At 34.9% G+C, this 62,293-nt stretch overlaps 7 protein-coding genes across 11 annotated transcripts; 3 read left to right on the forward strand and 4 right to left on the reverse strand.

The window, feature by feature from the left end:
* Positions 1-11,471: 11,471 nt before the first annotated feature.
* DELTA-OAT (ornithine-delta-aminotransferase) lies at positions 11,472-17,344 on the forward strand. The gene is made up of 10 exons (XM_078322273.1): positions 11,472-11,735; positions 11,832-11,940; positions 12,496-12,726; positions 13,279-13,438; positions 13,875-13,930; positions 14,267-14,419; positions 14,973-15,070; positions 15,398-15,478; positions 16,412-16,645; positions 16,998-17,344. The coding sequence occupies exons 1-10, from the start codon at positions 11,605-11,607 to the stop codon at positions 17,134-17,136; spliced, it is 1,392 nt and encodes a 463-aa protein (XP_078178399.1). The 5' UTR covers positions 11,472-11,604; the 3' UTR covers positions 17,137-17,344.
* A 1,766-nt stretch (positions 17,345-19,110) lies between these two features.
* Positions 19,111-21,670, forward strand: LOC144572627 (Ribosomal protein L14p/L23e family protein). The gene is made up of 5 exons (XM_078322274.1): positions 19,111-19,285; positions 19,623-19,702; positions 19,949-20,014; positions 20,311-20,414; positions 21,100-21,670. The coding sequence occupies exons 3-5, from the start codon at positions 19,981-19,983 to the stop codon at positions 21,472-21,474; spliced, it is 513 nt and encodes a 170-aa protein (XP_078178400.1). The 5' UTR covers positions 19,111-19,285; positions 19,623-19,702; positions 19,949-19,980; the 3' UTR covers positions 21,475-21,670.
* A 5,610-nt stretch (positions 21,671-27,280) lies between these two features.
* Positions 27,281-35,606, forward strand: LOC144572628 (Di-glucose binding protein with Kinesin motor domain-containing protein). Of its 2 annotated transcripts, XM_078322275.1 has the most exons (17): positions 27,281-27,455; positions 27,535-27,606; positions 27,778-27,858; positions 27,932-28,305; positions 28,692-28,898; positions 29,272-29,467; positions 29,964-30,040; positions 30,122-30,224; positions 30,729-30,836; positions 31,306-31,482; positions 31,685-31,976; positions 32,348-32,506; positions 33,154-33,369; positions 33,807-33,844; positions 33,943-34,106; positions 34,381-34,506; positions 34,724-35,606. In XM_078322275.1, the coding sequence occupies exons 1-17, from the start codon at positions 27,440-27,442 to the stop codon at positions 35,486-35,488; spliced, it is 3,171 nt and encodes a 1,056-aa protein (XP_078178401.1). In that variant the 5' UTR covers positions 27,281-27,439; the 3' UTR covers positions 35,489-35,606. The 2 variants fall into 2 exon arrangements, with proteins under 2 accessions (XP_078178401.1, XP_078178402.1); XM_078322276.1 differs by lacking the exon at positions 27,778-27,858 and having other exon boundaries at positions 27,319-27,455.
* A 732-nt stretch (positions 35,607-36,338) lies between these two features.
* On the reverse strand, positions 36,339-38,732 carry LOC144572506 (uncharacterized). 3 transcript variants are annotated; one of them, XR_013517745.1, is made up of 5 exons: positions 38,338-38,723; positions 37,657-37,953; positions 36,814-37,093; positions 36,527-36,621; positions 36,339-36,495 (listed from the first exon to the last, which is right to left on the reverse strand). XR_013517745.1 is itself a non-coding variant. In XM_078322102.1 (4 exons), coding segments are annotated over exons 1-4 (918 nt in total). In that variant the 5' UTR covers positions 38,677-38,732; the 3' UTR covers positions 36,339-36,619. The 3 variants fall into 3 exon arrangements, 1 of the variants encoding a protein (XP_078178228.1); XR_013517744.1 differs by having other exon boundaries at positions 36,339-36,486; positions 36,518-36,621; XM_078322102.1 differs by having other exon boundaries at positions 36,339-36,621; positions 38,338-38,732.
* Positions 38,733-40,870: 2,138 nt separating this feature from the next.
* Positions 40,871-43,793, reverse strand: TT12 (MATE efflux family protein). 2 transcript variants are annotated; one of them, XM_078322040.1, is made up of 8 exons: positions 43,468-43,793; positions 42,622-43,166; positions 42,375-42,461; positions 42,219-42,275; positions 41,875-42,113; positions 41,677-41,795; positions 41,276-41,362; positions 40,871-41,168 (listed from the first exon to the last, which is right to left on the reverse strand). In XM_078322040.1, the coding sequence occupies exons 1-8, from the start codon at positions 43,759-43,761 to the stop codon at positions 41,094-41,096; spliced, it is 1,503 nt and encodes a 500-aa protein (XP_078178166.1). In that variant the 5' UTR covers positions 43,762-43,793; the 3' UTR covers positions 40,871-41,093. The 2 variants fall into 2 exon arrangements, with proteins under 2 accessions (XP_078178166.1, XP_078178167.1); XM_078322041.1 differs by lacking the exon at positions 41,276-41,362.
* A 769-nt stretch (positions 43,794-44,562) lies between these two features.
* LOC144572648 (Tetratricopeptide repeat (TPR)-like superfamily protein) lies at positions 44,563-47,107 on the reverse strand. The gene has a single exon (XM_078322300.1). It carries the CDS (start codon positions 47,080-47,082, stop codon positions 44,671-44,673), a length of 2,412 nt encoding a protein of 803 aa, XP_078178426.1. The 5' UTR covers positions 47,083-47,107; the 3' UTR covers positions 44,563-44,670.
* A 2,656-nt stretch (positions 47,108-49,763) lies between these two features.
* LOC144572230 (uncharacterized) lies at positions 49,764-50,600 on the reverse strand. The gene has a single exon (XM_078321696.1). The coding sequence runs from the start codon at positions 50,598-50,600 to the stop codon at positions 49,764-49,766; it is 837 nt and encodes a 278-aa protein (XP_078177822.1).
* Positions 50,601-62,293: the final 11,693 nt, after the last annotated feature.

Here is a 62,293-nt window from a genome sequence, read left to right on the forward strand (position 1 = left end):
TATATATATATAGTCTGGCTAATTTGCTACCGGAAGCACTTTGACCGATGTGCTTACGGGGTCATATTTTAGTATTTGATGTTCAAACAACAAATCCAAACCGTTAGATGTTCAATCTATATTAAAATATGCTTGGAGGCCAAATTATACATTTTTTGGAATTTTTTTACTATTTATTATGCTGGTTTGAAAACCACTGTTTTCAATGCTTCAGAAATTTAATAAAAACATCAGTTTTCAAACCAGCTTAATAAATAGTAAAAAAAAAATCCAAAAAATATAAAATTTGGTCTCCAGGCAAATTTTAATGTAGATTGAACATCTAATGGTTTGGATTTGTTGTTTGAACATCAAATACGCTAATATGACCCCGTAAGCACCTCTCTGAAATGCTGCCGGCAGCAAATTAGACAATCCCTATATATATATATATAATATATAAGTTGGTTGATATACTAACATTGACATAGAGGAGTTCGTTATACCGAATGAGTTTTTGCGATTTCGAAGTTCAAAAAACTGATTCAAAATATTCAACGTGTTCTCCATATTAAAGTATACTTAGGCTGTGCTCCAGAAGCCTGTCGCACAGAGGAAGGGGACGGGAGAGGAAAGAAGGGGAACGCGCTCGTGTTACTCCGTCTACACCCCAAATCGGGGGGTACGAATTTCGCAGCTTTGTACACTTGATTTCCCCCTGCCACAGTGCCGTCTCCCCTCCTCTCCTCTCCTCTCCTCTCCTCTCCTCTCGGATCTCCTCGTTTCTGGAGCGAGTAAACGAGGCGGGCAGCAGCGGTCTGAGCGCGTCTCCCCTCCCTTCCCTTTAATGAGCGTTACCCTCCGCGTTCTGGAGCACAGCCTTAGAGACCAAATTTTACATTTTGGGAAACTTTTTTATTTTTTTGGATTTTTTAAAATTATTGTTTTAAAAAAAAATTAAGAGTAAGGCTTGGGTGCTATGGATAGCATAAGATCATTCGTGTTACGGCCTCAAATATCTATCATATAAATTTCAAACTTCGATCTAAATAGCCCAGTAAATTGGTTATATAATAAACTTGTAGAATATCAATTTTTATTATTTTTTATAATTTATGAAAAATGGCAAAAATAACTTTAAAATAAAAGAAAATTGTCAATATTTTTTACCATTTTTTTCATCTCTCGTAAATCATAAAAAATAGTAAAAAATTTCTAAAAATAGTAAAAAATTAGTATTCTACAAGTTCATTATATAACTAATTTACTGAGCTACTTAAATTGAAGTTTGAAATTTATACGATAGGTATTTGAAGCCGTAGCACGGATGGCCTTGTGTTATCCATAGCACCCAAGCATTACTCTTTTTTTAATTATATATTTACCGTATTAAAACAATAAAATGTATTTTTAATTTGCAAGCGTAATAATACAAAACTGAAAATGTATGTTTACTTTATTTTTTAAATCCATATATATTAGCGACCGATTTTTTTATTTATATCCAAAAATTAAATCAAATTACAAAAAATAACCGAAGTATCGTTGAATTTCGATTTCTACCCAATCCGGTTATCCAATAACCGGATTTGGGATAAATGTCCGGTTATCCAACAACCGAACTCAAGAAATATAACCGGTTATTGGATAACCGGAAAGTTATGTTTTTTTTTTTTTTTTTTTTTTTGAAAACCAGAAATTTCGAATTTTTTTTATTTTTTATATTAAAATATTAGAAATGTTGATTATATTTCTTTAAAAATAGATGAAATACAATATAATTTGATTTATTAGAAAGACTGCAACAAATAACCCGGATTAATATTTTTCAGGCCGGATTTTTCGCGGCTGTAAGAAAAATTAATATATTTCTTTATGTGCTATTGGAAAAAAATAAAAATGCTTAGATTCTGAGTTATTGATTCCGGTTCAAAAGTCACTTCTAGGTAATCTAGAAAATATTGTGATCCATCTAATAAATTTAATTAATAAAAAGTTGTTTCTATTTTGATAATTCTTTTTGAAAAACAATTATTAAATAAATTAAAGTTTTTATTTTTTTCAAAAATAGAAACAACTTTTTATTAATTAAATTTACTAGATGGATCACAATATTTTCTAGATTACCTAGAAGTGACTTTTGAACCGGAATCAATAACTCAGAATCTAAGCATTTTTATTTTTTTCCAATAGCACATAAAGAAATATATTAATTTTTCTTACAGCCGCGAAAAATCCGGCCTGAAAAATATTAATCCGGGTTATTTGTTGCAGTCTTTCTAATAAATCAAATTATATTGTATTTCATCTATTTTTAAAGAAATATAATCAACATTTCTAATATTTTAATATAAAAAATAAAAAAAATTCGAAATTTCTGGTTTTCAAAAAAAAAAAAATTACTTTCCGGTTAGTTATTAACCGGGTTTTCTTTAAAAAAAAAAAAAAAAAAAAAAAAAAAAAACTTTCCGGTTATCCAATAACCGGTTATATTTCTTGAGTTCGGTTGTTGGATAACCGGACATTTATCCCAAATCCGGTTATTGGATAACCGGATTGGGTAGAAATCGAAATTCAACGATACTTCGGTTAGTTTTTGTAATTTGATTTAATTTTTGGATATAAATAAAAAAATCGGTATTAGCGAACACAGCACATGCTAATAAAAGAAATTTTATTTTTTAAATCTCTTCTATTAAGTTTACATTATTCTATCCCAAAGGCAAAAATAAAAGAAATTTAAATTACGCTTTTCGTTTCAATTTGTCGCGTGGAGACTGGAGACCATTCCCTTTTTATTTCATTCAGAAAATGGAGATTCTCCTCTCCAATCGAGTCTTAAAAAGAGATGTCCCTCCGCAACTTCGCATGTCCAGTGATTACAGAGAGACTCTCAATTAAATAAATGTTGTTTCAATTTTTTTTCAAAAAGAAGGGAAAGGAATTAAGTAAAGAGCTTTCATTTTTTGGGTTTGTTTCGAATCTCCTGGCAATTTTAATTCCTCCATATTTCGGAACAAAAATATTATTTCTCAATACATAGTAAATTGAATTTTCTATTAAAACATCAAACAGACAACTTTAAACACAGTCAGGTATAAAAAGTATAAACACACAAATTTAAGTATCACATATTGAAAGTGTAAATATCAAATAGTAAAATATAAACACCATACTATTACAAGTTTAAAAATTCAGTAATATATGCATAAACATCTAGTCAGTAATATAGTAGATTGTAAATAATTGAAATTATTTATAATTTCAAAGTGTCATATTAATTCCTTATCAATAAATCTATATTGATAATTATTTATGTTCGATCAAAAGAAAACAAGAAAATTTAAACTGTATTATCCGTTTGCTCAAGAAAGGGAGATGAATCCACTCTCTGGATCTGCTTGGTAATATTTTATTATTTCTTATATCAATTTTCAAGGTAGGTCCTTGTTTTTTTTATGTGAAGACAAGCTCAGCTTTATCATTTGTTGCGTCTGCGGCGCTCTCTCTGTAAACTAAATTCGAAAAAGACGAACTCTTTTGCAATTGCAAATGAGAGAGAAGATGTGAAAAGGTCAGGTTCTTCTATGGAATTTCCAAAACCATCGTTACTTGTAGCGAGTCATAATGTAACGGGTTTGTGTTTTGTAGACATCTAAACAAAATACATGTGAATTGAATAATAATGGAATATGCTAGCAAAATAATAAAATATGTCAAAATTTTGTGTATGTCATATTTAATACGATTGGTACGTGATATAATTTATTTGTCATCTCAATGGTACAAAAATTTGATATTTATATAAGACACTGACATTCAAAGAGTAATGAAATGAAAGGAATTTATATTTGAAAATATAGATTTGGAGGTAGCCTAATAGTTTATAATCAAAGGAATAATTTTGTAATTGTACGTGAATTACGTTGTAATTTTTACGTAGTGAAAAGATAATCAATTATAGTCAAAGAAGAATAACTAGTATATTTATTATAGCTAAATTAAAATTGCATCATGGCGCTTCATTGTGAAATAAGATCATTTAGTGCAGCAATAGTAATGTGATGTTATTAGATACATATGTGGGATATTAAAAATCTACTTTAGTTGCCTATGAGGCAACATCAGGCATCAAAGTTAATTATGCAAAAATCTCCATGTACTCCATCAATATCCCCGATATTTCTAGATATACTACATATTTCAGATATAACCCTGCCTCATTCCCTATGTAATATTTAGGTCTCTCATTACATACACATCTGTTGACTGACCAAGATTGGTCTTTTCTTATTAATAAAATAAAAAAGAAACTACAAAATTGAAAGGGATAGTCTACTGTTGATAGAAAGGCGATTAACCTTACTAAATTCAGTCTTATCATTTGCTCCCCTTTATTTTTTGTCCATATATAAGATTTCAGATACTATCATTCAAAAAATTGATCGAATCCATCGTAGATTTTTATGGCAAGATAATAATAATGGAAAAATGAAATACTCCTTGATAAATTGGCAAAGAGCTTGCTTTGCCAAAGAGTTTGGTGAGTTAGGGATTTTAGATTTAAAACAAATGAACATAGCTTTACTTATGAAGTGGTGGTGGAAATTCAAAGATCCTCTCTACAGTAGTTCTTGGAAATATATGATTATCCACAAATACAATACTCCTTTGACACATAAATATGAATTTTGGGCTAATATACTAAAATTACAATCTCTAGGCCAAATAAGTGTGTCATATGAACCTGGAATTACCACACAAGTACTGTTCTGGTCTGATATTTGGTATAAAAACAGTCCTCTGTCTTCCAGGTTTTCTTTTATTTTTAACATCTGCACTAATCCTAATATTCCCTTGCAAACAATCATTAATTCTCAAGGAGGAGCATTACAATTTTGTAGATCTTTGGATGAGGTTCAATATACATAATTGTTAGAAATTCTTAGTCAATTATCTTATACTCATTTGCAGGACAGCCTAAGCTAGAGATGGGAAGCCAGTGACAATTTTTCAGTCAAATCTTTATATAAACTACTTAATTTTAGAGGAATTACTCCCAAAAATGCAATGTTATGGTGGAAGATCCCTATACCTCTTAAGATTATGATTTTCATGTGGCTCACACACAAAAATAGAATATTGACCACTGACAATTTAACCAAAAAGGGATGGAAGGAAAATGATATCTGTCAATTTTGCAACCAGCCTGAATCGGTCAACCATCTTTTTGTGACCTGTCATTTCACCAAACAGATTTGGTTCTATCTAGGGTCCTGTCAAGACATCAGTATTGGGTGGTCTAAATTTGCGGACATCATTAAATTTGCTAACAAATTGCCCAAAAATCATAGAGTAGCTTTCCTATTAGTTTGTAGTGTGATATGTTGGACACTTTGGAAGTATAGAAATGACCTATGTTTTGCACAAGGTAAAGAAAAAATAGTTAGACAAATTATCCTACTAATCATTTCTCTTGTTCATTATTGGTCAGGAAAAATGAAGAAGTCAGTCTCTGAATCAACTGGCATCCAGAAGAGGAGGTTGATGCTCCAGCCGAAGAGGAAGAAATAAGGCTGCCAATAGTCCCTTATGAAGTCTAAAGCAAGAAGCTGGTTCTAGGCGCTTCAGCCGAATTTTGTGTTTGCTTGTGATTACCTTAGCCCCATTGTGAAGTTTAGATATACACTTGTTTTGCTTAGAGTTATGCTGTTTTGGTTGTGTCGTTTGAACTCTGTTATGATTTTGTTTGTTTTGTATGCATCTCTAGGGGGGGGGGGGGTAGCAGTTTGTCTGCTGCTATTTTTGGGTTCGAGTAGCTGCTTCATGCAAGCTCTCGTGTTTACAGGGCTGTTTTTTATTACGGTGCAGTAGCTGAGTTACCAGGGTGTAAGTTAACGTTTTTTTTCTTCAATGAAGATGGGCCTAGACCTTTTTAATCAAAAAAAAAAAAACTACTTTAGCAAGTAACAAATTGTGATTACAATTTTTATTGGTTGATTCAAATAGTTAGGTAATGTTATACCTTATATTGGGAATCTTTTGAATCGAAACGGTTGTTTTTTAAGTTTGTTGAATCTACATGTCTACCAACTCGAAACGCATCTCTTAGATCACCGTCTGAAGATAGACTATCATTTGTTGAGTCTGTCCCTCTATTCCACAATCTAGATGTCAAACACTTTGAGATTCTCAATATGAAAACTTAATTTTCCACAGTGGAAAAATTAAGATTTACTAGCAAAAAATACAATATTAAAATTCTAACAAACATGAATATCTCCAATGACATAAAATATGAAATTCTACATTTTTTAGGATTTCAAAGATTTAATTTATAGGTAAAACAGATATACTAACAGCTGTACATGAAGCAATTAGGACTTAAAACCATAATCCTACCTAGATTTGATCAGATTTTCGAGTTGTATCAATCCATAATGTATATAGAAGATTAAAATTCACTCCGTTACTCGAAATGCTATTTACATATATATTTTAATTTAATAATATAACATTCGAAATCTCTTTTGCATGTAAGTATTATTATTTATTAAAATAAAATCGAGAATAATAAAATATGAGTTCTCTCAATCATTGTTCTTAATTCAATTAATTCAGATCCTATTAATTTTTGCAGAGACGAGCTTCTCTATTTTTTATGACCAACACGTTAAATCATTGTAAAAAGAGATGAAATTTTTACATATTATTAACCAAACATTTATTATTTAAGAATCTAATGAAATTTTTTCCTATATACCCCTTATTCAACACCTAAAATTTTGTTGATGTAGCACTGGTGAGAGGTTAATTAGGTAAATGCTCTTTATGAAGTATAGATTTAATTTCTAAAATTTTATTCTACTATATGCAAGGACCATTAATAATGTGTTAATTTCAAAACAAAATGTCTAAGATTTCTCCTTTAGAATCACCTGTTACAGTTATTATTTATTAATATAAGATTAATAATTTTGTCGATCGAGTGATTTAATTATTTGGATACATCAGCATAAATATTTCTGATTAAAGAGCTAATTTTCTCTATATCCTTGAAAACTTCTTCAATTTTCTGTTTACTCTCGTACTTTTAGTTATATCTAACATATAATCCTCAACTCTAAATTTGTTTTTTCTATTTACCCTTTGAGTTAATAACTCACAATTAAATATTTTTCTAATATACTTTTTCCTATCATACCTTTGTTATTTTTCTGTGATTTAAATATTGCACGAGGTAGAGGTGCATGGATTCAGCGAAGACGAAAAGAGAAAAATAGAGATACCATAGGAGAGATCAAGGAGTGGAGGCACATCAAAATCACGATGAGAATAGTAAGGGCGGTTGGTAGCTTCTACAAACATTGTCAAATAAATAAATAAAAATAAGGGGTAGAGGCACTGAGAGGAAAAATAAAACTATAATAGATTTTTTATACGATGTATTGTAAGAGTATGAGGGATGAAATCACCTCTGAACACTATTATAAAATACACTAAAATTTGCTCAAATATACTAATTATACTAAATTAGACTTAATTATGCTACATAATCTGAATTTAGCTAATTACTCTAAATTATATTAAATTAAATAATTTTTTACCCTGACTAAATGTTTGTTTTTGATAAACAAAATAAAAAAATTGCTTGAGAACGCGAGCAATTAAATGGGAACTTTAATGGCGCATATGGCATGATATTGCAGTCCCATAATTTGTACTGGGTAACTTGGGTTATATACTTCTCTTAGAGTAGATTCTTATGATCTATACAGAAGAGCGCACAATGTGCTCTAATCACAATCTTAATTTTTTAATTGATAACAACAGTTTTGAACCTTGCATATACTCGGCTAATAGAGTTTCAAATATTTTTTATATTTCTTTAGTGAATCAATCAGTCAAAATCGGCAAGTTGGTAAACGATAGAGCATAACCTTTTAATAGCCGCATTGAAGATGGTAATCTATGTTTTGATACATCTATTATTATTTTGTTAATGTTCAAAAATGTTTAATTATATGTTTTGATTTACTCAAATATCTTGTTAAATTAATATATGTACTTTTATTGTTGGAAATATCCATAAAATTTCAGAAAAATCAGTCATACTTATCTTTCAATAAAATAGTTTTAGGTATTTAAAATTCATACCTCTTGAATAATATATATAAGTATAGAAATAGATGCACAAAAAATGTGTTTGATCACAAAATTATACCTTCTTATCATTTAACAAGCATGACATTGAACTTTTTATGAATAAATAAACTGCTACACGTATGCACTTATAAGAGGATTTACTGCGCAACATTTATTACACAATATATTTTGTTGTTGTGTTTACAGTTTACCCGTTATGCATTTCTAAGTCAATTCTTTCTCATCATGTCTCTTATGTACGAACTTTCGGCCGATTTTTTTATTTATATCCAAAAAATAAATTGAATTTAAAAAATTAACCGAACCGGTCATCAAATTTGAAATCTACCCAAACCGGTTAACCGTTAACCGGACCAAATTTTCGGTTAACGGTTAACCGGACCCTTTGAAATAGTCCGGTTAACCGTTAACCGGAAATTTGGTTTGGGTCCGGTTAGTGGTTAACCGGATTCGTTGGTTCGCTTAACCGTTAACCGAACCCGATTTTTTTTTTTTTTTTACTTTTTTTTTTAAAACAGAAAATTTTAAATTTTTATTTTTCTATTGAAAATATACATGAAAATTCGTATTTAGATTTATCAAATTTACACCAAAAAAATTTGTAAATCAAATATGAAATTTAAAATTATAGAAAAATACACATACACATACACATATACATATACATATACATATACATATACATATACATATTATATATGAAATTTAAAATAATATGTATATGTATATGTATATGTATATGTATATGCATATGTATATGTATATGCATATGCATATGCATATGTATATGTATATGTATATGTATATGTATATGTATATGTATATGTATATGTATATGTATATGTCTATGTATATGTATATGTATATGTATATGTGTGTGTGTATGCGTATTTTTCTATAATTTTAAATTTCATATTTGATTTATAAATTTTTTTGGTGTAAATTTGATAAATCTAAATATGAATTTTCATGTATATTTTCAATAGAAAAATAAAAAAATTTAAAATTTTCTGTTTTAAAAAAAAAGTAAAAAACAAAAAAAAATTGGTAACCGTATATTATTTATGTATATGTATATGTATATGTATATGTGTATGTGTATGTGTATTTTTCTATAATTTTAAATTTCATATTTGATTTACAAAATTTTTTGGTGTAAATTTGATAAATCTAAATACGAATTTTCATGTATATTTTCAATAGAAAAATAAAAAAATTTAAAATTTTCTGTTTTAAAAAAAAGTAAAAAAAAAAAAAAAATCGGGTTCGGTTAACGGTTAAGCGAACCAACAAATCCGGTTAACCACTAACTGGACCCAAACCAAATTTCCGGTTAACGGTTAACCGGTTTGGGTAGATTTCAAATTTCACAGCCGGTTCGGTTATTTTTTTAAATTTAATTTATTTTTTGGATATAAATAAAAAAATCGGAACTTTCGGTCTAAAAGCTGGAAAAAAAATGAACCGTATGATTTTAATCGTTCGCAAATCTGAACACGATCTTATGGATTTGAGAATAAAAGACTGGCCCGCCCTGAATTTCAACCGGGAATGGAAGGGTGCAGATTCTAATCGAACGGTTTGGATCTAAACTCAAAATGCATCTCTTAGATCACCGTCTGAAGATAGACTATCGTTTGTTGAGTATGTCCCTCTATTTCACAATCTAGATGTCAAACACTTTGAGATTCTCAATATGCGGACGTAATTCTCCATAGTGGAAAAATTAAAATTTACTATGCAAAAAATACAATATTAAAATTCTAACAAACATGAATATCTCCAATGACATAAAATATGAAATTCTACATCTTTTTAGGATTTTAAAGGTCTAATTTATAAGTAAAACATATATACTAACAAAAAACTGTACATGAAGCAGTTGGGACTTAGAACCATAATCCTATCTAGATTTGATCAGATTTTTGAGTTGTATCAATCCATAATCTATATAGAAGATTAAAATTCACTCCGTTACTTGAAATGCTATTTACATATATATATTATAATTTAATAATATAATAACATTTGAAATCTCTTTTGCATGTAAGTATTATTATTTATTAAAATAAGATCGAGAATAATAAAATATGAGTCCTCTCAATCATTGTTCTTAATTCAATTAATTCAGATCCTATAAATTTTTGTAGAGATAAACTTCTCTATTTTTTATGACCAACACGTTAAATCATTGCGAAAAAATATTAAGTTCTTACACATTATTGATCAAACATTTATTATTTAAGAATCGAATGAAAAGTTATCCTATATACACGTTATTTAACACCTAAAAATTTGTTGATGTAGCACTGATGAGAGGTTAGTGCTAAATGCTCTTTATGAAGTATAGATTTAATTTGTAAAATTTTATTCTACTATATATGCGAGGACCATTAATAATGTGTTAATTTCAAAAAAAATGTCTGAGATTTCTTCTTTTAGAATCACACTTGTTACAGTTCTTTTATTAATATAAAATTGATAATTTTGTCGATCTAGATCATCAAGTGATTTAATTATTCGGACACTTCAGCACAAATATTTTGATTGTGAATCAATTAAGTATTATCACAGAAATATAATATTTTCAACATAGTCAAAATTAATTCAAAACCTAAAATATAAAAAGTTCGCTTTTGATATTCGTATCAGATTAAAACGGAGATCTCAGATTTTATGGACAGGTATTGCACTGGATCTATATGATTTACTGATGTGAAACATAGTAACAATACACACGATAAATTGTGAATAATTCGTGCTTTATTTTTTTATTTTTTTATTTTTTTTATATGTTCAAATCAAATTTCGTATAAAATGCAAAAAGAGTACAATATGTGTTATTCGAGAATAAAACGCGAGTCACGAATTATTCACGAGAAAAATGCGAAAAAAAAATTAATTTTTTTTTTTGAGTTCTTTTTGTGTTATATTTGTTTCTTTGTACCAAATTATTTCCGAATTATATCAGAATTATATCCGAATAATAATTTTAAACTCCATCGAGTCACGAACTATTCGTTTGTTACTATTATGTGAGGAGGCCCTCATGGATGGACTCCGAATCCTCTACTTCCTTGGGTGCAGAAATTTCCTGCTCCCTCAATCACTGCGTGTGGAGCCGGTCACTGTTAATTTTTGAACCGGGGGCGCACGTCGAATCCACACGCAGTGATTCTGAGAATAGGAAATTCCATGATTCGGTTCCTCGTGGATGTTATATTTTTTGTGGCATTCGTTGCACGTTTCATTACAGAATAGAAGTGCACAGAATTGGTACTGGGAAACTGAAATAAAATATAATAAAAGAGGCGCCTAGGAAGGGGCGCACCGAATTTCCATTTCCACTCACCACTTTCTCTCTCTACTCTCCAGCCTTCATTATACATCCTTTCTCTCTGTTAATTTTTTTTGTTTCTAAATTTTCTCTTTCAATTTTTGGGAAGAGAGAGGAGAAACATGGCAGCTTTGGCAAGGAGAGTTGTGAAGAAACTTGCGTACACGCGGACCATGTGTGCCCTAGCTGACAGATCGTCGGCCTTGTCTTCTGAGGAGCTCATGCGCCTGGAGCATGAACACAGCGCTCACAAGTATAGGATTGCTTTTTTTTTTTTTTCTGTATTTTTGTTGTCGGAGGCATTGTAGCTTTTTAGTGTAATTAATTTGGATAATGCGCAATTATGCAGTTATCATCCAATTCCCATGGTATTTTCTCTAGCAAAGGGATCTTGCGTGTGGGACCCGGAAGGGAACAAGTACATCGATTTTTTATCTGCTTACTCTGCAGTTAATCAGGTTTTTATAAGTTATAACCTTTGAATTTTTTTTTATTTTGGGAAGTGATTTTGGTCTTTTAATCAGGTATTAATCCTCAAATTGTAATATCAACTTTTAAACAAACTTGCATCAATAAGTGTCAATCAAACATGTGTATCAACCTTATATTAACAAGTGCCAACCTAATTTGTGTCAAGTATGGTATGTTGATCTCGGGGAAATTTAGGCTACAAAGCCTTTGGAGAATTTGGACAGATGGCATTCTGTGATAGGCAAGTGAATCCAAGGTTAAGAGGTTTTTTGAACCAAATTTTTTTTGTTTATATTATAGTTAGGTCCTTAAATCCAGTGTCCAACTTAATTATCATTTTTTCCCAATTCTAGAAATCAAAACATCTGTTCATCTATTATACCAGTTAATTTCTTCATTCCTTGAATCATTTAAATTAAAATGGATTTCTAGCTATATCAGCTTTATTTACACAAAATATTGAAGAAGATACTCGAGTTCCATGTACAAAATTCTCTTTAGGTAATTTAATAATACAATGAAATTTGTTTATTTTTTTCCAGGGACATTGCCATCCAAAAGTGATGAAGGCCTTGGTTGAGCAAGCAGAGAGGCTGACTCTTAGTTCTAGAGCTTTTTTTAACGACAAGTTTCCGGTCTTTGCTGCGCAGTTGACGAGTATGTTTGGGTACGATATGGCGCTGCCAATGAATACTGGAGCTGAAGGTGTGGAGACAGCTATCAAATTGGCAAGAAAATGGGGATATGAAAAGAAAAAGATACCAAAGAATGAGGTGAGGTGCCAAAACTGTTGATAGTTTTTACTTTTCTTTTATTACTGTGAAGGTTGTCTCAGATTTTGGTATCGTTTTGTGTGTGTATGTAGCAGTATGCTACTGGTAAGGATTCTATGTGCCAACTGGTATGGCGTAGCACTATTTTGCCTATGAAATTAGCCACATTATTTGTCCATTTGTGGAATTTTGCTTTCCTCTTTGTTTGGTTTGTGTTTAAGTGCGCACTTTATGCCAAATCGAGCCTCAAAAGGTTTTGAATTGTGACTGAGGATAAATTGATGAATAGTTTGCATGTTGTGGGGTTATTGGTCCAAAGAGAGTAGACTAAAATTGAGGCTTACTTGAGTTGCACTTGCCAGTAGGTTAGTTGCGGGGCAAATTGAGGTCTATACATGAAGACTTTACAACACGTGGTAGTCAAATTTCAGTGAAAAATCAAATTTGAAATTTTTTGTGTGTAGTGTCAAGACTGTTTAAGAACATATACTTGGTGTACATGGACCTCATACAACTGTACTACTATTAGTTAAAAGTAATATGCTGTTTCAGGCTTTGATGGTGTCGTGTTGTGGTTGTTTCCATGGCCGCACACTTGGCGTGATTTCTATGAGTTGTGACAATGAGGCTACTCGTGGGTTCGGCCCCTTTGTCCCCGGGCACCTCAAAGTTGACTTTGGAGATATTACAGCTCTCGAGAAAATCTTTGAAGGTCAAGTTTTGTTCCCATTTTTAAATATTGGCTTAAGCTGTTGGGCCTGATTGAAGCAATGAATCAATCATTTGCTTATTGCTTTGCTACAGACACTGGCTTAACAACTTTTTTTTTACTTAAAAGTTACGTGAACTGCAGTGGTGAACTGTCTCAGATTTTTGGTAAGATTAAGTTAAATGATTACTTACTGCGGTAAGAAGTTTTGATTAACACATTGGGCTTACATGGGGGATGAATTGGATCAGGTTAAGTTCTGATCATCTGCACGAGGGTACATGACTACCAGTTTGTCAATTAAGATATTTGAATCTGCAATTATTGAGCGAGTAAATTGTGCCATGATTAATCAGCAATATATATTTTATTCTGGTTTTGTTCTTGTCAGATTTTGAAGGAATTATAACACTATTTTTTTTTTTTTTGCAACCTTCAGAGCATGGAGATAGGATATGTGGGTTTTTGTTTGAACCAATTCAAGGAGAAGCAGGGGTACATATCTTAAGATATAGTTTATTTCTTGATTAACATTAGACTTTGATTTTGATACTCCAGTGCTTGTGTGATATTTGTGTATAAAACCATATCAACCAGAAATATATCATAGAGAGTTGTCGTTACCTGTAAATTTTGAGCTTTTATTTGTTTACTATTTTGGCTATGTTTTGGTGTTTATTTGGTTTAATATTATATTTTAGACAACAAATTGTAACATCGTTCCCAGTCCTACTGACTGACTGTCCTTTTCAAGCAACACTTTGTTATATGTGTATAATTGTGTAATGGCAACTGTAATAATCTTTTTTAAATTACCTTGAACTTGCACAGGTAATAATTCCACCTGACGGTTATTTGAAAGCCGTGAGATCTCTGTGCACCAAACACAACATACTAATGATTGCAGATGAAATCCAGACTGGCATAGCGCGTACTGGACAAATGTTAGCTTGTCAGTGGGAAAATATACGTCCTGATGTAGTGGTGAGTTTACTGAGTCCATGTCCTCTTAGGTAACACAGAATATTTCTGTTTAGATCCGGACCCGTTCAATCAATATCCGGGTCAATCCAGCCTGATATGGAATGCACGGTTTCCTTTAATATTTGTGCGGGTTCTGATCGGACAGTTCAGATCTAAACAGAAATATTCTGTTACCTTAGGTGTTATGAATTCGAGTTTACCTGCCTTTTTTTTTCTTCTTAGCATTAGTGATACGGTAGCAGATCAGGCATTTTGCCAGTCAACTGAATATTGCTTCCACTTTTTTCTGAAAATTGCTTCCACTTTTTTCTGAAAATTGCTTCTTTTTTTTAGATGTACTCTTTTACTGTCTTTTTTTTTTTTATTAATTGGATTGGAGGAAAATGGAAGTGAATAGAAGCCTGACTTTATTTTGAGGCTGGTTTGTAAAAGCAGTTAATTGTTAAATTTTTTCTGTTAAATTATAAATATTACTAATTGGTTGACTCGAAAATACTTATTTAAGGTTGTAAATTTTGTCCATAATATTTTCTACTATTTCCATATCAAACAGATATTGGGAAAAGCTTTAGGTGCTGGAGTACTACCAGTTAGTGCAGTACTATCTGACAAGGACATAATGCTGTGTTTCAGGCCCGGAGAACATGGAAGGTCAGCACATCTATTCATTTAGATATAATTGCTGATAATTTAATGTGTCAGCCTGTAAAATCTTATCATGTGATGTATTGAATAAAACTGTACATGACCCTGCACTGCATATGGAATTGACCTGTTTTCCTAAGAAACACAATAATATACAACATAAGCTCTCTTCTGTATTACTTGAAGAGACCAAGATTCCTCATTTTTCTAATTGCTTGGGCTACATAATGAAGAAAAAAGTTTGGCGGGCTTATTGTTATTTGTATTTATACATGACACATTGATGTTTCATGGCCAGAAGCATTTATTTATTATTTTATTTAATATACTCAGTACATTTGGAGGGAATCCTTTGGCAAGTGCAGTAGCGATTGCAGCATTGGACGTAGTCAAAGAGGAAAGACTAACTGAGAGGTACATTGCTTCTGTTAAGAAATGTGCTTAAAGATTCCTATTTTATCAATATTTTAAATAAGGAAAAGGTACCTGAATTACTGAAGAACAAAACGAAGGTTTGTCCCATTGTCTTGAGTTAATTGCACAGAGGGTTCGTATAGTGTCATTCTTTACCCCTTGTGGTTTTTGAAGTTCTATAAGTATAAATTTGGTAATTAAAGTTTCCATTTGTTATTCCAAATTGGTCCTACCTTTCACATCAAATAAAAAGAATAATTTATTCACCCTTCTGGTGTCCTTTCATCAATGCAAATAATGTTGATATAGTTGCACTGTCAATACAGATGACATTGATGCTAATATTATTGTCCTCGATATCACGTATTGATTTAAAAAACTAGCATTGACATGAGTATCATCATAAGTAAATTAAATATTACATTCAATCTTACCACGGACATCATCATGATATGGATGCTAACATGGATTTTAGTCTAATATATTGACCCAGTGGTAGTGGCAAGATCAATTTGTGCAAAACAGAAACTTTTTAAGGACCAAAATGGGAGAGGGTGCTATATTGTAGTGAGGATAATTACGAGAAATAACAAATATCCTTGGGAAGAAAATTAAGCTATCATTTACCGGATCCATTGTCTCAATTATAATTGGAAGATACTAATACAATTTCTAAAGACTACTTTATAATCTCCATCGGGGCAGATAGTTTGTGCATTAATTACACATGAGATTCTATTTCCAGTTGACTAATTACCTGGGTGCCCTTTTGCAACTTATATTTTGTATTTCCTTTTCTTTCCTTTCTTGCCTCTAATTTTTTAGTTTTCATATAGCCCAAGACTCTGAATTTATATGATTGTAACCCAAATAGCAAAAGTTTTCTAAAGAAATAAAAAGCTAGTTCATCTCTCACTTTTTCTTTCTTCTTAGGGCGGCCAATTTGGGGCAGGAATTGAGGAACCAGCTAGTGAAAGTGCAAAACAAATTTCCTGATATAATAAGAGACGTGCGTGGTAGAGGGTTATTAAATGCTGTTGAATTAAATGCAGAGGCTCTTGCACCGGTCTCGGCTTATGATATCTGTATTAAGTTAAAGGAAAGAGGAATACTAGCTAAGCCAACTCATGACACTATAATTCGACTGGCCCCTCCTTTGACAATCAGGTACGAAACTTTGGTATGTAGATTTATTGGATACTAACCAAAGAATTGGAATTGTGATCCTAAAGGACCTCACATTATTATGAGGAAATATGTATTATTCCCCTCGGCATCTATAAATGTAACACATATCCCTTGATGAATGAAGGGGTCATAATTTTAAGTTTGAGGGGCATTATTGATATATTTATGTACATTGTGTTTTTATGCATGATACTGTGTTTATGCAGAGTTCTGTAGACTGAATCAGTGCTCATTATCTGTTCAAATTGAAATTATGCAATATTGCTAAAAATAAAATTAAAGAAAGTGCTTTTATTGTTTACTGGTTAAAAGGCTCTGTTTCCTTGGGCAGTATTGAGGAGCTTACTGAAGCATCAAAGGCACTCAATGATGCATTGGAATTCGATTTGCCCAAATTAAAAAAGCAAACCAGCAAAGCTGAGGCACCAAAGGAGAAAGAATCGTGTGACAAATGTGGCAGATATGTGTAGGCCTAAAACTAGCAAGTGTAACTCGTGCCTTAGGATCGCAGTGACCTGTGTATGGGGATATTAGATGGATATTAGAAGAAACAATAAGTTTTAGAGTAGAATAATTGTAGGAAGCAAATAAATTTGTTATTGTTAGTTCAAATAAAAGTTGCTTGGGTTGCAGAAACCCAAAGGCTAGTGTACTTACTCCAGGTGAGGTCTTTGTTTGTATTGCAAAGAGATGATGAAACTCGAATAGTCTGTTGATGGGTCGAAGGAATTCATTTCACTCATTTAAGATAAGACATTCACAGAAAATCCAGTAATCGTTACATGGTGGGCAAGCAAAAAAGCAATCTGGATCGAGGTCTTCATTGTTTAGTTATCTTTTAAATTTTCTGTTAAATTCTGTATGCACTGGGTTCATAATATTAATTACAAATCTGTTAAATATAATTGTGTGTGTATGTGTCAGGACTCATTACTAATTCTAAGCTTCCGTGCCTCCTATCTTGCAGTAAACCATGTTGCTTCTTGATATTCTGTTAATTTCAATCTACTTGTAACATGCTACACGAATGGCTGCATAGTGAACACAGGATATCTAGCACACATTTTCGTTGGACCATATTATTTATTTATATGGTAGTCAAATGGCAGTAGAAATAATAAGAGTTGATGTTCCAAAAAGCAGGATGTCAGTATCAAAATGTGATTGTATTAAAGAACATTATCTTCTATTTCTAGAGATGCATAAAAATTTCGTAGTTTGTGATTCGATTTGAGATTGATTCGAAAAAAATTCATAATTAATTGGATTTCAAATTAGTTTGTTTTGAAACAAATTAAATCAGTTCGGTTCGAATCTTATTCAAACTCAAACTCAAACTGAATATAGTTCGTTTGAAATTGGTTCGTGAACTATTTAGATTCAAATCTCAAATAATGCAACTAATGGCTTCAACCATCAATCTTTAATAATGTAGAAATCAAACTTATATAAGAGCTCAAAATTGTTAATATAATGGTAACTTATAATAGGAAAATATTTCAGCAGCGTAACAAATTAACAATGGAAATAAGTTTCATTTGACTAGGTCCATGCCGTGATTTTAATCAATCTAGTAGTGTAAAGGGTAAAGGAATTTTGGGCTGGCTCATAATTCATCAGTGTGAATTCGTGAAAGGTAAAAGGAAACCGTGTGAATTTTGTTCAGCGTAAAGAAAACTAATGCATAAACTACCGATGGCTGCTAAAAAAAATCCATAGTTTGTGATTCGGTTGACTTTAATTCGATTAGGAAAAAAATCGCAATTAATTCGTTCGATTGAAGTTCGCTCTGAAACAAATCAAACAAGTTCGATTCGAATCAGTTTCAAACTCAAACTCAAACTGAGATAAGTTTGATTTGATTCGATTAGTTTGCAGCCCTATCTATATCTGCCCTGTTTTATATATAACAACGACTCCGTTTGATTCAGATTCATTTTCTCCGACTCTTCTATTAGGTCCCCTCATAGCCATCCAAAAAACCAAAAAAAAAAGTGTAAAAAAAAAGCTAAAAAGATTCGGAAGAAACTAAATTAAAAAAAAAAAAGGTACACAGTGAGATACCTTTGAGATGCCATATTTTGATAATTGCAATATCAAACCATATTTTGATCATATAACAACGTTTGAGCACTTAAACTTTTTTTTATCATATAAGTTAAATGCGATAAATATAATAAAAGTGATACGAAACACATAATTACAACATGACTAATGTACTGTGATTATTTATTTCAATTTAATCACTACACAGAGAATTGAACTTTGATCAGACACATAACAACGGAAGTGACGACATGCACGTATTTTCCTGGCTGCTATTTCGCTCTCCTGAATCCTGAGCATCGAGATCGAGTCGAGTTGGAGACTTTTGCTCCAAATGTTAACGTTCGGATGAATCTAGGCCGTTCGTTCCCTAGTCTCGAGTTAAAGTAAAACCCTACCTCGAGTTCCCTCGCCTCCGGACTCATCTCCGTCTCACTCTCGTCGCCGATCCGCCTATACACTTCTCCACCTTGCTTCCAAATTGTAAAAACCTAGATCCGATCTGTGCCGTCCCCGAACCTCACGCTTCTCTCCGTGTCTCGGTGAACTCTCGCTCTCCTTCAAGGCTTCAAGGCAACTTCTCTCCTCTTCCTCTTTCTCTTGCTAGTACATACTATACTAATCCTCTCCTCAACAGCACATACTGCCTCTGTGCCTCCTCTCTGTGTGTGATACCAGGCTAGTTCACTATAATGTCCAACTATAGGGTCTAAGTTTGATAACTTTATCTAGCTTTTGCTTTCTACAATGAAATTAACTGATTCCAAGTTTGATTACTTTACCAATTGCACATCAAGAGTCATAGTTAAATATGACATAGTTGAAATTGGATATAGATTAAATTGTTTTACCTGAGTGTTGCATTTCACTCATTTCTTAAATCTGATATTTTGGTTTATTTCTTTTGCAGATGAGTTCTAAAGCTTAGTATGATCTTCCTTAGCAATTGACATTGAGAACAACATTCCTGTTTGGTTGAACTACAGCAAGGTACTGCTTAATCAATTTGATCTTCTCATTTATTCATTTAATTGAGATTTGTGGCTAAATGTTGTTATTTGTTCAGATTGATTTATCTTAATCTTCTCATTTAATTAACTGCATTTTCTTATTTCATAAATCTGACATCGATGCTTTCGGTTTTTCTTTACTGAATGTGGTTTGTATAAACTTGGTTTCTATGAAATTTAAAGCAACCAAGTCCGATTGCTTAGCAATCTGCTTTTCTTTTGGCAGGATATCAAGGTTTTATCTAGTATCTACTTAAAATGGCTGCACGTCTTTTTTCAAAATCGTCTTCAGGTAAATTATGCTACTTGACAGCACTCTTTTCTCTTTACCCTTTTTTCTCATTTATGTTGTAGTGAACAGTTTACTGCTGCAGTCTGTGCGAACTATCCAAATTGTGCAATTTTGAGGTCCAAGCAAACTTAAATTTTGCAGTTTTGCCTAGATTTTATACTCGGTTGTCCATTTTTTTTCACAATTATAGTTAATTTTTCATATTATTAGTCCGAACTACGATCATTTTGCCCTCAAAACTCGTAAATAAGCGCCATGGACAGCACTAACATTTTACTGTGTTTTATTATGTACAGTGGGTCATACCTTGCTTGGAGCAGTTGGTACCAGTCTGGTTGGAGTCGGTTCAGCTGCCCGTGGGGCAACGACTAAGGTCAACTACAGTGATATCTTTTTTCAGGTATTCTTTGCTTTTATCTTTGCAAAATCTTTTTGCAATGAAGTTTATCTATTCCTGTATTATTCCAGAACTATTTTCTTTTGGATATGCTAGTTTTGCCTTGTTGTGGCACCTGAACTATTTTCCTTTGGTGAAAATTGTTGGAAATTAACATATCAAACTGATATTTTGACCTTCATGTTTTCAATCTCTTGATCATGTACAAAACTAACTCAAAAATATATATTTTTGGGACACATGGCTATGAAGCAGATTAAGAATTGTTAGAAAAAGTCTTTAGGAGCTGATTTGATGATTTTTGATATTAAGCTCGTACAAATATTGTAATATCGCCCCTCTGTGGTTTTTGAATATTTTTTTTTACTATATCATTCTGATTGTAATTGAGGATTCTACTTTTTTTTTCATGTGCAAAATATTCACTTTGCAAACTTGCCCCTCAGTTGCTTAAATCTCCCAGATCCTATTTTATCTTTGATCTCTTTACGACGCAGTTTACCTGCACATTTACACTGATATGACGATTAGTACAATTTTACATCTTTACTTTCTTTGTTGTGTACGACTTTTTTTTTTTTACTTCTCTACTCCCTTATCACTTTTTTGCAATTCCTCGTTTCATCGGTACTTAAAAAGTATTCTCAACTAGAAGTGATACTAACAGTACCTTCTCTTTCTGTAACAGCAACAAAGAACCTTTATCCAGATGAGAACAAACCTCAAAGTAGTAGATAATTCGGGAGCAAAGCGCGTGATGTGCATCCAAGCATTGAAGAGCAAGAAAGGCGCAAAGCTGGGTGACATCATCATTGGGTCTGTCAAGGAGGCACAGCCCCGCGGCAAGGTCAAGAAGGGTGATGTTGTTTATGGTGTGGTCGTTCGTGCAGCGATGCAGCGTGGCCGCTGTGATGGCAGCCAGATCAGGTTTGATGATAATGCAGTTGTGCTGGTAAATAAGCAGGGTGAGCCTATTGGGACCCGCGTGTTTGGTCCGGTCCCTCATGAGTTGAGGAAAAAGAAACACGTCAAGATTCTGGCACTTGCCGAGCACATTGCATGAGGTTCCAATTGAGAAAAACTAGTTTTTTTTAATCTTCTCAACTTCTTTTTTTCTTTGATACAGTCAAGGAACTAGATTATCAATAATATGATGAAAGGTTCTATAAAGAACTGGAAACTAATTTTATGTGTTTGTTTGGTGTGTTAGATTGTGCTGGCTTCTTGGCATCAGTAAATATATGCTTTTAATTCTTGCCTTTGTAGACTTGAATTTGTAATTACGCGAGTCCCTTGGAATTTTTGTTTCCATATTGCGACTTAGCAAAATTCTTTTACCAAATTTGAGAATTCAAAACCAGGAATTTGTTTGGATGAAAAAAAAGATCCAGCTCACAATATTACTAAAGAAAAATGACATCGGTAGAACAAATAAGTTTTTAAGTTGTACATAAATCAAAATTGGAGCAAATTATTGCTAAAATTGAACTTGGTTAGCACTTGATGGGATGGATTTAAGGATCCAACTTCACTTCTAACATAACCAAACTTTACTAGTGATTAAAGAGTCACGAATTGTAGTTCTATTTGGCAATTCAAATCATATCACTATATCAAGGGCACAGTAAAGTGCAACAATTACAAAAGTTTTACACTAGTAGAGCACATGAAATATCAATTACTATACGAAGTTCATTATTCCCTATTTAGTACTGGTTAGACCAAAAAGAAAAAAAGAAATTGGGAACTCACACGGGTAAATTGCTTAATGCTTATGCATAATGTAATATGCAAGGCAACTTACTCATCCAGTGATTTGTGTAACACAATTTAAACAATTTAATTCAGTTTATTGCTCGATTGATTCGAAAAATGCCGAAAAGCCGTTCAAGGACATAGTTACGGTAATTAATAAAATTGTCTTATGTGCTACTTGTTATGAACGATCTCACCAATATATATATTGTTGCTCAATTATACTATTAGAATTAGAAAATACAATCTTTTATTGTAATTACTTATTAATGTAATAGCACAGCATGGCTGGACGAATGACAATTTTTTTAAATTGTAGAAAATTTGATATACAACCTGAAATATTAAGAAAAGATATCCATTTTTATTTTTTATTATTTATAAACCATCCCCTTTATTGAGATACTAACAAGCAAGGAGAAGGAAGTTGTATATATATATAAACCCCTTAGCTTAATTTGCAATTGGAATTTATAATTTATAAGTTACATATACAAATAAAATCAGTAAATGTGAACCAGTAAAACTGATTTATAGAGGCTCAGATGATTATCGACTATTCAGCAGTACTAATGCATAACGGTACGTACCTAGTTGATTGCTGTTAATATTAGTTATTTGCTTAGTGTACTGTTCTTCTGTTAATGGAAAAACAGTAAATAGAAATGAAAATTCATTGTTCTGGTCAACATTGTTTCTCTTCGAAGGACAGTTCAGTACATATATATTCTGCTGCAGCAAATTTGTAACAGATACCTTCTTTTATAGGATTTCTGTTTTCCAAAACTTTCTTTTTCTGTGGTTTAGTATATATTTAGTAAAACACAATAATTAACCGCTTTTTTATTTCTTATAATATTCACATGTTATATATAATCAATATTCTATTGTTATCTTAATTAACTAAACATGCATTTGTATACCAATGCATATAATTAACCAAGATAAAATTTTCTTTTCTTGTTTAAATCTCTTTAGAAATACATGAGAGTGCACTAAACTGACTCAAAATCAACAAGAGAGTTGTCCTTGTGCATTACAGTTGTAAAAAAATAGTCTGAATATACCAAATTTAGCAAACCTAAACTTAACCACCAATTCCTCCTCCTTTCTCTCTCTGTCCTGAAAAGTACTATACCAACACAACCACCTGCATTCAATCAATTTCTTCGGTTCCTTCTGTTATAAAAAAACCTCGTCTTCATAAGCACGTTTTGCCGGCCGGAGGGAGATAGATGGAGACCGAGATGAAGTCTCTAAAAATCTCCCCTCACTTGAGGAAATCAAAATCATCCGGCGGCAGCCTTACCAACCGGGCCCACTACGAATACACAAGCCTAAAAGACATCCTCGAATCACCAAGGGGCCGTAGATACCGCCGCAATTATAACAGCTGTGGCAATGAGTTGATCCCTGGCATAGACACGTCGAAAATAAACATTAGCAACCCAGTAGTGAGGCACGCTGCCACAATTTATCTGCAATCAGCGGCTTTGATCGCAACTCGGGATCAAAATTTCATGGAGGGTGTGTGGCTACGACAAGACCAAATGATCAGGTGTAATGGGGGTTGTGTCGGGGATTTTTTCGGCATTGTTAGGGAGTATGTCGTGCGTTTCTTGGCATCGTTTCAACGAAGGAACGTTGCATATATGTCACAGTAGCGACGTTGCATTGTGTGACTGTGCATGTCTGTGTGTGTGTGTGTGTGTGTGTGTGTGTTTGTATATATAATATGGCATGAACTGCTTCCCTAGATTGATCGAGTCGACGAAATTAAGCATGATTTTGTTGGCCTTGGTAATATTTAACGCATTTGCCGGTGTCGGTACAATTAATAGCTACACTACTTAGCTCCTTAAAATGCTGCTTTATGGAGGGGTTTTTAGCAAATTACTTAACTTAATTACCGATTTGTTTTAAGTGTTCGATTTGGAGCATGCATGCCTACCTTGCATCTTGTAAAGTAATTTAACAGTACTACGTATATATGTACATGCATGTATATATATTGTGTGTGTGTGTGTTTGTCACTTGTATTCTCAATTCATATTTGAAATGAAAAGATAAACCATTAACCTATGCAGCCATATATATTTTGATGTCATGTATTATTTTTCAAAAGAAGTGTCATTTGAATTGTCGAATGCAGCCGCTAATTATGTGCAAATTTTGTCAAAATTTAAGTGATGCATGGCCAATTATGCATATGAGAAAAGAACTGATGTAAATTATCTGCGTGGAAAGGTTTTTAGATTTTTTTTTACAAGGTCCTTGTAATTAATATACTTATCATTTTGAAAATATAATTTCGCACGATAAACAAAGATTTTGGGAGATTAATTAATTGTTACACATTTTATAATTAAAAAAAAAAAACCTAGACTGAAGATTTGTTGCTTTGAATTTGTTTTCTATGGTCTTTTCTTTAATTCGTGGGACTTTATTAGTTTATAATTTTACATTCTTGCATTCAGAGGTGGAGTCAGACTTTTAAACTATGAGGGTTAAAACGTGAATGGACCAAGTATATGAAAATGATATACTACAAATGAGAGTCAATTTGACAGTTGCATAATATTTTATCCTAAATTATATAAAAAATTATCAATAAATACAAATTTTTTGAAAATAAATGAGAACCAATTGATCCCATTTACACTCAGTGCCTCCGCCTCTGCTTGCACCAATCCAATTGCCAAATTAAATAAAAGGTGTTTGGGGTTTGGGGGGGGGGGGGGGGGGGGGGAATTGGGAACTAATTAAGTTTTCTCTCTTCATATTTTTGTTTGGACAAAAGAAGTCTCCGATATTTTACATATAATTACATGTCTTTCAGCCAATTGAATTCTGACAAATTTTAAGAATATACATTAAAACAGAGCTTATTGTAGATTCACAGAACTTTAGAACAATTAATGGTCACCAAAAGTAAAATGCAAGGTTAATATATAGTTTATATGTTGAACTTATTATACTTATAATATTGGATATGTTTGGAGAATGTCACCGGTCCGAGAATAATATTGTTATTATTATTTAACTGCAATTCAAATATTTCTCTTTTTCGAAATATCGTTTGACTTAAAGTTATATATATTCTTATTTTTGTAGGAATATATAATCGATTAATTATTTTTGAACTAATAGAATATAATCTATATATATTTTTTGAAAAATAGTGGTATATACCACCGATTTCATTGAAATCAGAATCCTTAGCACAATCGATCTGGTACCTAAAATTGGTACCAAAATCAAATGTGGCAAGTCTTTACAACAGGTCAAAACAAAAGTAGCAACATGAGAAAGTAGCAAAAACATAATAACATGCACAAAATATAAGGCAGCAACCTAAGAAAATATCTAAACAACATAACATGCACAAAAAAAACTAAGTAATACATATCTAAAAGGTCTTCATCCTCCTCCTCTTCTCCAAACATTGGAGATGGAGGGTTGCCATTGCCAAAACTCTGCATATCTCCCACTGGTGTTTCCTGGGACAGGGACAACAGAAGGTCCATCACTTGGGTTGTATCGGGACGTCTTTCTTCCTCCAACAGAACGAGATCTGGGAGATCCTTAACATAGAATATAATCTATATAATAATATTTGTATTTTATTAATAACATAGAAATAATTAATATTCTTCTAACGCTTTTTAATCTATCAAAGTATTTTTACATTCTATTATGATTTATGAATATCACTATTCTTACCACTTTTTTGACGAATGAAATTATACGGAGCTAGTAAAAGTTCCGTGGGGTCAAAGTAAACGACTCACTTTATGAAAAATATATTTAATGACCGTTTGTTTGTTGCCGCGTGTCATGTCGTTTCCACGTTTTACTGTAGTCGCTATTTATTCGAAAACAGCGGATCCAAGTGCGTAATAATAAGCATGCCTAATCAGTTCCGTCAGGAATCCACATCACCCCAGGTACCTGAGGTGCAAGTGCTGAATCTGAACCATTCATTTCACTTGGCACGAATCTCAAAGCAAGCCCCTAAGCCTCAACAGCCACCGGATTGAATTTAGCCTGGATGGAATTAATCTGGACCGTCCATTTTTATAAATTGCACCTCAGGTACCTGGGCGGATACAGACTCTTCCATGAGACCGTGACCGGCTAAGTATATTAACAGAGTGATTTTGTCTCTTGCAGTGCACTAACCAGATGCAGCATACTTTTAATTCTAATAGTACGTGTGCTACGCAGTGTTTTAAAATGCGGTTTTGTTTATGCATGCGGAAGGCCACTGCATACCGCATATGCGGTATGCGGACGCATATGCGGTATGCGGACGCATATGATGATTTTCATGCGGATTTATATATGCGGATTTTAAAATAAAAATTCACACACACACACACACACACACACACATATATATATATATATATATATATATATTCATATTCATATATTTGAATTTATTTTTATATAATAACATAACCAACAATAATTTTTTGATTTTTTTAATATAAATTTTAATTAAAATACAATCAAATTATCAAAACCGCATGGGAAGACTGCATGGCCGCATATTTCAGTCCGCATGGCCGCATATTCAGACCGCATGGCCGCATATTCGGACCGCATGGCCGCATATTCGGACCGCATGGCCGCATATTCGGACCGCATGGCCGCATTTTTAATCCGCATGACCGCATATTCGGACCGCATATGCGGCCGCATGGAAAAACCGCATAAAGATTCTGAGCACGGCTGCCGACCGCATACGCATATGCGGCCGCATTTTAAAACACTGGCTCTACGTGAAGCCAAAACTACTCCGTTAAAATCTTTACCCTTTGTATCTTCACAAAATTATGGGTCTGAATCCCCTATTGTAACCTAAATTTTGAGTTTTCATCCGGACGGTCTGATAATAATCCGGGCCAGGTGGAATGTAGGATTCCTTCAATATTTGTGCCAAGACAGATCGGACGGTTTGGATAGAAACTCAAAATTTATGTTACTTTAGGGATCAAAATTTCTAATCCAACGGGCAACACCGTATCCTCACAAAATCATATCCATCAACATTTCCATTTTGGTCCATTAGGTAGTATATATTACAAGTTCGACCTAGATCCGCTTTCATTCGAATTTCAAATAAGCGAACGTTACCTCTTCTTTCTCTCAAGGATTCATTCGCTCTTCTCATAATTTCGTTCCCCTTTTCGCGTCTAGCTCTCTTGTCTCTAGAAATTGAAAATTTTCGGCGGGATAAAGCTTCTAGCAGTTTCGCGACTGGATAAATGGAGAAAAACGGTGGTATTGTTATGGATCTCGATATTTTTTTGACGTTTTCCCCCTTTTTTGTTTATTTACTAAACGATTTGACTCTTTGTAGGTTCATCCTCAGCGAAAGAGATAAAAAAATCAGTTAGAATCACTGATAAGTGCGAATATATCCCTCAGTATTGTAAGTTCTTTTTTTGTAGTTAAATGTTACACATTTTTTTTTTGTATGAAGAGATACGGAATCTTTCAGAATTTAGATCTTACGATTGTTATCAGGCTTTGTTCATATCTTGGAAATTGTATACAAATCTTTAATGCCTAGTCCCTTATTATACTGGTTTGATCTTTATAGGTGATTCACCAGTTAAAGAGATCAAGAAGCCCGTTGAATTGATAGAAATTTCCGATTCTGACCCTTCTGACCCTAGTTCCAGTAAGGCATTCGTTTTGCACATTTCATCTACAAACCCTAGTTATTGAAGTTACTAACTCATGGATATCTCTAGGCAATTATTTGTCATCCCCAAATCAAATCCAAGAGACACCTGATTACATAAGAAGAAGCAACGAAAGGAACATCATCACACCGATTGAGCTCTTCTCTGATGAAATTTCACCTGAAAACAGTGCAACTGTACTTACCATCAATTCTGGAGAGCAAGAAAAAGATGGGTTTTATGATGGGGGAGATGTTGTGAGAGCTTGTATTGATGCAGGCATTGAGAGTTTATACTGCTCAGCACGAGTCGGTGATTTTTCCTACAGATTTGATCAACTTGAAGAAGGAGACTATGAGGTCGATCTTCATTTTGCTGAGATTATGTTCACTGAGGGCCCACCTGGGATGCGAGTTTTTGATGTTTTCATACAAGAAAAGAAGGTCAAATTTCAACTATAAAGGCAAAAAATTTCATTTACTCAAAATATATGGAATCTGATGCATCACATCACCCTGCCAAAATATAAGACATCCCATGTTTATCCCTAAGTAGAGCTTTACTCCCAATACTACACTTAGTCACTTACCTTTTCTTCAAAAGATAACCAAGCAATCTCTCTTACTAAGTATAACTCTTTTCATTAATAATAATGGGGATTCAGTTCTGGTTTTTATATATTTTGAATAATTTAAGTTGAGAGAGTTGTTGGGGGTAATAAATGAGATCTCTAATTTTGCAGGGTGATATTAAATCAAAATGCCTTTGAATAATCTGTTAAGCTTAATCTGATTTCTTCTATTTCACAATTTGTTAACATTTTGTGTAGGTGGCTTCTGGGTTAGACGTGTATGGAAATGTCGGTGGTAATAAGCCATTTGTTCTACAAAATCTAAGAGCATCTGTTAAAGGAAAAAAAGGCTTCTCTATAAGATTTGAAGGCTTGGTGGGGAAGCCAATTGTCTGTGGCATTTCAGTGCGACGCGCATGCCGCTCTTCTTTAGGAATTAAAGATGTAGTGCCCAAATTAGGAGAGGTAAATAAGGAGTACTCATATTATTTTTTTTAACTTCAATTATGAGCAAGCATAGTACGAAACTATGAATATTAGTTTATGCTGCGTGTGTTCCAAATTATTGTATACAATACCTGCCAGTTAATTAATACCATGTAGGACTTTAGTGCACAATGACTGGTACTGTACCTACAGTTTATGATAATACCCTGCATAATGCTGACAGTTTCAAATCTGGAAGACTCAGTAGCAGTATCAGGGGTTGCAAAGGATCATACAGATTTTAAATACACCAGTTAGTGTGCTATTTCAAATGAACTGTTGGTATTGATATGACACGCCAACTAGGTTTTCCTGCTAGTAAACTTCACTGTTACAATGTTCTTCTTTTCAGGACAATTGTGTAGGCTGTCAGAGGATAAAGAAGGAGTATGAGATGGTTCTGAGAGAACAAGAAAAAATAATAAAAATAATGGATAATTTGAAAGATGATAATGAGGCCAAAAGCAAAAAATGCCATGAGGCTTTGACTTCGCTGCATGAGCTTAAAATGGAGCTTATGCGCAAATCAATGCATGTTGGTTCTTTAGGTACCTCTACTTCTCATTTTAAAGGCAATTTCAGCTATACCCTGCAAAATATTAAAATAACAATGTATATAACCCTAAGTTGTGATCTGTATCCCTGATCTTTCCATTTCATATGAGGCATACCACCAAATCTACATAGCTTATATGTATGAAATGCACTAATTAGTACTGGTTGAGGAATGATGGATACATGATTGTTTCTTACCATGTTTTTTAAGGACAAATAAGATATTTCTTATATCAAATACAATTTTTGTTTTAATCCTTTATAAGGCATACTCCAAGTTATACCATTATATAGTGACTGTATAAATTCCAAGCGGAACTGTTATTCCTAGCTATAAAATAAAGAATTATGAATAGTTTCTGTTTAGGCATCAATTGAGCCAATAAATCTCAGGACCTATTCAAAATTTTATTTAATTGTGAACCTTCATCATAATTTGGTAATCCAAAAATTCATATTTTCATGTATTAAAGCATGTCTTTAATGCAGCCTTTGCTGTGGAGGGACAAGTGAAAGAAAAGAGCCATTGGTTCCAATGCCTCGATGGTATGAGTGAGAAACTTGAGGTAAAGCTTCCCTCTTTCTGCTCATGTTATTACTGCCCCCCTCCTCCCATTTCTTTCTCTGAGGAACTTTCTTTTCTACAGATGCTGAAGCTAGAGCATAATGAGTTATTAAAGAATGCAAAAGAAAACAAGAAGTGCCTTGAGACTGATTTTTTGCAATTGAGCACTGCACTAACAAGAACAGGTGTTTGCTTTCTTAATCCAATTTCTTGCATTTGGCATGTTGTATGCATCATTTTTGTAATTGAGGCACGAGTCGAGCCTTAATTCTTGAATTAAGGTTATTTGAGTAGAAACTGCCTTTGACAAAGCTTCATTGAATGTTTGACCAAATTCACATCTTTCCAATCTGGTGCATACCACTCAAAATTATTTTTTCTTGGTTTTGTTTAGGACGAATGTTCCATATATACACAATTAATTCTTGTTTATGTGAAAATGGTGTTTTGTTTCTCTTTGGATTTCATTATCAGTTCTTCTAGTGACAATTCCGTGTATGTTCTTGACAAACACGAATAAATGTAGAATTATTGGGTATAACATTGTGAAAAACACAATACATATTCTATTCACCCCTTCCTTCCCGCTTACATCCATAGGGTAGGACCATAGATGGAATAATTTACTTTTTTAAAAATAAATTGACTTTATTTAAAGGGACTAACTATAAATCTCTCTTATCGAACAGTGGATCATTGTTTGAAAATAGAAAAGGAGCATGAAGATGTAAAGAGAAAGTTCCTGCAGGAAACAAAGGAGAGAAAAGATCTATATAACAGCCTTATAGAGCTGAAAGGTGGTCTCCTTTTTCACAACACACACACCCACCCGCACACCCGCACACACACTGTGTATTTTTACAAATCCAGAAGATCTCTCTCTATTTCTCTCTCTCCTTTGTTGTGTGCACGGGTGCACCACTCATCACCAGTATCATAGATATGTTAGATCATGTACCAATAAGATACAGTTTTTGTCAGTTAATCTTCTATCATACGTGATTTGTGTCAAATAGTAGTTCTTACCTATGTAACCTAAAGCGTCAAATTGGAATGAAAGCAAATTGAATGCACCATATTTTAAGGATTTTTTGGGTTATGGGTGCCAACAAAAACCAATTGAATTGTAAAATATGAATAAGAAACCAATATTAATAATAAAAAATTCAAATGATTACCAGATTAAATATTTAATCTTTTCAAATGAGTTATGCAATTTGTGGCAAAAGGGTCACATTTGAACTAAGATTTTGAAGTGATTCACAGGTAATATTAGAGTCTTTTGTCGGTGCCGACCAATGAATGCGCAAGAAGTGGAAGCTGGTGATACAATGGTAGTAGATTTCGAATCGGCAAAAGATGGGGAGATTGCTGTAAAAGGCCATGTTTCTTCCAAAAAAGTTTTTAAATTTGATTCTGTGTTTGCCCCAGAAGAAAGCCAAGGTACGTAGAAATGAACTGATATATGTTTTAGATTACCTACCATTGAATCCTGATATATCATTGCAAGTACATTTTTCCTGTTTCTCATCAAAATACAAAAAAAGAAAATATATAATTTCTCTTAGGCTTCTTCTTTCCTGGTATTATCTTGCTATGTTTATATCTAATTTTTTTTTCTTTTTACCTTTTTTTTTTGTTACAGAACAAGTATTTGAAAAAACAGCACCTCTAGCGACATCAGTGCTTGATGGGTACAATGTTTGCATATTTGCCTATGGTCAGACCGGCACGGGAAAAACTTTTACAATGGAAGGGACTCAAGATGAGCGTGGGGTCAACTACAGGACGGTCGAGGAACTCTTTAGGATCATCAGAGAAAGAGAGGGACTTTACCATTATGAGCTTACTGTAAGTGTGCTTGAGGTGTACAATGAGCAAATTCGTGATTTGTTGAGATCGGGGCAGCTTCTGCCTAGTGGAGCAGCTTCCAAAAGGTAAATCCAACAAAATATATGTTTATCTATTTTGCTGATGTTCGGGTTTGCATCAAGAAAGTATTATGTGAATTCTAAACGAGTAGTAAGATAAGTTCAAATGCAATTCTAAGTATTTTGCATACTGTACACACAAAAAAAAAAAAAAACACCTAACATATAGACAGTATTACATTGTACCTAGATAAATTTATATTCCCTAGTTTTCCAATCTTTAATGGACAGTAGAAAGGAAAACCATTTTTATTTGACAGATTAGCCAACAGCATTATTTGCATTTTCATAACATATTAAACAACATTGGAGCTCCATGCAATGGGTTGATCTTAATCTAGTAATTTATTTTTAAATCACATTTATGATCCTTTTAGGCTTGAGATAAAACAACAATCAGGAGTGCATCATGTCCCAGGACTTGTAGAGGCACCAGTTTCTAACCTGGGGGAGGCATGGGGTGTGCTACAAGCAGGAAGTAAAGCGAGGGTTGTGGGGTCCACAAATGCAAATGAGCATAGCAGCCGATCACACTGGTTAACTACAACTCATTTTCCTATATACTCATTTTTGTTTTTAATTTTTTTTAATCTGTACATGTAGTAGTTGTACTATACAAACCAACCTTTCAGGATTGATGTGTCTGAAATCAAGGAATTTAGTTAACCGACTTTAGCAAACTAGTAAGATTGGTCCCACATTTCCTGCCTTATTTTGTTAACATTAGTTTCCAGTATTTTTTTTTTAAGGTTGGTGTGCAGATTACCCACCAACAAATTAAATTAATAAAGAAAGTATTACAGATTACTTAACTACTCTCTCCCCTATTACACCTTGCCAGCAATTAAATATTAAAAAGCACTGATATTAAATAACAGTAAAAGCTAGGATAGTCTCCTCCACGCCCTGTGCCAGTTTTGTTTAGTGCCTCCCTGGCTGATTTGGTTTTATCTGATGATTAGTTTCCAATGTTATGTACATTTTAATTCTATGGCCTAAAGGTGCTTCTAAGTGAGGCTGAATACTATGTTCTCTTGGAAATTCCATCAAAAAGTTGTTATCAATTGAACACGAGTGCAATTTTGTTAACATTAGTTTGCAATGTTATGTAGGACACTAATGCAATTTACTATTAATGCTTTTAAGAAAGTAGGACTCTAATGTAAGTTTTACTCTGGTTTAGCATGCACTGTGTGATGGTAAGAGGGGAGAACTTGGTGAGTGGCGAGCGCACAATGAGTAAGCTATGGCTTATTGATCTAGCTGGCAGTGAGAGAGTGGCAAAGACAGATGCTCAAGGAGAGCGGCTGAAGGAGGCTCAAAACATCAACAAGTCTCTCTCGGCATTGGGAGATGTCATATCTGCACTTGCTACTAAGAGTCCTCACATTCCTTTCAGGTTTGTTGTTTTGTTCCTTTCCCCAAAATTTTGTTAAAAAATAACAACAACAACAACAACCAAGCCTTTAGTCCCAAAATTCTGTTAAAAAATAAGATTTCTAAATTTATATTTGAAATAAATTTTGTATGGGTGGGAACAGATGATAATAAGATTTGTCATCTCAGTAATAGCACGTACCACTACTGATATAGAGCCTCCTTTGATCTCGAACCTTTTTAAACTTAGAAATCAAGAGGAAATATTGAAGAACATTTATGCACACATACATACCATATTCAAGAAAACACAAATGGTAAATAAATATGTCATTGCCACTATAGAACTGGCACCTTTATAAAATTCACTTATCTGCATGCAAAATATCCAATAAATTTTATGAGCAACTCAGTTCAATGAAATATTAATTATTCTATCCTTTTGGATATTACATGCAGGAACTCAAAGCTAACACATTTGCTACAGGACTCTTTGAGTAAGTACTGCTTCTGGTTAGCATGACTCCTCTAAAGAAAGGTTCGATCGGGTTTCTTTAAACGGATTTTAAACTAAGCAACATTGATTTTTTTGTAGGTGGAGACTCAAAGACCTTAATGTTTGTGCAAATTAGCCCCAATGAAAATGATGCGGGAGAAACACTTTGCTCTTTGAATTTTGCGAGCCGAGTCAGGGGAGTTGAGCTGGGCCCCGCCAAGAAACAAGTCGACGTTAGTGAATTATCCAGATATAAGTTCATGGTATGATTATGATTTTCATAAGTATTGTTTCATGAATTTGTGGTCCGTGTGTTCCGAGTATATCTTTCAAGTTCAACTTTACTACTAAGTACTGGTCATGAACTGTACTTGAATATAATTATTTCTGAGGATACTGGGTCAACACAAGTATTAGTGTTTTCCCCGCTAAAGCTCCCATTGCATTGTTTTTCGTGTATGTTTCCAAGTATGAAATTTAGATATTTTGATAATGGGTATGGATTAAAGCACTGATTTATGTTGGTTGTTTTCTTAGGTGGGGAAGGCAAAACAGGACAACAAAAACAAAGACGAACACATAAAGTGCATGGAAGAGACCATTCAATCCCTCGAGATGAAGAATAGATCAAAAGATGTTCTCAACAGAAATCTCCAAGACAAAGTATACAATTGTCCCTTCACTTTTACTTTTAGAATCAGAAATTTACCCATTTCAATGTGATTCATCATCTCAGTAGTAACACATACTGGCATACTACTCTTTACCTGTCAGGTGCCAGTTAGGATTCCTTTTTTTTTTTGGTTTGAGTTTCATTTGTTTTATCCGTGGCTTGGATTTTGACTACAACTTAAAGGATTATGCTTTCTTCTATGCACAGATCAAGGAGCTCGAGTCACAGCTAGTTGTCGAGAGAAAACTCGCACGACAACACGTTGACACCAGGATAGCTGAAAATAACTTACAGCAACATACTTTACATAAAATAATTGATGAACCGAACAAAGAACAAGAGGAAGAACAAAATTCCAGCCCTGTAATAGAGCGGGTCCGGCACCGGCTCTCCTTGAAACCCTTAACTGAGATTGACACAAGGTTGCTAAATATCACCACACCTACTACAACCACCAAACAAAATGACGCCATTTTCCGGGAGTTACTGTTTCTCAAGGAGAAAGAGAACAAGCCTGAACCTCAGCCTGCTGTGAAACGTCTCTCTCTATGCCCCAGTGCCAAGCGGGTTCCGCTCAACAAGCCGCAATTTCGCCGCAACTCACTTGCCACGATTCCATCAGTAAATGTACTTGCACAGCGGCGTCCTTCTCTGATCCCAAGTAGTAGCAATATGTGTGCTGGTGGTGGAAGTAATAAGAAAGTGAGTTCTATTCTTAGGAGGAGTTTACAAAAGAAGGTGATTATCAGGCCACCAATTTGGCAGCAGGTTGGGAAAAAGGGTGTAAATGGACTTACGGGAGGTGGTGTGGAGAGGTCACGGATGTCAATAGGTTGTGCAAGGAGAGTGCTTACCAATAATGGAAATGGCGGCGGTGGTCCCAGCAGAGTTACTTCTGGTCGGCAGGTACAGTTGCAACGCAGGGATGTGGAGAAGGGTTGGAACCAGAGGTTTGGTTTGAAGAAACTGTAGTGTAGTGAATATATTGCTCTGATATTGATTTAGCTTATTATAGCACATGGTTGCTATTACAGACCATGTAACTTAGGCAGTATGATTTGTTTTTTAGGCAAAGTGATGTCATTTCGAATAATTTGTTTGTTAGGCATTCGATATGTTTCATAACATCCCTTTCTCTGGGAATGATGATTTCTAAGGTTCTGACCGTGACAAAGTGATGTAATTTGCAGTAATTTGCTTATTAGCACTCAGTGTTTCACTAGCACCTTTTTTTTGGTCAACTTAATACGGGTGGAAAACAAACGAGCAGGGGCATGGGACTTAAATTTGGGTCCGATGGGCAATAAAATTTGTATGCATGAATCTTAAAGTGCATCAGATGGCTCCGATTTCCTTGAAAACTGATATGATCAATTAGAAGATTGAATTTTTTTTTTACCCTGATTATATAATTTTATTTGTTAATAAAGGATAAAATTGATAAATTAATTCTTTTTGCTATTTTTAAAAAATAAAAATTTAAATACAGTATATTGAATTTGAGGGAGAATTGCGTAACTTTTAAGGTTTTTGAAGTGTAAGACTAATTCAATTTTTCTGAATATTTTGTACATACAGGTGGCAATGTCCATTTCAGTCGAACATAAAGGTTACAACTAGACAAACGGTGATATGGCCACGATCTTATCTAAAATTTCAGATTAATGCCATCACCACAACGTTGTTACTTTTGAACAAAATTCATGAAGTGGATCGTCATCCCCAATGACAACATCAGTAGTGTTATTTGAATTTAAGTGCAACAATATGTGGTAAATTCAAACGAAAGTTCTTCAAAAGCCGATTTGACTTAACACAGTAGTTCAGGAGGTAGAAACAAACTTCTATCTCAAACAATAAAACAGCCAACGAGTTTACCCATATAATAAAATAAAACCTTTAACAGACTAAAGATAAATGTAAATAATAGCTTGAACTTTTATCGAATCAAAATTTGACGCAGCTTATAACTACAACATATGACACCATAAACAGATTAACACTGTGTAAACTACAAGACTACATTCATCATTCCTAACACACCAGTATCAGTCTACTGTAGCAATGAAGAGATGAAATCCAAGCTGTTCATTCAAACAAAATTCCTGTGACCAAAGAAATGAAAAAATATATATTTAAATAAAAAAAAAAATGTTAAAAAAGTGTCGAATTGATTTTTCTCTGTAGCTAATTGCTGCTTACTATTGAGGCTAAATTATTCAGGCCCAAAAAAGAAGTATTGAAGGAAACCAGTTCAATCTAGAAAGAAGAATAGTCAGAATGAAAGATGAACTTACATCTGATTGATGTACCAGCCAGACAAGTCAGGCGAGACTTTGTGTCAGTCTCTAAAAGAGGGGTCCACTTGTCAGTCGTTGAGGCCATGTTGACATCCCAAACTCTTATAACTCCATCTGATGATGCAGAAGCAATTAACTTAGGCGATTCTACCTTGAAGGAGACGAGGCCTTTCACACGGTTTTTGTGGGCATCTGGTATGCAAAAAGCCTTCTTGCCACTTTTTGTGTCCCAAGCAGTTACATGGTGGTCCTCGCCACCTGTGTAGAGGGTCCCACTCTGACATAGTTCAAATATAATTTGTTAGCAAAGAGTGGACTTGGCAACAGTAAAGCACAAATTAGTGGATTACTACCTGACCATTGTCCTCTGAGATTCTTTTTCCATGTAATTGGTATCTTTGAAAAATGTAATAGTCCTCAAAAAAACAATTGACAAAACTAAAACTAATGCTCAGCTATATTTGCTAATAACATCCAACACATTTATGTTGCAACTATTACTGAACCTAAAGATACTTTTACGGTATTTGCATATTTTGTGCCAAACTAATGGGTATGAAAAGAACAAAAGATGCATTCCATAAACTGCTGACAATCCTCCCAAGCAGCACAAATTGAACTATAAGCTAAGAGGATTACTCTTGGATTACAAGTCAGGGCAAATTTTTGCAATATTTGTTGGACATAGTGTTAGAAGAGATTTCCCATATATGTGAATAACAAAACATTGGGATAATTTTAAGGAAAAGTAAATTTAAATAGGGTTTTAAGTATTCAAACTCACATAAATTACCAGGAATGATTCATCATAAAAGAAGAAACAAATGGAACTACAAATACCTCCCCATGTGCAACACAAAGAATCCTCTTTCCACAATCTATCTCTTGTATAATCCTTGCATCCTCGGAATCATGCACTGTGATCCTCCCTTCTGATGCCATTGCAAACCAATCCCCGCTTTCCCCACCATACTTCACAACAGATGCCTCTTTTTCTATTCGACAAGAAAAACTCCTCCTTCCCCTCACCAAATTAACCATCACCAGAGAGGAATCCCCACGGCCCACTGTCAGTGCCACCCGGCCTGAAGGGTGCACTGCCAAGTCAGCGACACCTCCCTTCTTGTGTGCTTTGACCTGATCAGAGCATTGCACAACAGTTTTCAGTGGAATATGTGTAAATCCTGTCAATTCTGTTTCTTTGATTTGTGCTTTTTCAGTAATTTATATTACTATGGTGTACATAGGCGTTAAAAATCTTGGTCTATTTGGGGATATAACTATATGTAGGAATCAAACTAAGGCCAATATATACAGCATAGTACTGGTACCTCCTGTATTCTTATGACTGGTATCGACAGCCCAACATGTACTTATAATCATTCAGTTAATTAATTCACATTCCTTCATCACATCAACAATCAACTAGGTTGACAGTACAAATAAAGAATCGAGCGAGTCAGCTATAATTCAACCTCAGTACTCCAATCAATTTTACTCTTTGAGAACAAAGAAGAATACCTCCTTGAGAAGAACAAAAGGATCGGCGTCAAAAATACGAACAACACCATCGTCTGAACCAGATATAAGATTTCTCGGTATGGAGGAGGTGGAGGGGGCGCAGAAGAAAGAGAGAGAGGTAACGGCGGCGGAGTGATCGAGAAGAGAGCCTGCGTCGGAAGATGAGGGGAGGTGGTAGATATGCACAGCGTCGTCGGCGCCGCCAGAGGCAGCTAAAGGTCCCTCCGCGGCGGCGCACTTGATCGGAGCGGTGTGGGAGGGGTAAGAGAAGAGAGGGGTTAGGGTTTTAAGAGAGAAGCCCCAGATGAATTTCTCGTATGAACCCGCCACCAACGCCATTGTGCTTAGTCTCTCTGCTTGAGGTTTTGGAGATCGAAAGGGTTTTGGCAACAAATTTTCCAAATTACCCCTGCAAGTAGGGGTGCGTGCAAACGGATCGGACATTGGTAAAACCATATCCGTATCCGCTTTTATTTTTATTTTTAAGAATAATATCAGCTTTTTACAACAATAAATTATATAAATCTTTTCATGATATATATTTAATATTCGAATACATATAACTAAAATTTGAAATCATATATGTATCCATGTCTGCAGTGGCGTAGCCAGAATTTGTATCAGGCTAGACAAAAAATAAATTACTAAAAAACAGTTATTATTTTTTAATAAAAAAATTAAAATTATGAGCACACCATTTCTTAAAAATAAATTTTTTATTTCTAAACATTTTGGTAAAATAAATCAGGTTAAAAATTATTTTTTTTACTATACTTTGTGATTAAGATAATTTTTGTGATAGTTTAAAAATAAATAGATTCAATGTAAGTTAAAATCGTCAAATAATAAGGCATAATGGTCTGAAATGTTAAGGCTCAAATAATTTCTAGATGCTCATAATTCTCTGTGAACCAATAATTATTTCTATTTTTATACTTAATGGACCAATACATCATCAAGTCTATATAGAAAGAAGTATCCGATAATATTTCTTCTTTACAGTCTACGTTCACTTTCTTTCCAAATCAACAAAAAAAATTTTTGTTAAATTCAAAATTGACACAAAAAGACCGACTCAAGCCACTACTAGAAGAGAATCGCAGCAGGGGTAGGCAATGAACTGAAATAGGGGTAGATAATGATATAATTTTATACGAATTTATAGGTAATTATTAAAATTCAGGGTTAGACAACCTAGACTGTTGCCTATCTCTGGTCCATGCTGGCTCCACCACTGCATGTCTGCAAGAATATCCGATATATCGGATATTCGTATCTAATTTTTGAGTACGAATCCGGATACAGCTAGATAATATTCGATCTGTTTGCATTCCTCTGGTAAGATGCTTAATTTTTTTTTTAAATAAATAAATAAGTGTCGCATATCTTGCTCAATATCTATCAAAATGCTAATTGTTTATTCAAATAGGTTTACCGTATAAACATGATATCATGTTGTAAGGATAATTAGTTGTGCACTATTTTTCCCACGGCACGTATTATGGCTACAAGTTTTTCTATAAAATTTTAGGAAAAATTTACATTTTGACAGACACGTTCCACATTTTATTACCTTTGTATTAATTTTTTTAAATTTTGGCTAAGGAACTTTTTTTAATGGTAAATTATGATTTTGTAATGAACTGAAATTTATTATCGACTAAAAGGAATTCAAATTTTTTAGAAGTTTGTTGCAATTTATGAATGCGTAAAAATTTGTATCTATTGTAGTCAGTGTTTTAAAATGCGGCCGCATGGGCCGCATATGCGTATGCGGTCGGCAGCCGTGCTCAGAATGCCCATGCGGTTTTCCATGCGGTTTTGACCATGCGGCCGCATATGCGGTCATGCGGAATTTTCCATGCGGCCATGCGGATTAAAAATACGGCCATGCTGTTTTCCATGCGGATTCAATGGTCTGAATTTGATATTTTTTGTACCCATCTTAATAAATAGTAAAAAAAATTAGAAAAATGTAAAATTTGGTCTCCAAGCACATATTAATATGGAGAATAAGATGAACGGTTCGAATCGACTGTTTGAATTTTGAAAATAAAAATATGTTCATTTTACAAATAGATCCTTATGTCCATAGAAGCCTTTGCTATATATATATACGTGAATTTTTATTTTAAAATTGATCCGCATATATAAATCCGCATGAAAATCCGCATATGCGGTATGCAGTGGCCTTCCGCATGCATGAACAAAACCGCATTTTAAAACATTGATTGTAGTAGGAGAAAACATTAATAATGTTTAGAATAATTAAGAAATTAGATGGGAGATATTAAAAATGTAATTAGTTCGGATGTCTAGAAAAGTTAAAAGAGATGGATATATAAGCTCATCATATTCTTGTAATGAATATATTGAATTGAGACATAATTCATCCCAAAATTCGTCCAATTTACACGATCTCTAATCTAGGATGGTGACAAAAGCGAATAAAATAAAAATTTGAAGTGCTTTCTTGCAATAGCAATAGCAATAGCAATAGCTAATTGTTTCAAAAAAGAAACAGAAAAGTTCCTTAAACTTGAAAGGGCCACTTTTTTCCATTAGAAATAAAAGGAAAAAGATACAAAAAAAAAATCCCAAGTAATAAACCCACAAACTCTTTTGTCAAGAACTAAAATTCCAATCACTAGCATTCTACAAAAATTTACTCCCATAAATTCTTTAAGAACACAATGAAAGCACAATAAACCAAGATCACATTTCCAAAAAGAATTTAAAACCAATAAGCAGTGTACTTATTGGATGTCTGTTATACCAAGAGCCTGCTCTTCAATTGTGCTGTGCTTCACCCTGTGCACTGCCTTCTCCACCTGATTACCAATTAAATTGTCAAGTAATCAAAACATGTGCATTTGATTGTCAAGTGAACAAGTTCAGGAAATTAAGTAATGTAAAAAGTAAAAACCCAATTATTTACCTCCTTGTCCCAGTTAGTTCTGACTGTCAAAATTATGAGAGTTACTGTTTGCACGAACACTCCAATAATCAGACCCCACCAAATTCCCTGGTAACGAAACTTTTAAGTTAGAATATATCAATAGAAAATTATCAAGGAAGCCATATATCTTCCTGGTATTACTATATTTGGGTCTGTTACTAATCTTAATCTCAACAGATATGGATACTGGTACCTACCCTTCTAAGTTTGTCGGAATTGGTTTATCCTAATTTCATTGTTTGCTCATTTTCATTATTAAATGAGATTTGAGAAGATTTAAGTGTAACCAAAGAAATCTAACGTAAATGAGATTTGTGTAAATTAATTCATTATACACCAAACAAGCTAAGGATAGAAATAGATAAAATTTTAGGGCTTACTGCAACAGATAGCGTAGTCTTAAACCCGAGAACACATCCAATTGGAAGACCGATTACGTAATATGCACCGACATTTACGTATGCAACTATTGCCTGCCATCCACTCCCAATTGCAACCCCTACAATTAGAGAAGCAGGAATACAAATAAAATAATCTGCAACAAAGCAACAAAAAAAAAAATGGAAAATATGCTGTACCTGAGAGGATTGGTTGAATTCCATTCAAGAAAATAGATATGGAAAGCAATGGAGTTAGATTTGCTACTGCAGCTATGACAACTGTACTGGTTGTATATAATTTGCTTAAAGGAGTTTTCAGTATTAGCACCAAAGCACTGATAATCACACTAATAATTATGCTTGTTGTAACCACCACTATAACTGCAAATCTCGCGACCCGAGGATGTGATGCGCCGAGCTCATTTCCGATACGAACACTGGTTAAATAAAAAGAACTTTACGTTACAACTTAACATTCATTAATAACTTGGTAACTTATTTATTTTGGTGTTTGGTGTTTGGTGTTATAGTGCAATACTCACCTTGCTGCATTGGCTAGACCAAGCATGATTTGGAAATCCCAGTTCCAGTAGTTGATACTGTGGTTTAAATTTATTGTTAATAATCAAATATGATAAATTATATGAGTAATCACATGTTAAATACCAGAAACCAAAATATTTGTTTCAAAAACGTACCATATGGACACAGAATCAAGAGCAATCTCTGAATTAGGGAGGAAACCAGTCAAAAGCACAAAGCCTTGTACATACCAAACCTCCAAGCTGCTCAAAATCAACATAAAAATATACTTAAATAACAGGGGAGAGAGAGAGAGAGAGAGCAGGGTTTTTTCTGCAATTTTGCAGTATCCAGGGTGCTTCTACAAATTTGACCAAGTAAAATTTGTTGAGAAAGATTTGAGCACATCAATTAAATACTTACACCAGCATAACAGCTGAGGCACAGGTGAGTTTTGTGTAACTCCAAAGGCCACTAAAAGCCCTCATTGACAATCCGGTCCACGTGGCTTTACACGAAGGACTGAGGATTATGTAAAGCCACGTCAGCACCACCAGTATCCACCAAGAGATACTTAGAGTCAACGCTGCACCAAGCAACCCAAATTTAAACACAAAAACTGCCAGGTAAGAAGCGATGACGTGGAAGACCAAGACCGCAACGCTCAAACACGCCATTGGGTTCACAATATTTTGTGCTTGAAGAAATCTCTGCATGGGGCAGTAAAATGCAAATGCGAGCAGCTGTGGCATTAGTCCGCGTGCATATGTCTGGCCTGCGGCTGCCACATCAGCCTCCTGGCCGATAAGGTGGAGGAAGGGACCCGCGTACCAGTATAGGAAACAGAGAATGATGGCGGCAATTATGTGGAGGATCAGGGCCCGCTGGCAAATGATGCCCATGACTTTGTATTTCTTTGCACCATATGCTTGCCCGCAGACTGTTTGTACTGCACTAGCCATGCCAATCTTGAAAATAACATTTTCAATTTAATGTTACTGTTTTTTTGCCTATGAATTATTATTGTTGTTTTTGTTGTTTTTTGTCGAAATTTAATTAAAACTGATAGGCTGAATGTTTTCAAAAGGAAATTACTTTTGGTGTTGATTTTATAAGGCCCTCAAATCTCAATATATGATTGCCTTATTGGTTATGACTTATGACCCTGTAATTACTGTGGGAGAAGTTGATTTTGGGGGTAAAGATTTTAACAGAACAAAAACAGTAATTAAATTGTTTTACTTTGTTTGTTTAATATTTTGTGTTTACCATAATGCCATAAGCAAGGCCTTGTATCCCAATATTGGTAATGGATGCACCGGCAAGCGAAAGAGCACCGAGATGCCCGACAAACATCTGGCTGACGAGACTGAGAGTGAAATTTGCAAGTTGAATGATAATTGAAGAGTATGAAAGTTTCCACAGATTCTTCGACTCCCATTTGAAAAGCCGCCACCCAGTTCGCCACGTCACCGGCTCCCACTGCAGTAACTCCTCTGACTTCCTCGAACCTTCATCGATGTCTGGTAACAATGCCTGTGTAGTCCCATTCTGATCTTCCATAATTGCCTTTACCTAGCTAGCTTACACTAAAATGTTACTGTCTGATGTTTCAATTGAAAGAATTATATATCCGAATTTAAATAGTTTTACTTGTCAGTCTCTGAGCAACTAACAAGTTGGTGGGAAGAATGTTAGATATGTTTTATAAACAAGTCATAGTAGTGAGTCACGAAAGCAACTTCAAAGTTTGGTAGCTTTTGAGCTCAGGGACTATATTAATTAAAATTAGTTCTATGGCATGCACAACTAGACGTCTCCACCTAACTAGTTTTCTAATAAATGCACATTACTAATTCTACAAACTAAGGCACAAAAAAAAGTTTGTTTTAATAGATGTCCTAAGAAAAGAATTGGCTTTTCCTCTTACTTTATATGCTTAACTAAAACTATGACAGTATAATCATAGTACATAAGAAGTTATGATTTCATGTTTTCTATGTCACATTATTAATGTTCTCATCCATTCAAAATTTTATTATTCTGTCATTATCTATCTTGATTGAATGGCTCAAATATCATATTTTTCTCTCCTAATTTAAAGGAAAAACGTATGCATGAATTTCCGTGTAACTAATTGAGTTTATTTATCATTATATATGTCTTTAGCAAATTTAAAAAAAAAAAAAGTTTTGCATCTAAAATTTGTTCTAATATAATAATTATTCTACAAGATCAGAAGGATGCATTACAATAAGATAAACTGGATCAAGAGCTTTAGGCCTATTTAAACAAACAAAAAAAATAAAGATGTACTGATGGCATTATTGCACATTTGTTTGTGCCTGTACTGGGACCAAAATAATTATCTAATCATTAGACCTCAAATCAATGCTATTTACAATTTTGAATTCCCTTATAAGCAAAATAAATTATCCGCATAAATAAATATCAACTAAACAGCCCGACCCGCTAACCCGAATGCTCCAAAATCTGAGGAGATACGATTCCTCTCTCCACAAACTTCTCCCTGAGTTTCCTCCCCTCAATTTTAAACCCATCCAAATCCAATCTATCACTAACCTTCTTACAAATCTCCAGATTCGGCGCCAAATTTCTATTGAACACACGGCAAGCAACCTTATACGCCTGAACAGCCGATCCATTCTTCAAATAAGCCGCCATCAACAAATCACAACTTGCCACATCATTTCTTGATCCGGTGCGCAAAACCTTTGGCAAAATATCATACGCCTTGTCCACATAACCAAATCTACATAGTTTCTCAATCACCATATTGTAGCCATTTTTAAACTCTTGCCTTGTTAACATCTTATCTAAAATCTGAACTAATTCTTCAACCTTACCATTACAGCAAAATCTATGTATGACAGTACGGTATGTGACAGGACTGGGCTCCACACCCCTATGTAGCATCTTTTCAATCATATTTGTCATTTCTTTGAATCGTCCTTTCTTTCCGAGATTATCAAGTATTATTGTGTACGTGTACACATCAGGATGCTTGTTATTTAGGTACATGTCGTCAAGTAAAGAGAGTGCTGTCTCCATGTCACCTTTTTTACAAAATCCATGAATTAAAGTTGTGAAATTAACAACATTTATGGTACATCCCTTGTGCAAACACTCTTGCATGAAATTTTTAGCCTCTTCAGCCTTGCCTTCTGCGCAAAGTGCTTGTATGAATAAGTTAATTTCAATTGCAGTAGGGAAAAGGCCTTTTTTCACCATTTGAGAAATTAAATCGCATGCTTGTTTTAGTTTGCCTTCTCTTCTTAGCCCATGCATAACCACACTGTATGAGATTTCACTCGGGACCCACCACTCTTCTTCACTTTTGTTAAGCATCTCCAACGCCTCCAATGATTTACCAACCTTACACAAACCATGTAAAATGGAGGTATACGTGACTGTATTTGGTTTGCACCCGTACTTATACATGTTCTTGACCATCCTCTTGGCCTCGTCAATTTGACCTAACCGGCAAAATCCATTAACTATTGAAGTGTAAGTTACCACATCAGGTTTATAACCATTTGAGACCATCTTGGACATTATTTCCTTGGCCTGCTCCATTAACCCATTATGGCAAAAGGCATGGATAACAGCAGTGTACCCAACTGAGTCAACCCGAAACCCACTTCTCTCAGCCTCTCTGACAAACTCAAGTGCCTCCTCTGCATATCCATGCTTTGATAGTACGTGTATTATTGTATTGTAAGTTACTTGATCAGGTATTAAACCTGCCTCCATTTGCATCCTCTTCAACAAGTCTCTAACATCTTTGATTCTATTTTCTTTACAGAAAAATGACATAATGGTGTAAAAGCTGACCTTATCAGGAGCAAACCCATTAACAGTCATTTGTTTAATCATATCTAATGCTTCGGTAACCCGTTTAGCTTCACAAAACCCTTTAATGAGGCAATTATATGTAACCACAGTCGGTACAATACCTACTTTTTGCATTCTGTCTGAAAAGAACAAGGCTTTCTCTAATCTCTTGGCCATAACTAGCACATGAATAGCTGTGTTGCAAATTTTTATATCGGGGGCAATTCCATCTTTTTGCATCAGGTTCAAAACCCGCATGGCCGCTCTCAGCTTACCGGCCCGGCTGTAAGAAACCATTAGGTAGCCAAACAGTTCGGGTCTTCTTCTAATCCCACGGCGAATCATCAACCGCATGATTCTTCTAGAGGACTCACAAAGCTTTGTCTTGCTGAGTAACTTGAGCATTTCATCGAACACTTCAGGTGCATGGCGGTACCGCCACTGCCGATCAGCCCAGTAGAAAAAATTCATAGCAACACGCTCGTCTTTCTGTGCACGTAGCACTGCACGAACCTGGCGGGGATTGCACGTGCGCAACAAATGGCGGAGCTGGGATTCGAGCTTAGGGTCCCATTCATGGCGAAGAGAGATTAGTCGGCATATTTCCCTGACTAGAGGGTGACTGGACTCTTCCATTTGTCCCTCATCCTCTTCTTCTTCTTCTTCCCTAACTGAGTGCGCTGACACGGTATGTTTGTCAAACAGATCAAGTGCGCCGAATTGGTCATTGTCATCGTCGGTTTCTTCGTCGTCAGATTCATGGGTTAGGTGGCCGAATTGGAGAGATGGGCTTGGATCAATTGCTTCGTTTGGATTGGGATTGATGCGTGGTTTGCCTTCATTGTCATTGTCAAGGCTGGTTCTTTGATGCTTAGAATTGGTGGAATTAGATGAGAGAAGTCCTAATCCGGTTGTGCTTTGGTTAGTGTAGGTGGAGTATGAATTGAGCTTAGATTTTGACAATTTATTAGGTCTGAATTTTGATTTTGATAGGAATTGGCTAAAACCCTCAGCCAAGGTTTTACGCATTGTTTACTGAAAACGGAAGAAGAAAAAGAGTTGCGGGTTGAGACTTGAGACTTGAGAGCATCTGGAAAGAGGCGTGTATCGCTTCGAACCCGTTCATCTCTGTCTGAGTATTGCGCGAATTTTTATAATTTGCACGCATCTTAACGCATGAATATTGAGATCCGTTTATCCTCCCTCCTCTCTCCTCTCTCCTCTCTCTTTTTTTTTTTGAGAAAGTTAGCAGTGGCTGCCAAGCTGTATTGAATTTAAAATATGTGTACAACGTTTGGAGAAAATGAAATACAGATTGCAAAGAAAACTACACTACAACTACAGAAATCATAAGACTACAAAACCCTCTCACGTAGTAGAGATATTTAATAAATAAAAACTAAAAACGCTACAAACAAAAAATACCCCTGCACCAGCATTCAGCGCATCATACCAGTATTCGTATTCAGAGCAACTCACCAGAGGTTAAAAGTGTGTTCTCAGCAGTGTTTCCCCCACAGCTCTGCGTCTTGTTTTATTGTTGTTACTAGTGTCTGAGGTGGCATTTTTCTTCCTCCAAATAAGACCTCGTTGCGTTGTTTCCAGATTGCCCACACCCCACAAAGCACCTTGGTCATGTGTTGGTCAATGTTTAAACTACTAGCTCTTGCTCTGATTATAAACTGGTTCCAAATCGCCTCTACTGACATCTAATTTGCCGTGATGATGCTGTCTCCCCTAATTCCAAGATGGAACCATACTGTTGTTGCGTATGGGCATAGAAAGAATAGGTGTGCTGCCGACTCTACAGGGCAGTTGTTGCACATGATGCAGGAGGTGTTACAGTTCATGCCTCGTCTTCTCAGGTTCTCTTTCGTCAGGGTCCTGTTCTGTAACAGTAAGTAACCAAAGATTTGTACAGTGTGAGGAGCCTTATATTTCCATATTTTTGTAAATTCCCACGAGATTTTACCCCCCATAACCAGTGCCTCATATATAGACTTTGTTGTGAAAACCCCCCATTTGTCAAATCGCCAATAGAATGAATCCTCTAAGTCATTCAAGATGACCTGGTCCATGCATTGCATATCAACTCCCATTTCAGCCAATCTGTTTTTTGCTTCTGATAGTGAAATTCTTGGAAGCAATGGCTTTTCTTTATCTCCATAGAAACCTCTTATTGGTGTGCCTCCCCATGAGTCAAACCAAAAAGAGATTGATCTCCCATTGCCTATTACGCAGTAACAGCCCCAGTGAAATAAGTGTTTGATTTTTTGTAAATTTCCCCAAAAGAAAGAACCGGACTGTAGCCATATCCTGGGCCCAATGTGGGACCTTCCTTTTCCTCTAATTCTGGTGGCAATGATACCCCACATCGATTGAGGTTCTGTGTAAAGCCTCCCCCACCACCTTAACAGTAGACATGTGTTCTGGGTTTCTAAGTTCATCGCCCCCATGCCTCCAATCTTCTTCGGGAAGCATACAGATTCCCAGTTAATTCCTGAGATCCCTCTTTTTAGTTGACCATTTTTGCCCCATAAAAAATCTCTTTGAATTCTGTCCATTCTGTTGATTGCCCACTTTGGAATTCTAAAACAGGACATGTAATAAGAAGGAAGCGCTGACAGGACTGAGTTTACGAGTTGTAACCGGCCACCCCTAGAAATCATCTTGCTCTTCCAGCCTTGGAGCTTATTTTCCATTTTTTCTATCAAAGGAATGAACAAACTTCTCTCCGGTTTTTTAACCGTTAAGGGCATCCCCAGATAAGTGACCGGTAACTGTGTTTGTGTACATCCAAGTATTTGTCCCACTTTTACTATCTCATCTTCTGCTAAATTAAATGGCACGTAAGAACTTTTGCGGTAGTTTATCTCTAAACCTGACATTTTTGCAAAGAGTCTCAGCATTAATTTGAAGGTTATTAATGACGACTCATCCACGCTCACGATGAAAGCCGTGTCGTCCTCGTATTGCAAGACTAGGATTGCTTCTGGTATTTTTGGGCCTATCGGGGATGACAAGGTTTTGTTCATAGCAGCCACCATTTGTTGCAGGACATCTGTTGCAATTAAGAAGAGCATGGGGGACAGTGGGTCCCCCTGCCTTAAACCTTGGCAGTGTGTAAAGGCTTCCCCTTGAATTCCATTGGTGATGACTCTCGATGTTGCAGTTTTAAGAATTGTGTTAATCCAAGCTGTCCATCTATCTGGAAAGCCCCTGGCTCGCATTGTTTATGTTAAGAACCCCAATTGTATTGAATCAAAGGCTTTTGAGAAATCGATCTTAACAAACACCGCTGGTCTTTTGGAAGCTGTTATGTATTGCAGTGTTTCCCTTGTTGAAATGAAAGTTTCTGATATGTTTCTACCTCTTACAAAAGCTGTTTGAAATGGTGAAATCAATTCTGGCAGGTTCTTTGCCAACCGGTTTGCAAGGAGTTTTGATAGAAGTTTTGGTATTAGGTTCACCACGCTTATTGGACGGTAATCTCCAACCTGTAATGCCATTGCTTTCTTGGGTATCATTATTATGTCTGCACAGTTTATCCCCGTCAAGTCCAATTGACCTGTATAGAATTCTTGCACCGTTGCCAAAATATCACCTTTTACTTCATTCCAAAAGATTTTTACGAATTCATTCGGGATTCCGTCCGGTCCGGATGCCTTATTGTTTGCCAAGCTTTTGACCGCTGCTGCAATTTCTTTTTCCTAGAATTCATTCTGTAGATGAGACAGGTCTATTTGGTTGGTGTAGAGTGTTGATGAGTCAAAGCACACTGTTTGCTTTGAATCGCCCAAGAGAGATTTTAGCATGGTATGGAAGGCCTTTGCAATTGATTCCTGATCCGATACGGTTTGGTCTCCCACCATTAGTGAAGTGACTGTATTTTTTCTTGTTCTTGCGGAGGCAAAAGCGTGGAAGAAGCGTGTGTTTCTATCCCCGTGTTTGAGCCATTTGCATCGTGCGTGTTGTCTCCAGCGAGTCTCTATTAACACTGCCAACTCGTAAGCTCTTTCTCTGAGACCTATTCTTTTCTGGAACTCATGTTGTTGCAATTTACCCGACTCCTCCAAACAGTCGAGAGAGTGGATCTCTTTTTTACAGAAATCAAGTTGTAGCTGCGCTTCACTAAAATTGGATTTATGCCACTGACTCATTTGTTGTTGTAGTTGTTTTGATCTTTCTGTGAAACTTGTTAAGCTGTTGGCCTTCCCATCTTCCCAATTTTCGTTGACTTTTGTTTTGAGGACATCATATTTGAACCAGCATAGCTCCATTTTTGTTGACCGTTTTGGTAGGTGTTGTTGCTTGCATGTCAGGAATAGAGGTACATGGTCTGATACTGTCATTGGCAATGCTTGCAGAGTAATGATCGGGAATCTAAAAGAAAATTCTGGAGATAAAAATACTCTATCGAGTTTAGAAAAAATGGGATTGGGTTGTTTGTTTGTCCAGGTGTAGGTTCTGTTTCTCAAAGGTACATCCAAGAGTTGAAGATCCGTTATCAGCTTGTTAAATTGTGACATGTTATTGAAATTCCTCATGGCGCTTGATCTGTCCACAATCCATCGGACTACATTGAAGTCTCCTGCAAGTATCCATGGTGCATCCACTACTGAATTTTAAAGCAAGTATTATAAAAAAATTATAAAAAAGGTGAAGGTCAAGTCTTTAAATTTCATATTCATGTTATTAAAATAATAATTTTTTTATTTGAGTTTTGAACCATGATGATTTCTCACGTTAGAAGACGTGTGACTTTGTCTTTTTTGTTTTCTTTTTAAGAGCCAAACATGTGTCTTCATCACTAGATTAAAAATTAATTCAAAATTAATTCTTACAAGTATTGTAATTTGATTCATAATATTATCCTATCGATATTATGGATATCGATAATTATATTTTCCGCAATATAAATCTATATCAAATTTTAGTGAAAATTAGGTTAAAAACTTAGTCTTGTGCCCACATATTTGTTATTATAAAAAAAAAATCAAATTAACGACTTCAATGGTAGTATTTGTTGGGATATATATATAAGCTATATAGTTGAATTGGGGTTGTTGGAATAAATGTTTTTTTCCCTCTGGCTATTTTATTTTTTTCTTATCAAGTTTTTCGATTAATTTAATTTCAAAATATATTGAATTGGTATCGGGCAACCAATCTAAACTATTGATATAGATAGTGCACGAGTTATGTGATTACATTTAAAATATAAAAAAAATATAGTATAAAATTAAACAACTAAAAGTAGATTTATATGTTAATTTCCATACAATTATTTTTTACATTTTTTATTCCGAATCATTGTTTGACAATTCAAATATTGAAAAAAAAAGCTACTAAATTCGGATTTTTCGATCTCTCCCTCCTTTCTTCTCTCTTGTGTGATTGATTGAGACGTGAGATGATCAAGGGTTTGATCTTGCATTGGAATTGAGAATTGAATCCGTTGAGGTGTATTGATTGAGATAGCGGTTTGTGATCGATCCAATCCGACTATTAGATTTGATCAACTGTTCGTGATTCAATTGGGACTGGCGAGCTGATCTAGCAGTCAAGCGAGTCAATTATTCGACTAACCCCTGGTGTACACTGTTGGGGTTTACGCGGTGCTAACCGGAAATCCGTTTAGGCTTAAGTTGCGGAATGACCGTAGAACAAAAATTTCTACAGCCAACTTAAGCTCAGGATTAAACGGGGTATGTCAGGAAACTTTTCAAGGCGGTCCACCTTCAGTATTCCTTTGGCATCAAAACCCAATTTAATCCTTTTACAGATCTACTCCATGATTGATTTCTAAAACTTTAATCTACTTACCAATTAAATAGATTAATATAACATATTTATACCTTGTTTCCAAATCACAGTTGGAATGCAGACCGAGCGAGTAGAGCCTCACCAGGGAAGGAATCGACTCGGAGTATCACACGTGTGATACCTCTATCGGTTATCCACCAGGACTAACCGGAGAGCGATTTATTTCTTCTGCCAGAAATACCGTAAACCGCGGAATTCTGCAAAAACACTATTCACGGGGAAAAAGACGAAAACCCGTAAACACGAATTTTCGGTTGCTCAGTTTCATCAATATGCAAAACTGACATACCGCTAAATTCGATAAAACACTATTCATCGATCCCGTAAATATACTCCACAACAACCCGCAAGATTATACGTCAACTACGTATAACTTTCTTTTCTCAACCGAAACACTATTTGGGAGAGAAACCGAGAAAGAGAGAAAATACCGATCCGTTTCGACACGAAACCGGTATGAGTGAATTAGCGATTTTTCTCTCTACATGCACTCCTCTATTTATAGGCTTTTGAGGAGGTTCGCAAAAGACCGAAATACCCCTCAACTTATGCCTATTTACAAGATATGTCATTGAATGGATAAAGATGACATGTCATGTGGATAAGATCGATGACGTGTCATCTGGATAGGATCGATGACATGTCATGCGGATAAGCACGAATCTGAAAAGACTCGAATGCCCTCGGCCCGAACACAAATAATGTTTGTATAATTATTCTGAACAATTATATATATTTTTATGCGGTTGTTTGTTTCGGTATCGATGACGTGTCATCTGGATAGGATCGATGACATGTCATGCGGATAAGACAAATCTGAAAAGACCCGAATACCCTCGGCCCGAACACAAATAATATTCGTATAATTATTCTGAACAATTATATATATATTTTTCTTGCGGTTTGTTGTTTCGGTAATTTATACAACGTGTCCTGCACATTTATAAATTAACCGGTTAACTTTTATACAAAGTGTCACACACGTTTATAAATTAACCAATGTTTTTGCTTGTTATTTTTACATAACATTTATAATTTAATTATAACACGTATAATTAATTATAACCATCTTACTATTGATCATAACCAATTTATAATCAATCACAATAAGATTCTCCGATTAACTCCTATATGGTGTGACCCAATAGGATCTGTGTTATGTTGGTAAATAAAGTTAAAACTGTTTTAACTTTTATAATCATGAGCGGCATCTGGCAACACATCATGACCATCCAATTACACAGATGATGCTGTACTGTACAATATCATGATCCAGTAAATAATTTACTTGTGTCTGTTCTTCTGTCTCATAGCTATCAGATTAGTTTCAAGGTAGATGTGTGTCATCCTTGCTAACTGAATCTTTTCTTGATCTTGAGCAGATTATCAAATATAATTACTCTTGTAATTATACCGCTAACAGATAATCTTACTCTATCAAGGGGCCCAGTGATGCTATAGCTCGTATAGAGATACGAGGGACAAATAGTATTCTTGGTAAACCATCACTACCTCAGCTAAGCCATGTATACTGAAGAGCTACCGTTATAACTGCATTTTACCGACAGCGTTTGATAACAATCACACATATACATTTCTTAGTAGGAAAGATGAATACCTCATACTGTAGAACTTGACACTGAATGAAAACATAAATGACACAAACACAATTCTATTTAATGTTTCATTCGGGGTCTGTCAAATACCATGTTCCTAGAACATGTATCTATGTGATTAAAATGACATCTCGTGTCAGGTGGTTTGTAAAACTTAACCATCTTTTAATCCACATACTAACCTTATCGCGGTAATTAGTGTTCCTGCTAATTACCTTGGTCAGTGACTTTTTAAGAGTATATATTATCTATATTATGGAGTTTCACAATTTCAGTCATGAACTCGAAATGATCCATAAATTCAATAATACTCAAGGCAACAAAATGATATTAATCATCCAATTCATGAACAAAGTTTTATGATAAATTATCGTATTATTGACTTCTAGATTATTACACTAACATACACCTCTTGGCTTTTCTGTATTGGAAAGATGAGAAAAAGCGAGCGGATTGCGAGCAAACAGCTTGAGGCACCCAAGCCCGTCACCTCGCAAGAGGATAAGGTATGAACTACAATTAACACTCTGCTAGATCATGTATGTAGCATGATTCATAAACTGCGTGTGATTGATTGCATATTTATAGTAAGATCGCGTGTGACGCTCAATAAAATTTTAAAATGTATCTTCTGATGTGCACTGTATCCCAACAATAACATATTATTAGATTATGTTTTGCATAACGTAAGACATATAAAATGAAAAAAATTATTATATAATTTTTTTTTTCATTTTCTCCGATATCTTTTTTTAAGATTTAAAATAATGCACAGTATGATAAATAACTTTTTTTTTAGTGAATTTTCGATTATAAAATAATTAAGTTAGACCCTATTCGGTGGTGATTAGTGGATACTATGTATGTATCATGTTCCAAATTTAAGCTATTTTTTAAGATTATCAAAATTGTCAAAATAAAAAATTATCAAATGATCGTCCCTCATTGTCATACGTAGCAAATGGTGACTAGTATTTTTCATGTAATCCACATGATACTTATAAATAAAAATGAATAATCATGTAAAACTTTTCTCTACATTCGATTGCTCATGCAAAACATCTTGATCTCTTTTCTCACTTTACACATACAAAACTTTACTTAAAATTAATTTCAAGAAAAACCTACATTAAAATACAGTTAACTAATATTTTTTCTTAGATAATTGTTCGCTTCTCAGAGTGTGCTTACAAAGTTCCAAATACAACTAATTGTACTTGTTTTAAACCTTGAATCCACTCACGTCTAGGATTGCAAGTGTACAATCCTATCCGTGTAGTAAAATAAGGTATCGATCCTCAGGGACGGTTAAACTCAATTCTAGACTTTCACAAATCCAAGTTAGGTACTAGAAGTTTGAAGAATTGGGTTTGATTTGTTTATGTTTCCTAATTTCAAAAGACAATTCAATTAAAGGTAAATGAAAGCGATTAAAAGATTTGGTTTTGAATCAATTATAAAAGGCGTTCTTAGGGTTTCAGACTTCATCCCAAACTTTTCCTTCTCTGGACCTATCATACAACTCGCATCATCTCTGATGCGACCCGTATGATGCGACTCGCATCATCTCTGATGCGGGTCGCATGGCCCTCGAGCAGAGCTGACATGAGTTCGTATCTAAGTTGATTTCTTGTGCGAGGCTTCAACCTGTGGCTCTCGCCTACTGGTATCTATCCTAAATTGATTGTCTGGTTAACTAGAAGTATCTATAACCTCTCGATAATAGAAATTTCACCTCTCGGTTACTATTGATCTGAGATCTACTTCAAGTGCTCAATTACAATTGCAAGATACATCAAGGCCTAATTACTAGAAGAGATGCTATAGACATCTAACAGTAGACAATCAAGAATCAATCAAGAAATCACAATCAAGCAAACGATGAATACTCAAACAACAATCACACAAGTTCAACATTAGATCAAAACATCATTCAACTCAAAGAAAAGGTTTGGAGATTACATCTTAACCCTAAGAACTAGAGATCTACTCAAGCATAACAAAAGTAAACATGAAAGAGAGAGAGAATAAGCAAATCATGATGGAGCTCGAAGTGTTGGGTTTTGCGCGGTGTGCTAACCGGAAACCCTTTTAGGCTTAAGTTGCGGAATGACCGCAGAACAAAAATTTCTACGGCCAACTTAAGCTCAGGATTAAACGGGGTATGTCAGGAAACTTTCCAAGGCGGTCCACCTTCAGTATTCCTTTGGCATCAAAACCCAATTTAATCCTTTTACAGATCTACTCCATGATTGATTTCTAAAACTTTAATCTACTTACAAATTAAATAGATTAATATAACATATTTATACCTTGTTTCCAAATCACAGTTGGAATGCAGACCGAGCGAGTAGAGCCTCACCAGGGAAGGAATCGACTCGGAGTATCACACGTGTGATACCTCTATCGGTTATCCACCAGGACTAACCGGAGAGCGGTTTATTTCTTCTGCCAGAAATACCATAAACCGCGGAATTCTGCAAAAACACTATTCACGGAGAAAAGACGAAAACCCGTAAACACGAATTTTCGGTTGCTCAGTTTTATCAATATTTAAAACTGACATACCGCTAAATTCGGTAAAACACTATTCATCAATCCCGTAAATATACTCCACAACAACCCGCAAGATTATACGTCAAGTACGTATAACTTTATTTTCTCAACCGAAACACTATTTAGGAGAGAAACCGAGAAAGAGAGAAAATACCGATTCGTTTCTGCACGAAAAGATACATGTGAATGTGCATATGTATATATGTGAATATATCTTTCTCTCTCTACCCCTCCACCCCTATTTATAGTGTTTAGATTCGGTTGCAAAAGACCAAAATGCCCTCCAAGTTCGGCCTATTTACAAGATATGCCATTGACACCTCATCCTTTTATATGTGAAATGACCAAAATACCCCTTCCACACCCTTCCACATTCTTCTCCATGCTTCTACACATGCAAGGTGGCATAGGTGTGAAATGACCATTTTGCCCTTGTGGATAGGATTGATGACATGTCATCTGGATAGGATCAATGACGTGTCATGCGGATAAGCACGAATCTGAAAAGACCCGAATGCCCTCGGCCCGAACACAAATAATATTCGTATAATTATTCTGAACAATTATATATATATTTTTCTTTCGGTTATTTGTTTCGGTATCGATGACGTGTCATCTGGATAGGATCGATGACGTGTCATGCGGATAAGGACGAATCTGAAAAGACTCGAATGCCCTCGGCCCGAACACAAATAATATTCGTATAATTATTCTGAATAATTATATATATTTTTCTTGCGGTTATTTTTTGTTTCGATAATTTATACAATGTGTCCTGCACATTTATAAATTAACCGGTTAACTTTTATACAACGTGTCATACACGTTTATAAATTAACCAATGTTTTTGCTTGTTATTTTTACATAACATTTATAATTTAATTATAACACGTATAATTAATTATAACCATCTTAATATTAATTATAATCAATTTATAATTAATCAGTAAGATTCTCCGAGTAGCTCCTATATGGTGTGACCCAATAGGATCTGTGTTATGTTGGTAAACAGAGTTAAAACTGTTTTAACTTCTGTTAGTCATGGGTGGCATCTGGCAACACATCATGACCATCCAATTACACAGATGATGCTGTACTGTACAATATCACGATCCAGTAAACAATTTACTTGTGTCTGTTCTTCTGTCTCATAGCTATCAGATTAGTTTCAAGGTAGATGTGTGTCATCCTTGCTAACTTAATCTTTTCTTGATCTTGAGCAGATTATCAAATATAATTACTCTTGTAATTATACCGCTAGCAGATAATCTTACTCTATCAAGGGGCCCAGTGATGCTATAGCTCGTATAGAGATACGAGGGACAAATAGTATTCTTGGTAAACTATCACTTCCTCAGCTAAGCTATACATATGGAAAAGCTACCGTTATGACTGCTTTTTACGGACAGCGGTGGATAACAATCACACATACATATTTCTCAGTGGGAACGATAAATACCTCATACTGTAGAACGTGACACTGAATGAAAACATAAATGACACGAACACAATTCTATTTAATGTTTCATTCGGGGTCTGTCAAATACCATGTTTCTAAAACATGTATCTATGTGATTAAAATGACATCTCGTGTCAGGTGGTTTGTAAAACTTAACCATCTTTTAATCCACATACTAACCTTATCGCGGTAATTAGTGTTCCTGCTAATTACCTTGGTCAGTGACCTTTTAAGAGTATATATCATCTATATTATGGAGTTTCACAATTTCAGTCATGAACTCGAAATGATCCATAAATTCAATAATACTCAAGGCAACAAAATGCTATATAAATAAACATTCAATTCATGAACAAAGCTTTATGATAAATTATCGTATTATTGACTTCTAGATTATTACAAACTAACAATCTCCCACTTAAGCTAGGAGTCAATCATCGTAGACCCTACTTATATACAAAACTCTTTATTCTCTAAGATCTCGTAGATCCTGAGAAAATCTCACAGCCAATCTTCTATGTGTTCCAGACCCATAGAAGCATTAAGCATCTCGTGCTTGGCTTGAGGAAGAGATTTTGTGAGTGGATCAGCTGTGTTGCTGACTGTGTCAACTCTACTTATCTTTACATCACCTTTATATTAATTATATCTTTTATAATTAATTATAAGCATCTTATGATGTTTACGATCTCTCGTATTAGGTGATAACGTTGTAGACGAGAAACATATCCTTAGTTCTCCTCAAGAACTTAAGGATATTCTTTACAGCATTCCAGTGCCTTATGCCTGGATTAGCCTAATATCTACTCGTCATACTCAAAGCATACGAGACATCTGGGCGAGTGCACAACATGGCGTATATGATAGAGCCAATAGCCGAAGCGTATGGTACTCTACTCATAGTGCTTTGCTCATCAGTTGTCGAAAGACACTGAGTCTTGCTAAGCTGTGTACCATGATTCATTGGCAGGAATCCTCTCTTAGAATCCTGCATGCTGAACCGATTCAGCACTTTGTCAATGTACGTGCTTTGACTTAATCCTATAAGTCTCTTTGATCTACCTGATCTACCTCGGTAGATCTTTATGCCTAGTATATAGACATCCTCGCCCAAGTCTTTCATCGAGAAAACTTTTCTTTAATGAAGACTTGGCTAATTGCAAATAGAGGAATATCGTTTCCTATTAAGAGTATGTTATCTACATATAAGATTAAGAAAGGCGATGACACTCCCACTAGTTTTTCTGTACACATAAGATTCTTCTTCGCATCTGACGAAGTCAAGCTTTTTGACTTTTTTGCCAAATCGAAGATTCCAACTCCGTGATGCATGCTTCAATCCATAAATGGATTCAAGAAGCTTGCATACCTTCCCAGCATTCTTTGGATCTTCAAAACCCGTAGGCTGTGTCATGTACACATCCTCTTCTTAAATTTTCATTTAAGAAGGCGGTTTTGACATCCATTTGCCATATTTCATCATCATGAAATGCGGCAATTGCTAGGAGTATCCGAATTGACTTAAACATAGCCACGGGTGAAAAAGTTTCATCAATTCCCAGAATTTGTTTGAAACCTTTTCGCTACTAGCCGTGCTTTGTAAATAGTCATATTGTCATCCATGTCTATTTTCTTTTGAAAACCCACTTGTTAGCTATGGGTTTCACCTCATCAAGTGGTACAACTAGGTTCCAGACCGTGTTGTCATACATGGACTGTATTTCGGATCTCATGGCCTCCAGCCATTTATCAGAGTCGGGTCTATCCATTGCTTCCGCATAGGTCAGAGGATCTTCAGTGTCAAAACTGAGACCTCGTGCAGTCCCAAGTACCTCTCGGGTGCATGGACTGTTCTCATTGACCTACGTAGCACTTGTTCTTCAGGCTGTCGAACTTGATCCACAACTGTCTGCGGATCCAGTTCTACTTCAACTTGCGTTGAAGCACTTGAGCTCGAGACTAGAACCTCATCCACAACTATTTGTGGACTTGGTACTTCCAGATGCTCATCAGCCAAAAAATCAAGAGGTGGGTTAATCTGATCTAGTTCAGATATTGTATTGTGTGATGTATCTTGAATTTCTTCAAGTATTACATTACTCCCACTACTTCCTTTTGCAAGAAACTTGTTCTCCAAAAGTATACCATGACGAGCAACAACTAATTTGTTCTCGGACTGGTAATAGAAGTAATATCCTTTCGTTTCCTTAGGATACTCTACGAAAAAGCACTTGTCAGATTTGGGACCAAGTTTGTCAGACGTCAGACGTTTGACAAATACTTCGCAACCTCATTTTTAAGATAAGACATATTTGGGATTTCCCAAACCATAACTCGTATGGAGTCTTTTCAACTGACTTGGATGGAACCATATTTATCGTTAGTGCGGCAGTATCTAGTGCGTGTCCCCAAAATGATTTTGGAAGGGTGGCGTCACTCATCATGGAACGAATCATGTCCAGCATGGTTTGTTTCATTTTCTTGGCAACACTGTAACATTGCGGTGTTCCTAGAGGTGTGAGTTGTGAGACTATCTCACATTTCTTTAAGTACGTTTTGAAAACCATAACTCAAGTATTCGCCTCCACGGTCCTACCGTAATGCCTTAATACTATTGTTCAGTTGATTTTCTACTTTAGTCTTAAATTCCTTGAACTCGTCAAAGGATTCAGACTTATGTCTCATGTAAGTCAATACTTTCATGAAACGTTTTGAGTCTTTTGTTATTGATGTTAAACACGTGGTTTTCCATTTCTAGCATATAAAGATCATTTAACAAGTAAGATGATCCATAATATGTCTCATTTTTATAAATAGAACATCTATTGTCCTTTATAACAAACGAGAAACCATTCATCTCTAAACATGAGATTGATATGATATTTCTAGAAATGGTAGGAACAAAATAAATATTTTCTAGTTCCAGAATAAACCCGCTAGGCAAGTACAATTCTATCCTACCGACTGTAACGGCTGCAACTTGTGCTCCGTTTCCAACTCGGAGTTGTACTTCCTTATTGCGTAACTTCCTCTTAGTGAGTGCATATTCGTGCAAATATGAGCACATGATTCGGTATCCAGTACCCAATCATTAAGAGAGTTCGCAACATTAATTTCAATAACATAATTACTTGAGACTGAGACTTTTGAGACATTCTCAAACTTCATATCTCCAAGATACTCCGGGCAGTTTCTCTTCCAGTGACCTTTGCTATTGCTAAAATAGCAGTCAGAGTTAGCAGAAACATTTATCTTGGGAGAGTTCGTTCCTGGAACCAACTTCCCTTTGCCTTTGTACTTAATCGCCGTTTTTCCCTTTTGCTTTCTTGATCTTCCTCCCACCTTCTTGGATCATGAGGACATGAGAGCTATTCTCGATGTCTTTATCAGTGATCCTCAGCATCCCTTGGGGCTCCTGCAAGCTCTTATCCAACTCTTGCTTATGGGAGTTCACAATGAACTCCGAATAGCTGGGAGGAAATGAGTTCAGGATAACTTCCGTGGCCAACTCGTGGCTCAACGGACAGTTAAGCTTCTCCAGTTTCTCATCATCACTTGTCATACGAAGTGTGTGAGTACTGACAGAGCTGCTCTCTACTATTTCAGCAGGGACCGGTGTATTTAGGATATATTCCTTTTTCTCACGTATGTCTACCTTTCGAATAAAGAGCGTAAAGAGAAAGACGTTTCTTTAACCATATTTCTACAACGTTTAAAGTAAAGATTTTAGCTTTGTTCATGTAATGTTTTATTCCAATAATAAAACTCCCACTGCAAATTTGTTCTATTCCCGTTTGCAGTAGGACCAAGATCCATATTTTCACTAATAACCAAGGCAGTGTATGCATATCATGGCTATTAGTTATCTTAGGTAAGCAAACTTGCTAATCACATCTCTTTGTGATTCTTGGTTTCGTTAAAACATCACGTGTATTTAACGAAGACTTTGCCCCGAGCCCAAAACTGTTTTGGAAATCATCGGTAAGTAACCTCACTCTATTTGGTTTGATATGTCGGACATAACCCTCGACCACCAAAGGTAAAAGGCAATGTCTACTGAGTAGTTTAATCATCAACCAATGAACAATGGTTTGAGGAGGATAGAGTGGGAAGGGCATACTACTTAATATTTAATGGGTTGGTGTTTATGCTTAACAGTGATAGCAATATCCAAAGGAGTATGTCAGAAAGAACGACTAATGTGATTCTATTCGTATCTTTATAGCGACTTCTTTCATATGCTTCATTAAGCAATTATGGAAAGAAAGTCTTGAATACTGAATGTGATCTCCATTTCTTTTCTTATCTTATGTTAGAAAGAACGATTAATGTGATTCTATTCGTATCTTTATAGCGACCTCTTTCATATGCTTCATTAAGCAGTCGTGGAAAGGAAGTCTAAAATATCGAATGTGATCCCCATTACTTTCTTTTCTCAACATATGTAAGAATGACTAAATGTGATTCTATTCGTATCTTTATAACGACCTCTTTCATATGCTTCATTAAGCAGTCGTGGAAAGGAAGTCTTGAATACGAAATGTGATCTCCATTAGTTTATGTTCTCATCAGTACCTCTTTGATACGCTTAGCTTTGTTAAGCAGTCAGTTCTTGTAACTGACTTTGGACACGTGAAAGTCGTCTGCCAGAAAGACAACGGTGAGTTCCTTCACAAATCTTTCTTTGACATCACGTTCTTTCACGGTTCCTTTGAAAGCAATAAATCTAATTTATTCAATTCATATCAAAGCAGTAAATCTAATTTACTTATATACGGGAGCA

This window comes from Carex rostrata, chromosome 20, assembly GCF_964058835.1.
Source record: "Carex rostrata chromosome 20, lpCarRost1.2, whole genome shotgun sequence".
Classification (NCBI taxonomy): Eukaryota; Viridiplantae; Streptophyta; class Magnoliopsida; order Poales; family Cyperaceae; genus Carex; species Carex rostrata.

Coding starts and splice junctions, on each gene's coding strand:
- LOC144572648 (XM_078322300.1), bottom strand. CDS start 47,082: ATGCGTAAAACCTTGGCTGAGGGTTTTAGCCAATTCCTATCAAAATCA.
- LOC144572627 (XM_078322274.1), top strand. CDS start 19,981: ATGGCTGCACGTCTTTTTTCAAAATCGTCTTCAG. Junction 20,015..20,310: donor TTTTTCAAAATCGTCTTCAG/GTAAATTATGCT, acceptor TATTATGTACAG/TGGGTCATACCTTGCTTGGA. Junction 20,415..21,099: donor ACAGTGATATCTTTTTTCAG/GTATTCTTTGCT, acceptor TTTCTGTAACAG/CAACAAAGAACCTTTATCCA.
- LOC144572506 (XM_078322102.1), bottom strand. CDS start 38,676: ATGGCGTTGGTGGCGGGTTCATACGAGAAATTCATCTGGGGCTTCTCT. Junction 37,954..38,337: donor CTTTTGTTCTTCTCAAGGAG/GTATTCTTCTTT, acceptor TGCTCTGATCAG/GTCAAAGCACACAAGAAGGG. Junction 37,094..37,656: donor TTTGTGTTGCACATGGGGAG/GTATTTGTAGTT, acceptor GAACTATGTCAG/AGTGGGACCCTCTACACAGG.
- DELTA-OAT (XM_078322273.1), top strand. CDS start 11,605: ATGGCAGCTTTGGCAAGGAGAGTTGTGAAGAAACTTGCGTACACGCGG. Junction 11,941..12,495: donor CTTACTCTGCAGTTAATCAG/GTTTTTATAAGT, acceptor ATTTTTTTCCAG/GGACATTGCCATCCAAAAGT. Junction 15,071..15,397: donor AGGCCCGGAGAACATGGAAG/GTCAGCACATCT, acceptor TAATATACTCAG/TACATTTGGAGGGAATCCTT.
- LOC144572628 (XM_078322275.1), top strand. Junction 29,468..29,963: donor AATGCATGTTGGTTCTTTAG/GTACCTCTACTT, acceptor TCTTTAATGCAG/CCTTTGCTGTGGAGGGACAA. Junction 30,225..30,728: donor CACTGCACTAACAAGAACAG/GTGTTTGCTTTC, acceptor CTTATCGAACAG/TGGATCATTGTTTGAAAATA.
- LOC144572230 (XM_078321696.1), bottom strand. CDS start 50,600: ATGAGGAATTTCAATAACATGTCACAATTTAACAAGCTGATAACGGAT.
- TT12 (XM_078322040.1), bottom strand. CDS start 43,761: ATGGAAGATCAGAATGGGACTACACAGGCATTGTTACCAGACATCGAT. Junction 41,363..41,676: donor AGACTACGCTATCTGTTGCA/GTAAGCCCTAAA, acceptor TTTCGTTACCAG/GGAATTTGGTGGGGTCTGAT. Junction 41,169..41,275: donor GAACTAACTGGGACAAGGAG/GTAAATAATTGG, acceptor ATTGGTAATCAG/GTGGAGAAGGCAGTGCACAG.